A 72,089-nucleotide genomic window follows, 5' to 3' on the forward strand; every position below is an offset into this window, starting at 1 on the left:
ACAGGGTTCTAGAAACCATTGTTCCGAGCTCCTGAAAACTTGAAACTTTATTTTGCAGTCCCGATTTGGTCAACGTCTAGAACGCCCTAAAAAATTTTCAGATCTCTAACTCAATTTTAACATGGTTTTTAAGGCACCTGAATATGGCGATTTTTGGTTTTTTTACCAAAAATTCGTATAACCAGTGCTGGCGAGTATTTATGCAAATTTCTTAAAATCTCAGCATAATATTTTTTATTCCTGTCTCTTTGACATCAAATCAGAATTTTTGAACAAAAAATAAATCTGCTGAACGACTTCCGATGAGTCTTATTGCCTGAAAAAACCCTGTCGAGAGCGGGCGGCCTCGGCCGGCCGCCTCCGCAGAGTGCACGCTTCGCGTGCACGAAGAGGCTTCCGACGGTACCAAAGGGGGTTGTAAAGGGGGTATAATAGTAAAGGGGTAACAATAAGTAAAGGGGTACATAGTATACCCCCAATAAAGACAACCGCCCGTGCTGCCCACACTGTGATGATCATGCATTAACCTTAAACCTACTATTTAGTGTCTTAGTTTTAACACTTTTGACATCTAAGTTTACTTTGTTATTAACGCATTAACTAACGCAACAACAACAAATAGAAGGAAACGTGTTCAACGGCAAAGAGAAGCTGATTTAGCGTGAAGAATCCTTATTTGTGAAATAAAGCCACAAGCAGTAATTGAATTAATGACTGTGTAATGCATAGTGATGGTATACTAAATCCCTTCTGGAATAAGATCCTGTTCAGTTTGTGACTGTACGGTTTGAGAACGAAGAAACAGACTACAGAAGGTTGTTAACAGCCCCAACAAATGAAGGAGTAAGGAAGAATCTACAATCACTTCCTACAGTAGAAGAAGTTGTATTGCCAGGTCTCGAGGTATACGATTACAGTTACTATTTTAATAAAAAACAACAGGCTATTATAGATCGAAATAAACTGTAAGTACATGTTTATGATGCGATTTGTATTACACAATTCTCACGAGAACATCAAGCATGATGATAGAGCGCTGCATATGGTTCTACAACTGTAGACACTGACAGTGTTAGACATGAAAATTAATATCACCGGTTTTTTTTTAAAGCAGCTTTTTTAATCATTGATTTTCTGGTAAAACTTCTTGGTCTGGAACAATACGTCACAAGTGAGGCACACCGTTACAGACCTAATCAGCAAACTGAAGTTTACAGAATCCAGGTCAAAACGAAAACTGAATTAATTATAATCCTAATCTATCCAGACTTTAAAACTTTTGTTGAATATTAGTGGTTTGTCGGGACAAAATTAATATAAGAATTGGACACAAGTTCCAAGACTAGGGTTAGATTATTTGGGATCTGATCTCACACTGTTAGCAGCACATAAAATGGCAGAATAAAAATAAGGCCAAAGCGGGTATATAATATAATATAAGGGATAATCTCAGAATTTCGTAACGTGGTGTCTATCGTTAAATAAAAGATCTATATATCATGTATCACGTTTTTGGAGACAACCATAATTTGTCTCGGTCTCCGAAATCATCGATTCACCCTTTGACAGATGACTTGAACCTTTATAAAGAAAATGAGAGACGGGTAATCACTAATAGCAATCATTTAATGATCCGGAGAGTTTATATAGCTGCCAGTCCGGCAAGAATCGATTCATTACATGTTATAAGATATAAGAGTCGATGTGAGCCCATTTTAAAATGCGAGAATTGGAATTTCCACATTACAGCTTGAGCAATGAGCACTATAATTTGATGTGAGCCATTTTTACAGGGATATGAGATTTCAACATCACGAACAAGGGCGCACTAGGCACCTATATATAATTATATATATTATAACTACCGTCCTTAACCATCCATATCTACTTAGTTAAACATCTAGTCCGTGCTCTCCGGAAACGCCAGAATATGCCTTAACCTTTTCTGATTTTTATCAATGATATCGAACTTTGTAAACATCATGCACTTTGTGATTTGTATGTTTTGGCTGATGACACTCGCCTAACCATTGCTACAATTCAGAGAATGACATCCAAGCTCCTCCAAAAATTATCTGCAAAATGTCATGATTGGTCTGAAAGAAATAATACGGCCCTTTCACAAAGACAACTTACGTACAGTGCCACAAAATACAACGCACCAATATTACGGATCTGAGCTTCCATTATATGGTTGAAACCATAAATCAATACACTCAGATTCCAAAGACACAACACTTTAGTTTAGAGTACCATCAGCTCAGGATTTAGGCGCCTAGTGTCAAGTGTATTCTCTTGGTCCCAGTGGCGTAAACGTTAGCCTGTTGGCAACCCCCGCCCCCCCCAGAATATCAGAAGGCACGATTTCCACTACTGGGAACGCTGGTCCTATCTATCTCTGATGTCTCGTCAACGAAAGAGGAGCGATCATCAATCTCCATATTGAAAAATCCTCCACGAAAGACCACAATAATCTGAACGTTCTATTTTTTTCACGCCCAAGCTTGGAAACTTCGCAATAATTCCATCAAAACGTAGAACCAGTTTCAACCGGCAGCAAACCAGATCACCTTGTTTCATGACAACTCATAATGCCGTTCCAGGGACTTAAGCTGAATCCCTAAACCATCTGAATGTCATTCAAGATCTGGAGCATATTTCCAAAGATAAGCTTACAAAGTCCATAGATTGTCTCTCCTGATAAGCCGCCGATCAGGAGATATACGCTTCCAAATACGAACTCTCTCTGCTGTGCTGGCGCAACGAGCGAGACCTTACCGTCGCTAAGGGGTGGTAGAAGATGTATGGCCCCGTCAAGTCTTGACGAAACTCATCATAGGTCACACAGGTAGTACATGATTATTATTGTACTACTAAATTACTATAATTAAGACAGAGAAAATGCGCTGCAATTATGGTAATTAGTAACTTAGAATATAAAGCGATGTCGAAAAATGAATCCAGTGTGTTGTAATCACGACTCGATGATGCTCGATAAATTAGGCATTCTAATAGTAATGTCACTAATTAAGAGTGTATAAGATATAAGAAGATTGTAAATAATGTTTTAAAACAATTATGAAAGAACATACGACATAAAATCGATAGAACGATATCTTATTAATATTAACATGATTAAGGCAATTGTTATAAACCGTCCTGGAAATATTCAGTATCGGACATAGAAAAAGCACATAATGATGATTAATAAATGATAAACTTATGATAAGGACATAAACACGGTAACAAGAAAATATAATTCTGCCCAAACTTCGTAAATATTCACCAGCACAACTTGTCCATATTATCATTTCTTCTTTTTTTCGATAGTTGCGGCAATTAAATAAAAATCCTGTCACTGTTTTGAACCAGTTTATTTTGGTAGAACTTTGGAGAAATAAATCAACTGCAGAGAAATAGAGCATTACGTGTGAAATAATAATGAACGATTTTGGATGTAAGTGTACTGAATTAGAGATCATCTTCATTCATCCAACCGCAAAGAGACGGACCTTTAGTCAATCCAATATAACACACTAGACTGAACTTAAACATGTACTGTTAACAGTGTACTGTTAACATGTACTGGTTAAAGCAGAGTTAAAAAAACGAAGTTTAAAATTAAAAGCTAGAAGGCAATCAAAACCATAAAAAATCTGAATTTTTTTCAACTTTTTTTGGACGTTTTTTTAATTTTAGCAAATGATTTTTAAATCCATTTTTCATACACTAAGCAAAAAAAGCAGTCTATAATAATTATAAGTAAAAATGTTAAAATATGTGTACATGATCATTATCTAATATCACATATCATCTTCATCAAATGGGTTTTCGTGCAGGGAGATATCCCGGTTTGTCTTCTACTTTATCGAGATGGGTGGTATATGGTAGAAGGTATCGTAGCTGACATAAGCCACCGATGGTCGCCTATACCAAGTGGGTAGGTTTAGATAAAGCTTAAGCTGTACTTTAGGCATTCAAGTATCTCTCTAGTAGAGCAGTTGGGATCGTTCATTGCCCGGTACGACTACGAGTTGGACAGACAACCAGTTGTAAGACAAAATGAGGTAGAAGAAGCCGAAGATCAACTTCAAGATAGTGATCATGCAATAATGTGATATTTACAATTCAGATTGTTAAAATTTTATGATACCTTGTTTTTATTGATTCAACAATATAGCTTAGTCTAATGATAGCAATTGAAATTGACTGAAATTAAAAAGTTGTCATATTCTGGACAAAAAGTTCGAAATGGAAAAATTTTTGAACAAAATTCAACGGACTTTAACTTGGACGGACATTAATTGAACGGACTTTATTTGAACGGACATTAAAGTGAACGCTAGGGCCTCCAGCGTTCAAGTAATGTCCGATAAGGTAACTTCGAGTGTGGACCGTGCTTTATGCTCAAAAGAGGAAATACCAACTTGCGAAATTTAAAATATTGTCCTAACAAAACTGACGCTTACTTTGGTTAATTAACAACATTACAGCCAGAATGATTGTCCCCAGACATTTCCGATTTACTTTGCAAACGAGTTATAGCCAGCTTGTAAACCATGTTTCTACATTCTACTCGTAGGTGCAGGTGCTTTATTTGTGTATTCTCATCATTCTCGATGTCATTTAAATTAATCTTATTTCCTTAAATAAAGTTTGTGAATTGTATGCAGAACGTAAAATTTCGAAGTAAAACTGTATTATTTTTTCGAACCCTCCGTTATCAAAGTTGGTACATGTAATATTTTGATAAGGCGATGAACTAACAGAAAGAGAGAAAGTGAGCACACGCGTTTACCTCATAATAATTGTATTACCAAAATGTTAAAACAAGCTTCAAGTAAAATTTTGATTAAGTCATCATTTTATCTGCTAGAAGCGCAGCTGACTATCAATTGAACTGTAAAGAAAGTATACAATTTCTCACGTCGCGTATTATTTAATTACCTCATGCAAAACTCGCCCAAAAGCCTTGCTTTTGCTTATCAGTATCACGTCATTCTTGAACTGCAGTGGGTAATCTGCAGTGGGTAATCTCATTTAACCCCATGACACTTGGTGCAAGAGTTCTGTCAACTATAAAAAAGGACAAAATTTCGATCTAGCATATTATTTTAGTTCATCCTATCAGGAACATGGGTTCAATGTTCATGCATAGTTTTCAATTCGATATGATTTGATTTTTAGTAAACCCCGAATGATCACTCCTCCTTTATAAAAATTTGGGCAAGTTTCCATAAACGATATTTTATGATCGGCGACGATAATCGCTTATTGAGCGCTTTTTCGGCGCTTTTTTTTTTAAAAACCGTTTACAATCGCTTTTTTTACGATTATAAACGGTTCAAAAAAAATCGCTTATAATCGACTATAATTGGTGTCATAATTCAAAAAAGCGCTTTTTTGAATTTAAAAGCGCTTATAAGCGCTTTTAAGCGCTTACTAGCGTCGCTGAGCGACTTGAAAGCGGTTTTCCAGTAGGATTGGCGCCAAAAACGGGTGGATAAGCGGTTGGCCGGATAAGCGATTCGTGGGCGCTTAATTGAACCAATTATAAGCGATTATAAGCGCTTATAATTGGGGTGCAATTTAGCTGTTTGTAAAGCGCAAATAAAGCGCTTATAAGCGCTTTTAAAATTGAGTCAGGAAAACGCTATATTACATCTTATAACCGCTTATAATCGATTATAAGCGTTTTTTTAGAAATCGCTTATTACGGCTAATTCATCGCTATTTCACCGCTTTTACCGCTTTTCCTATCATCCATGGCCAGGTGAGCAGGAATTAAAAAGCGCTTATAAGCGCTTTTTCGATGCTGCCCCTAGCCTGGTCGGAACGGGGTAGTGCCCGGAATTTAAAAGCGCTTATAAGCGATTTCTCAATTCCCCTTAACCTGGTCAGAACTTGCATGTGCTTTTCTGAGCAACCTGGGGTGCACCGGCAGAGTCAGGATTTAAAAGCGCTTATAGGCGCTTATGATCGCTTTTCTACCACTTTTCCTATCACCCATGGCATGGGTTGGCAAGAATTATAAAGCGCTTATAAGCGTTTTTCAATGCTGCCCCTTAGCTGGTCGGAACGGGGGAGTGCCCGGAATTTAAAAGCGCTTATAAGCGCTTTTTCAATGCCGCCCCTAACCTGGTCGGAACGGGGTGCCCCGAATTTAAAAGCGCTTATAAGCGATTTCTCAATTCCCCTTAACCTGGTCGGAACTGGAGAGTGCCAACTTGCATGTGCTTTTCTGAGCAACCTGGGGTGCACCGGCAGAGTCAGGATTTAAAAGCGCTTATGATCGCTTTTCTACCGCTTTTCCTATCACCCATGGCCTGGTTGGCAAGAATTAGAAAGCGCTTATAAGCGCTTTTTCAATGCTGCCACTAACCTGGTCGGAACGGGGGAGTGCCCGGAATTAAAAAGCGCTCATTAGCGCTTTTTTAATGCTGCGCTTATAAGCGATTTCTCAATTCCCCTTAACCTGGTCAGAACTGGAAATCAGTGTGCCCGCTTATAGTTATAAGTGCTTTTCTGTGCAACCTGGGGTCACCGGCAGAATCAGGATTTAAAAGCGCTTATGATCGCTTTTCTACCGCTTTTCCTATCACCCATGGCCTGGTTGGCAAGAATTAGAAAGCGCTTATAAGCGCTTTTTCAATGCTGCCACTAACCTGGTCGGAACGGGGGAGTGCCCGGAATTAAAAAGCGCTCATAAGCGCTTTTTAAATGCTGCCCCAGGCCCCTAACCTGGTCGGAACTGGAAATCAGAGTGCCCGCTTATAAGTGCTTTTCTGAGCAACCTGGGGTACACGGCAGAGTCAGGATTTAAAAGCGCTTATGATCGCTTTTCTACCGCTTTTCCTATCACTCATGGCCTGGTTGGCAAGAATTAGAAAGCGCTTATAAGCGCTTTTTCAATGCTGCCACTAACCTGGTCGAAACGGGGGAGTGCCCGGAATTAAAAAGCGCTCATTAGCGCTTTTTTAATGCTGCGCTTATAAGTGATTTCTCAATTCCCCTTAACCTGGTCAGAACTGGAAATCAGTGTGCCCGCTTATAGTTATAAGTGCTTTTCTGTGCAACCTGGGGTCACCGGCAGAATCAGGATTTAAAAGCGCTTATAGGCGCTTATGATCGCTTTTCTACCGCTTCTACTAAATCGCTCGCCCAAATTTTAAGGAAATTCTTGTGAAAAGGCCCTTTGGGGCATGAAAGTGATATATATCGGTGTATTTTTGGACGCTGATTCCGAATCAACCCCCATGACGTAGGGTTAAAATGCTTCCCTGGAGAGTTATGGGCAAAAAACCGTTTTGGTCACGTGACAGGCTAGTAAAATACGAATTCGATTGTTTAGGGCCCGGGTTAGGGTTAGGCTTGTGGTAAGGGTTATGGTTAACTTCGGGGTTATGGTTAGGGTTAGGGTTGGGATTAGGATTTATGTAAAACCGTTTTGTACGGCTGCAAAACCATAAAAACCAAAGTCACGTGAAATTTTTGGTCGAGCGAATTAGTAAAAGCTGAGTTGGACTCCAATATATGGAACAAATATTTTACGAGTGTCACCCGTCAATTCTCGCAATCACATTCAACATTGCGCTTCGCTATAGTTTGGTAAAAATTCACCACTAGACTGGGCCTCGCCAAGCTGTGAATTGAAAGATTGACATCGCATTGTGAGTCAATATTTTATTTTGTCTCATGTTAGTTCATGCTGTAAAATGGGCATATCAGCTTGTTTACCGATTACCGCGCAATTGTTTAATTTACTTATGACTATGTCACGACGCGACCTGAATGATACAAATAGACCCAATACCCATGGTTAACAGGTGATACTCTTAATTGACGGATGTTACTCGTCTAAAGTAGCGCGCGCCGCTTTCTTCTCGAAATGCCACGATGGCACGTGCTATGTCGGGCCAGACCAGTAACATGTAACATGCAATGGTCAAGTGATACTCTTAAAATATTTATCACAAATATAAGCAATTAGACCGGCGACAATTAAGTGTCTTGCATGCTTATAAACACGTTTTGCATGGTATAAATACGTCTTGTATGGTTATAAACACACAAACTTATGGTTATAACTATATATAATACAGCCATGAGGGGTGATTCGGAATTGAAGCGTCCTTGTAGGTTAATAACCTACCAGGGCGCGCGCCGAGTTGGACTCGTCGACGTTGACCATTGTTAATGATCTGGCCCGGCGCGCGCTACTTCATAGCACTTGCCATCGACTTCGAGAAGAAAGCGGCGCTACTTCGAAGAAATTTAGACGAGTAACATCCGTCAATCGTCGACGGTCCTAATATTTAAAGCAAATATATTACGAGTATCACCCGTTAAAAGCGTCCAAAATCTATACTAATTTTATCATAATTTAAAGCATTTTTAATTATTATTGTATTATTATTACTCTGTATTTAGTATGTATGCACGACTGCCTACGTGCAAATTAGGTGAAAAGCAAAAGGTTGGGAACCAATATATGGTTGCCAAAATCGATGGAGGGTTGGCGGCTAAATCAAAGCCCAACGGCTCTGGATTAGGGGTGGACGATAAAATAAACTTGCTCAGATTTTAAAATTTTTTGTAACACTGTTTTCTAGAGACTGTGAGAATTTTCACAATACCAAATTTGTCATACCTTTTTGGAAAGATCGGTGAGTTTCGCCTCACTAGCTGGGTGCCTTTTGTTCTATCCAGAGCCCTTGCGCTTGCAGTAGCGCGCGCCCACTCACGTCTTGATGTACTTGTGAAACAAGCGCGCCCGAAGTGGCGCGAAAGCACATGGTTAGGTGAAGGGTGCCATATTTGATGGTGCGCGGCTTTTGGAGCAAAGTAGATGTAAAAGTCGCGTAATTTGACCAAATTCGTTGATTTTTGTCGTATTATTTCGGACACTTTCCTCGTAAGTCTATGAGTACAGAGTGAGAGCTCACCAATTTTTGTTGCAATCGGAGGTCGGGAAGGATACTCAATATCTATTTGTTTGAAGAAAATTGTGCTGGCCGAAATTAGTGCTAAAAAACTATCCTACTATACAGTCGGCACGCGCGGCTCACTGTTGATGGCGCACTACCTATCTGGATATAATAGAGCAACGGCAGCACGAAGGCACATGGTTAAGTTAGGTGCAAAATAATCAAACATGCAGAAACTCTTAGCTTTATTGCATTGTATATCATGTGTACGCTTATTTTTGTATAAAAACCGCGACCGGCTCTTGCTAATTCGCTCGCCCAAAAATTTCACGTGACCTTGGTTTTTATGGTTTTGCAGCCGTACAAAACAATTTTACATAAACCCTAATATAATCCCAACCATAACCCCGAAGCTATCCATAACCTGCGTACCTTAATCCAAACCCTAACATGAGCCCTAAACAATCGAAATCATGTTTTACTAGCCTGTCACGTGACTAAAATGGTTTTTGCCCATGTAACTCTCCAGGGAAATATTTTTACCCTACGTCATGGCGGGTGATTCGGGATCAGCGTCCAAAAAATACACCGATTTAGATCAATGTCATACCCAAAGGCCTTTTCACAAGAATTTTCTTAAAATTTGGGCGAGCGATTTCGTAGGAGCGATTCAAACGCGCAATCTGGCGCGGTTTATTTGTTGCAGTTTTACTATCTAATAATCAAATTTTACAAGCTATCTCAGCACGCCTGCACGCGCACGGCTTTACTAGCGTATATGTACATTACTTTTTTCCTATTGGTACTCAGCGTGCACTTGTTTTTATGTCCACGATTGATTATGAACAAGTACGTGAATGCTGGTCACGCACACACTAACTTTCAATGAGCACCGCACTTTTTTCAGACGTCGTGATTCGCTCAGCCCGACTAGAGATTCCTTGGAATGACATAAACAGGCCTGTCATACTCGTTGACAGACTGAGCGTGGCCCAGCGCAATAATTTAATGTGAAGTGTGTATGACTGATGACGCAGCGCGCATCGACCGCCACCAGGACAACCACCACCATTAACAACATATAAATAAACGCTTTACAATTTCTGACAATTATTGTCAGAGAACTTTGCCGCGCCGTGCACTTAGCCTTCTTGCTTGGCTTCTAGATCGCCAGTCAAACAACTATGTTTAAATCCATGTTGATAAATGATAGATAAATCGGTAAAAACCAGCAATAAAAAGTGATTGTAATCGCTTATAACTTATAACCGCTTTTCAAATCCTTAGGGGCAGCATTAAAAAAGTGCTTATAAGCGCTTTCTAATTCCTGCCAATCAGCCCATGGGTGATGGGAAAAGCGGTAGATAAGCGATCATAAGCGCCTATAAGCGCTTTTAAATCCTGACTCTGCCGGTGCACCCCAGTTTGCTCAGAAAAGCACATACGAGTGGGCACTCTCCAGTTCCGACCAGGTTGAAGGGAATTGAGAAATCGCTTATAACTATAAGCGCTTTTAAATTCCGGGCACTCCCCCGTTCGGACCAGGTTAGGGGCAGCATTGAAAAAGTGCTTATAAGCGCCTTTTAATTCCGGGCACTCCCCCGTTGCGACCAGGTTAGTGGCAGCATTGAAAAAGCGCTTATAAGCGCTTTCTAATTCCTGCCAACCAGGCCATGGGCGATAGGAAAAGCGGCAGAAAAGCGATCATAAGCGCCTTTAAGCGCTTTTAAATCCTGACTCTGCCGGTGCACCCCAGGTTGCACAGAAAAGAACTTATAAGCGGGCACTCTGATTTCCAGTTCCGACCAGGTTAAGGGGAATTCAGAAATCACTTAAAAGCGCATATTAATTCCAGGCACTCCCCCGTTCCGACCAGGTTAGGGGTAGCATTGAAAAAGCGCTTAAAATTCTTGCCAACCAGGCCATGGGTAATGGGAAAAGCGGTAGAAAAGCGATCATAAGCGCCTATAAGCGCTTTTAAATCCTGACTCTGCCGGTGCACCCGAGGTTGCACAGAAAAGCACTTATAAGCGGGCACTCTGATTTCTAGTTCCGACCAGGTTAAGGGGAATTGAGAAATCGCTTATAAGCGCTTATTAATTCCAGGCACTCCCCCGTTCCGACCAGGTTAAGGGCAGCATTGAAAAAACGCTTATAAGCGCTTTATAATTCTTGCCAACCAGGCCATGGGTGATGGGAAAAGCGGTAGAAAAGCAATCATAAGCGCCTATAAGCGCTTTTAAATCCTGACTCTGCCAGTGCACCCCAGGTTGCTCAGAAAAGCACATGCAAGTGGGCACTCTCCAGTTCCGACCAGGTTGAAGAGAATTGAGAAATCGTTATAAGCGCCTTTTAATTCCGGGCACTCCCCCGTTGCGACCAGGTTAGTGGCAGCATTGAAAAAGCGCTTATAGGGCGATAGGAAAAGCGGTAGAAAAGCGATCATAAGCGCCTATAAGCGCTTTTAAATCCTGACTCTGCCGGTGCACCCCAGGTTGCTCAGAAAAGCACATGAAAGTTCCAACCAGGTTAAGGGGAATTGAGAAATCGCTTATAAGCGCTTTTAAATTCCGGGCACTACCCCGTTCCGACCAGGCTAGGGGCAACATCGAAAAAGCGCTTATAAGCGCTTTTTAATTCCTGCTCACCTGGCCATGGATGATAGGAAAAGCGGTAGAAAAGCGATCATAAGCGCTTTTTAATCCTGACTCTGCCGGTGCACCCCAGGTTGCACAGAAAAGAACTTATAAGCGGGCACTCTGATTTCCAGTTCCGACCAGGTTAAGGGGAATTCAGAAATCGCTTATAAGCTCATATTAATTCCAGGCATTCCCCCGTTCCGACCAGGTTAGGGGTAGCATTGAAAAAGCGCTTAAAATTCTTGCCAACCAGGCCATGGGTAATGGGAAAAGCGCTAGAAAAGCGATCATAAGCGCCTATAAGCGCTTTTAAATCCTGACTCTGCCGGTGCACCCGAGGTTGCACAGAAAAGCACTTATAAGCGGGCACTCTGATTTCTAGTTCCGACCAGGTTAAGGGGAATTGAGAAATCGCTTATAAGCGCTTTTTAATTCCGGGCACACCCCCGTTCCGAACAGGTTAGGGGCAGCATTGAAAAAACGCTTATAAGCGCTTTATAATTCTTGCCAACCAGGCCATGGGTGATGGGAAAAGCGGTAGAAAAGCAATCATAAGCGCCTATAAGCGCTTTTAAATCCTGACTCTGCCGGTGCACTCCAGTTCCGACCAGGTTGAAGAGAATTGAGAAATCGTTTATAAGCGCTTTTTAATTCCGGGCACACCCCCGTTCCGAACAGGTTAGGGGCAGCATTGAAAAAACGCTTATAAGCGCTTTATAATTCTTGCCAACCAGGCCATGGGTGATAGGAAAAGCGGTAGAAAAGCGATCATAAGCGCTTTTTAATCCTGACTCTGCCGGTGCACCCCAGGTTGCTCAAAAAAGCACTTATAAGCGGGCACTCTGATTTCCAGTTCCGACCAGGTTAGGGGCAGCATTTAAAAAGCGCTTTTGAGCGCTTTTTTATTCCGGGCACTCCCCCGTTCCGACCAGGTAAGGGGCAGCATTGAAAAAACGCTAATAAGCGCTTTATAATTCTTGCCAACCCGTGCCATGGGTGATAAGAAAAGTGGTAGAAAAGCGATCATAAGCGCCTATAAGCGCTTTTAAATCCTGACTCTGCCGGTGCACCCCAGGTTGCTCAGAAAAGCACATGAAAGTTCCAACCAGGGGAATTGAGGGGAATTGAGGGGAATTGAGAAATCGCTTATAAGCGCTTTTAAATTCCAGGCACTACCCCGTTCCGACCAGGCTAGGGGCAACATCGAAAAAGCGCTTATAAGCGCTTTTTAATTCCTGCTCACCTGGCCATGGATGATAGGAAAAGCGGTAAAAGCGGTGAAATAGCGATGAATTAGCCGTAATAAGCGATTTCTACAAAAACGCTTATAATCGATTATAAGCGGTTATAAGATGTAATATAGCGTTTTCCTGACTCAATTTTAAAAGCGCTTATAAGCGCTTTATTTGCGCTTTACAAACAGCTAAATTGCACCCCAATTATAAGCGCTTATAATCGCTTATAAATGGTTCAAAAAAGCGCCCACGAATCGCTTATCCGGCCAACCGCTTATCCACCCGTTTTTGGCGCCAATCCTACTGGAAAACCGCTTTCAAATCGCTCAGCGACGCTAGTAAGCGCTTAAAAGCGCTTATAAGCGCTTTTAAATTCAAAAAAGCGCTTTTTTGAATTATGACACCAATTATAGTCGATTATAAGCGATTTTTTTTTAACCGTTTATAATCGTAAAAAAAGCGATTGTAAACGGTTTTTTTTTTTAAAAGCGCCGAAAAAGCGCCCAATAAGCGATTATCGGCGCCGATCATAAAATATCGTTTATGGAAACTTGCCAAAATTTGTATTTAAAAAAATCAGGACACCATTTTTGAAACACCCTGTACATACTTACATAGTCTAGATTGTAGTCTTTGATAATTGTTGATCTGCTGAGTAAGATTCAGATATTTACCAATAAGTGACACGTGACGTGTCACAAGTGCTTCATCTCTCCGTCAGGGCATCTGACACCACGTGCACAACATTTACTCGAATAGTTGAACAACATAGGGAAGTAGACCTGACTCTATATTTCTTGATGAGATCATCCCACACTATGATATTGAGTAGGTACCATTAGCTGTCACGTGATAAGACTGCAGCTGTCACGTGATAAGACTGCAGAGGCACGTGATAAGACTGCAGAGGCACGTGATAAGACTGCAGAGGCACGTGACTGCAGGAGTCACGTGGCTGCAGGAGTCACAACATTTACCGTCACCAGACTGGGAATACTTCATCATAAACATGTAAAAATCTTTCTACAGAAACCAATCAGTATTTACACATCATTCTTATGGCGTAACTGAATAACGATATTCTGATATTCGATAAGTAATTACTTTTGACTTTTATCCGTGCATTGACCTTATTCTTGGTGCAGCATTAGAATTACATGGTACATTTTGGTGTTCTTAAAAGACTTTTATCTAGATACATTATTTTATTTCGATTTTTCTAACAGGGCCCATTTGCAACCGGCTATAGTTAAAAGCGTTATCCTTGTTTGTAAATAAACTACACTATTTGACTATCTTTGACAAAAATTCGTAAGTCGATGAATTAAAGAACAATTGCTTAAAAGTTAATATTAAAAACAAATAATGCTTTTAGTTTTTGCGTTTTTGGACACGAAGGAAAACACACGACGTAAGGCTAGAAATCTTCGTAAAACTACATCATTAGAGCCTCAAATTATTTGTTATATAGTAGTGTTGAAAATATTAAAAACATTATAACGAACCGCAGACTAGATTTTCATGAGAGTTTGACCCGCATCTTGCTAAACAAAATACTTAAAATAAGTTGTGAGAAATTAGGGTATTAACGAGATTTGGTAACAGTGACACTTTGACACTATTTCTCAAACACCAAGTGACTGTGAATGGCTATCAATGCTTTATTACTTTATTTATTTCATCTGAAAATGTTTTTTTTCTGATGATTTTAATTAATTAATTAACTAATTATTCCCAGTAACTGTAAAACTAGGAAAACTGCCTCTAGTTGAACTGTTATAGTGTTATTCTGCTGTTATAGTGTTATTCTGCTGTTATAGTGTTATTCTGCTGTTATAGTGTTATTCTGCTGTTTTGGTGTTATTCTGCTGTTATAGTGTTATTCTGCTGTTTTAGTGTTATTCTGCTGTTGAAAACAGTGTATTATATTTATTATCAGTGCCGTACAGCCGTACTAAAATTCTGCTGAAAAAAATATCATGGTGGTCACAATTTAGGATATTATCTTAACGGGTGATGCGCACTTAACTTTAATTTGAGTAGTATAGGGAGAGACTTCGCAAGAACTCTCAGAATTGTCAAATAATTGCCACTTCAACTTCCACAGAAAGAAATACCATATTTTGTCTGAAGATATGACATTTGCAGCAGATCATTTTTGAGAGGTATTCACTATTTCCCAGCTCATTAGTGCCTCTCACAAATCCAACTACTTAAATCCAAATTTTGTCCTTTTTTCAAGGTAATGGTTGACCCCTAGGGTTATTAATAGTTTATTAAGTAATGAGAGTGCTTTAGCCTATAAAAATGACAGCAACATCCGTTTTAGATGTATTTCTTGATTTGCAGAATCTGCAAGTTAATACATTTTACTCGAAGAAGCTTTTCTTTTCAATGTTTTTCATTTTAAAGTAATTTAAATGTTACCGTATTTTATTGTTATATGTATATAACTAATATTGTCATTCGTCCAGCCATGTCACTGTAACAGCCATGTAACTATAACATACTAACTATAATCTGTTTAACAACTAAGATTGAATGTATTTATTGAATTTATAATGGGATGGATCATGGGAATGGTTAGTCTAAACTACATATAAAAAAGGCTGAATCTAACTTGAAAAGCACTAATAACACAATTAAATTCCCTATAGATCACATAATGCTACTTTTCATTTTTGCTGCCATATCGGCAGTCATTCTGTCGCCCGCCTACGCTAAAAAACCTGTAGATTTCCAAACTATGCAAATCAACTACGCTCCCGACCACGCCCTGGACATAAAGGAGGGAGAAACCCAGATTTTCAGGTAGCATATTAATATTATCCAATTATTTAATTATATAGCAAAACATTTAACATTCATCTCTTTCTTTACTTTTACCGTCAACATTTTTTCAGTGAGCCATAACATGCAGGTGCTGTGAAACTAACAAATACCACTTTTACAAAACTTAACTTACTAACTTAGCACTAACTCATAACTTATTACTGTACTTAGCTTATCACTTAGCTTATATTTATCTAACTTATAATTTTATTTATAATTTTACTTATAATTTTACTTATAATTTTACTTATAATTTTACTTGTAATTTTACTTATAATTTTACTTATAATTTTACTTATAATTTTACTTATAATTTTACTTATAATTTTACTTATAATTTTACTTATAATTTTACTTGTTTACAGGGCTCCACTCTGCAAAGGAGGTCTGCTGAACGGCTGGTCCTTCAAAGCGAAGGTATACATGATGAACGAACCTTGGGATTCTGCCGAGATAGGAGATGCTAACTGGCTCCACATCCAAGTCTCCAATGGGTGAGTTCTAAAGTTATGTGCGGATTGCTTGCGGAGATGTATCATTCATACATCTGGCATACGTGGTATACCTGCATTCTTCTAGCGTTCTACTCATCATTTGAGTAGTATGCAAGTAAATCCCTGTGTATATTGATCAAGTTTATGCTGTTCATATTCAAGTATGATATTCCGTAAGGATGAAACTTGATACTGATTGATAAACTATAATAGCAACATGCTTCTTTCTCAGGCCGAGCTTTACAACGATTGTCCGAGATAACGCACAGGAAGCTAAAAAAGCCGGTTATGACCCGAAACCTGCTACTTCTCCGTTTACTTACGACAGCGCAACGTGTAAGCCAACCTGTAACATGTGATATATTACTATTAACTAAACTGTAACAGTTTGGCGGGAACCACCACGCTAGATCGGGGAGCGATACATTTAACTTTGAAACATATTACATATTTTAAAATAATTACAACACCACAAATCTATTATATTTATTGAGAATTATGTAATGTAACGTGATGGAAATATTTTAAACGGGCACGGGCAGATCCTGTCCAAACCTAGGATGCACTTCATGAAGAATTCGTTGTAACTTTGTTTGAAAAGCATTAATACAAAATCATAAACTCACCATGATGATCAATTAAGATTGAATTGAAGTCTGAGTAACGTAACGAAACGGAACTAAGAATATTATTCTGAATGCATTTAACAATTATCCCTTAGCTTTATACCCCGTTAAAGTAGATTTATTTGGTTCGGCCCAGTTAAAATTCTGCTACATCATTTAATAATATGATGCTCAAATTACGTTTATTTTAATGGCAAGTGTTTTCACTGTTGATTTATTGTCAATTCAAGTACATAATTACGACACATCAAAAAAGTAACATTTTAAGTTAATATCAAGGATTAAAGACAAAACGTAAACTAGTTTATAAGATTTTTAACAGATTTATATGGTCATTGTTTACTGTTTATAACAAATTATTTTGCCCAGTACACAATTATCCGTATCAAATTTCTTTATACTGAGCAGACACTTTTTTGTAATCGACAAGCCCGCTTTTGATTTTGAGATAAACATGTCATTTTATATTTATATCATAATACCATTAACAATTCGGTAACAGATCATAGTTGAATTTAAAGATTTTAGTTTTTGACAATGTGGAAATTACTAGTTTGAAGCACCCCAGTTATACTGGACAGGATTGTACAATCAAATAATCATAATACCATCATATTACAATAAAATTATATTATTACAATAAAAATGACAGGGGGTTCGGACGATATCTACATACAGATTACAGCAAGCCACGGTACCCCGACCTTCCAATACGGTTTGGAGCTGGCAGCCAACGAGCCTAGTGATGATCTCATGATCCCCGACGGCATGGACAGGTAATTACTGATTAAATACAAGACTCATTACCATGATTAGTCTATTTTCAACCAGTTTTGAGGACGTTTTGCAAACTTTGATCAAACTTTGATTTCAAAAGCTGATCAAGATGTTTTGTTCATTTTATTGATATGAACTGCTCTTCTTGGCAATTGTATAAATGATTCCCTTTCAGTGCGGAGACAGTCTCGGCGAGCGCTGCTACTAGAGGGTGTGGTATTCAGACCCTGGAACAGGTTGCCATCCCCCTCACCGCCCAACTTACCTCAGGTTAGCTAACTCCTTATATAGAATAATACTAGGGTCGCTGCATTTGTTGCAACGAAATTTTATAATTGTACACTGTGTTTATAGAAGTAAACTCAAAAGCTTAAAAAGAGTGGGTATTTGTAAAGGTCCAAATTAACCTTTACTCTTTAGTCTACTATAACTCCCAACTTTAAAACCTGATCACCAGGAGACACCGGTCAGTACAAGATCCCCTTCTGTTTCGAGGACACCTACGACCAGAGATCCCTGTCCCTGACCACCCTGGTCCCTGAAACAGTACACGAGGCTCCAGGTGGTGTTGCATCCTTCCTCTGCACTGACACCATGATGAACAATGGTATCTGCTACAGAGCTGTGGTGAGGAGTGACTGGCTTGATTTAATTTTTGGATTTATTGAGGAGACTATTAACTGGATACTTGATAATATGTTCAGAGCATTGTTTGAAATGCAGACTGAAGGTGACCAATTTCAGGTCACAAACCGTGGTACGAAGTTCTACGACTCGTCCGGAGCGAAAGTGAACGCAGTTATTCCAACCATCCCTAAAGAAGAGTACGGACCTGTCTACCTGCTTGTCCTTGCTCAGGGTATGATTCATGACATTATTTTAAGTATTTTAGGGTATTTCAGGGTACACTAAAACACTAAAATTTGTTGAAGACCATGTTTTAGAATTATAAAACTGTTTTTAAATTTTACCTCAGTTATTTTACAGTCTTCAAATTGGCAAGTAAAATTAATTGTCTCTATGATACACCTGGGTAAACACAAAACATCGCAGGTAACTATCACGACAAGGTTGAGTTCACCATCACAACCAAGCTGAGAAATCCATCTGGAGACGAACTCAAACTTACCGGTAACTAAGCTTTTTTAATCGAAATTATTATAAAACAATATTCAAAATTGAATACATAATGGATCTTGAATCTTGTAAAACTCAGACCCTAAAATATTAATTCCTCCGTGCGTACCAGTTCAAATTAATCACTACAAAAACCTCAACACAATATGCAACTAGACTGCACCTGCAAAATTCAAATTCTCTGTACATTGTCTACACAGCCTGTATCAACTCCTACAGCTGGAGCATATTAATTAGCACATTAATTAGCACATTAATTAGTACATTAATTAGCACATTAATTAGCACATTAATTAGCACATTAATTAGCGCATTAATTAGTACATTAATTAGCACATTAATTAGCACATTAATTAGCACATTAATTAGCACATGATTAATTCGACTCCTACAGCTGGAGCACATTATAATGATTAATTATAATTAATTAATTAATTATAATTACTTCGACAGATTTGCGAATGAAATTAGGTGCTTCCTCCGTGGCTAAATGGTTTTGGCTAGTCAATCATTAAACGTCAAATCAAGGCCTTAAACTTTCTTCTTGTCTGTTCCTCGCATATTACAAGATCGATATAAAACTATTCTGCAATTTTCAAGTGAACAAATAATGCAGTTTGTTAACCAGAAACTGCAAGTGTTATTTGATCACCCGCCTTGCATGCTGTTATCTGATCTCGAGATGACGTACGACACCTTATCAAGCCAATCAGTGTCTGAACAACTGAACATTTTCACAGGCCTAGCACTTATATTTATTCGGTACGTAGTTGTGCAAAATTACGATACATACAGGCCACAAAATGATACGTATTGCCAGATCCTGGTGGAACTAACTTGATGCATCATATTATCACGAAAGGCCCTAACTAAACCCGCCTTGCATGCTACAAGAAGAAATATTAAACTTAATGTCAATTCCATGCGGCTGATATGTGGTTGCTTAGATTAAGTTTGCCCATTATATGATTTTGACAAGATCAAGAAATCAAACTTATAGTTTTACTTAATTTTGCTCAAACTACATGCTTTTTGAAAAGACTTCAACTTATAAATTCAGTTTTCCTTTTTGTTCAAGACGCAATTAATTAATTAATAACTTAATTAATTTATTAATAATTAATGCAAGACGCATGAATTACCAAACTGTTCCCAGGGCACTCTGAGAAGGACCTGCACAGTGTGCTGACCTACCTGAAGAGTAGCTACGAGAACAAACCTGCTCCTCTTGATCACGCATTTCAGCATGAAGAAATGAAAGAGGAGCTGTAAAAGGAGAAGAAGCTGAAAAAGGAACAGTTGAAGGAGCTCAAACAGGAGCTGTAAATCATTTGTTATTGTGTGTTTTATATATATTACTACTTTACTATTAGAGTATTAGATGCCAAGACAGTTTAGCGCTTTTGGTTAAACTTATAAGTAGTTACTTGACGGCGTTCTGTCTGTCACTAGGCGGCACTCTGCCTGTCACTAGGCGGTACTCTGCCTGTCACTAGGCGGTACTCTGCCTGTCACTAGGCGGTACTCTGCCTGTCACTAGGCGGTACTCTGCCTGTCACTAGGCGGTACTCTGCCTGTCACTAGGCGGTACTCTGCCTGTCACTAGGCGGTACTCTGCCTGTCACTAGGCGGCACTCTGCCTGTCACTAGGCGGTACTCTGTCTGTCACTAGGCGGCACTCTGCCTGTCACTAGGCGGTACTCTGCCTGTCACTAGGCGGTACTCTGCCTGTCACTAGGCGGTACTCTGCCTGTCACTCCGCCATATCTTGGATCGTTTATAACACTTAAGCAGCTGAGGTCCCCGCAGGTAAATAGATACGGATTCTGGCGGTTAGATGAGCTTTGTTAGGTCTGGCCGGGGTTTTAATTGTCTTCAAATAACGTCCTATCATAAGGTAGTTGCTGTCAACAAAATATACCTCCCCACCAGAATCCACATCTATAAGTAATATTTATATTGTCTGTCATATTACTATATTGAGACTTTTACTTTTTTCTTTACCCAGGGACTTTCTTTTCTTTTTTATTAATAAGTTAATATTTTACGCTTTTATAGGTGTAATCATTGTTATTGTAGTTACTGCATATCTTGTTTTAAAAAAATTTTTTCTGAATTCTCTGTCATTATTTATACTTAGTGCTATCAAAAACAATAGTGTAATTAGCGAATTAATTACGAGAAAATCATTAAAACCAACCGAACTAGAAGAAATGTGGATAAACTAGGTTATCCGGCAGTTAATAAACATAAACATCGCGCTTAATTATTTTATCCCAAACCTAATTAATACTCTTATATAATGCCAGAATGGACATTTTAATTACACCAAGCCACAGTAATTTGCAAAACTTTTGCATACTAAAAGACGATGGGTTGGCAAGAAGTGTGGTGCACGTGCGCACGTGCGCAATTCCAACTCCGTTGCTATGCAACTTCTTAGTCTTTACTTAATTCTTTAATTTGCACATGGGAGGACAGTTATCTCTAAAAATAAAAAAACATATATACATTATACAATCTATTAACAGAATTACACGTAGGCTGTGTTGTGACTGATATTAAGAATGTTAACGCGCAGGCTCGTTCAGTTGGAAAGGTTTCAAGCCAACAAATTAATGATAGAAAGTAAGCTATGCACACGTTGTAGTATTACCTTATTACTGAAATTAAATACACTTATATCCAAGTGCTCAGTAAGCCAGTGGCAGTACCGAGAGTTCTGAGATCTTCTTTTAGTTTTTGTTTTTCCAGCACTGACCTTCTTTTCCGGGTTTAACTCTTGATTCATATTAGCGGATACTTAACACGTGACCATGGATACTCAACACGTTACCATGGAAATTGGTCACGCGTGAGCGCTGCAGAGATTATGGATATAGGAAATGGACCACTATTATTTACTTGGAAACCAGGCACTGTGTTTTATGCTAGTCATTTTGTATTTGTAGTTATGTGGTCTAAAAGGTTTTGCCAGGTCCAGATTCCAGAACTAATGATACAAATCAAATAGGCTGGAGTTTTATGTGTATTGGCGGGACACTGCATCAGACATCCTGAGCTACTTACCAGTGATTTAGTCTTATGGGAACCTATGCATGGTAGAGCACAGCAATGAGCAAGGCCGACCAAAACAAAGCTACTTGTCTATGTTACTGGAGGAAGTTGGGACAAACTCTAAAGAGGAACTGTGAACCCTGATGCGGGACAGGGATATATGGAGGGGTTATCTGGCGTAGATCGGACTTAGTTCCGACATAGTAGTAGTAGTGGTAGTTATTATGTGTATTTGGAGATTTAGAGGTAAAAGTGAAGGTCAAATTTTGTAAATTTACGTTTAGAAATAAACCTTATAGTTTTTCGATTAATAGTCAACATGGGTTTTTCAGGGGCAGACATTACAGTATAATAGTACCGCACAAATGGGGCGACTATTAGTATTTTGTCAATTGATCATACCTTTCTTATCGAATTCCGGGGACAAAGTGTTTATCCCTCTATTTGACATCCCAGCTTTCACTATAATATAAGGTGTCCTCACCCACAAAGATGTACGGATTCATCCTGATAAACCAAATGAAGAGCGTTCAGCAAGGAAACATCGGGTCGCTGACCTGAAGAAGAAGAGGACTGAACAAGATGCGAGTATAGCCGTGATAAGGAGATACCATGACGTAATTCTTGTCTCTATGACACTAATCAATATATCCAAGTAGTTCAATATTTAGGAAAAATGAATGAAAGTAATAAGCATTTTTGGATTCGGATATTTTTATTGAAAATAATGAATTCAGTACAAATTAGACAATATGGCATGCTTATAACTTTCAGTTTAAAGATATTAGCATGCCTAATTTGAAATCCCCTGATAGAACTAGAAGTAGAAGATTGCAATCATTTAGACTACGTTTTTCGCAATCATTTAGACTAGTAATACAAATACAAAATTAGAAAGATTTATTAGAGATGTAAAATCTCTTAAGAGTAAATTATTGTATCGGGATTTGAATATTGATTTGTTGCGTATATACGTTTAAAAATTTATAAAAGCTAAACATCCGTGTACTTATAAGTTTTACGAGGTTTTAACACCTTCTATTTTCATTTAATCGCATTTTTCTGTAAATTACAATGTTTGAAAATTTATTTTGGTGAAGGAGCAAATTTGATATTTTACGATTTTGATTCATTTCTTGAAATATCGTATTTTTTGTTGTTATTTTGTTGTTATTTTGTTATTATGTAATATTATGTTGATATTTGTTTTAATTTATTATCATTTGTGCTTTTATCATATTTTAGATGATTTCTCGTTGTTTTGATATTTTTTGGTGTACAGTAATTTTTTGTACAATGTTTTATTATTTATCCGTTACATATTTGTTGTACATTTTTTATTTGATGGGTTACACGGTTATTCCGTTATGGGGTTGGGAGCATGGTGGTGATGAATAAGAAAAATACGAAATTGTTGAACGATCAGGTGATAACAACACATTTTTATGTTTTGATTTTGACCCTTGTTTTATAATCAATCTGTTATCTAGTTTTGTGTAAATGGAACGGCGATAACAACAATATATTACATAACAAGATGATAGGATTGGCGATACTTCTTCTCTGCCCAAATACTTTTGAAGGTGAGTCAAAGTGAATCGATCACTTTTCGCAGGTTAATGATGACATGATGAATAAATTATTCCACATAGATTGCACAAGATAAACAAAATAGTAGATGACACAGTCTTTTTGTATCATATGCCACATTTAATGACCTAAGTAAAACTTAGCATGACATAATAAACATTCAACATTGTAAAACGTGAAATCTAGTTCTTCTATCTATCATCATTTTACAGCGAGGCTTGACCCGAGCTGCTTCAAAGCCGACTTGAGGGCAATTGGACCTGTCTTAAAAGAAGTTGAATACTCTTCAGACAAAGCATGTATGAATATTTGTATCGCTGCAACGAAGTAAGTTTTGATAATTTTAAGTATTTTATATCATTAAAGTATATATAATTTGTTACTCTTTGACTTCTTTTTCATCATTAGTGGCATAGTACCACTAACCAAGCTTTGCCTTTTTGTTGCAGACAATGGTGACTTGAACAATTTTGAACCATATTTCACATGTGCAACGAGCGTTACATATAGAAGACTCACATGCAGTAGTTCCACAGGAATGCTTATAAAAATGTTGTTTTACTATGAGTAGTTCCACAGCTGACTCTTTCAAAAACCTAACAATCAGTTTAATTTCTCCAGCTGTATGGTGGCGGTTATTAGTCCAAAGCTTTTGGATGTGACAAGTTGTTACGCTATTGGTGAATACACTCTGTCTGATGATAATGCCTATGGTTGGTACACTGCTGTGAAACAATGCTTGGAAACCAAAACCATTACTAATGCAGCTAATACCCCTGATCCTGGTAATGAAATATTTAATAAACTTGTTCTGCTCTATAACATTAATTTAGGAAACAATATAAAGATACAAAATTTCTGCCCAATATAATTTCGCAGAAATTTAACTTTGGAAAACTGCAAGACTCTATGACGCTGTTTATTTCAGCCAATTAGCGGACAAGAATTTTTTATATGTATGAAATGTATCACGCGTGCAATGAATCAATTTTGGCGCGCGAGGACTTTGACTCGCTGCGAAGAAAGTATACCACTAAAATTGATAAAACTCTCAGTCCCTAAGGTTTCTAGGATATATGGTACAAGATATCAAAATTACTTTTGTTACCGTGTGCCGTGCTGCGTGCACACGTTTTTCTTAATTGCAAAATTAAAGTTTTCTGGATTTATTACTTTTATAACTTAACTAAATATATAATTAAAATTTTCTGATATAATTGGAGTATTAACCCTTATCTTTATTAGGTACTGAAGATGTCCGAAAATGTTTTACCAATGATGTAATAAAGATTTTGTTGGAATATTTAAACTCATTCGTTGTCTGACTGTGGGAACTATTGATTCTTGATCTCTATAACTTAACTACTTTTAAAATCATATTTATTTTTCAGATCCAAGTTTTATTAATTTACGCAACAAAAATGGACTTGAACGGCGGCTTTCAGAACACATCCCTAAGTCTCCACCTCCTGCTGCTGTAAAGAGAGTTCACGATAATATAGGTTTATAATACCAAATTCATATTAATAATTTTACCAAAAACCCATTATTGGGTAAACTTTACCGTAAAGTTGACCGTTGCCAGTGTATCCCTCCCCCAAACAAAACAAAATGATACCAATTTGAATAGTCGTTCTCAAATGCAAAATGATACCAATAATGAAATTATAAAACATTAAATTACATCGAACCAACTTAAATTTATTAATGTTTTTAAAGCACTTGGATATGGCGATTTTGGGGTTTTGCCGAATTATATAGCTATTCTTTCTTATTGTCATTTTAAACATTGAATTAGAGTATTTAAATTTTGAACTAAAACTACACCAAAAACCCGCTGAATGACGTACCTGATGAGTCTAAGTGAACGAAAAATAGTCAAGTTCGTGGGTATATAATAGTAAAAGGAGTATAACTACATAATATAATTATGGCTGACGGTCGTCCGTCGTGCTTGCCAGCACTGTACTTTCAATGAATAATTATTAACTACTCCCACTACCCTTATAGTAGCAGGAGGTAGTTGAGTGTGCACTTTGATGTACACGATTTCTGACAACACAGGGTTGTTTGTTAGGCCATTCTTAACCAAAATCGTTTATGTGCACAATTTGTTTTGTTAAAGACAACACTACAGGGCATATTTCCTAAATTACTGGCGTATTACAGGATTTTCATATTTTGGCTCCTGAAGGTCATATAGAGACTTAATTTTTAGCTGATGATTACAGCAATGCCCATATTTATATATAATTTATTAATCAATGTATGGTCTAACATTTTTCTTTTCCGAGATCAGAGATGTCTGCAAAAAACTAATTTTAAGCTCAGAAGTCAGATGTAAACTCAAATTTTGACTTAAAATGACCGCGATACTCATGTTTATAATAGATAATATATATAAACAAAATAATAGATGACATAGTTTTATCATATGCCACATTCAATGACATGAGGAAAACTCAGCATGACGTTCTAAATATTCAACCTTCTAAATCAGTAAAACGTAAAATCTTGACACACGCTGCAACCCCTTTTGATCGAGCGCGGCCGGCGTGCATGACGAGAGCTGGTATACAACGTGTAGCAAGTGAAATATAGTTCTTCTATACTTATCGCCATATAAACTTTCACAGCGACGCTTGACGTGAGCTGCTTCAGAGCCGACAAAAGAGCAATTGGACCTGTTTTAAAAGGAGTTGGATACTCTTCAGATGAGGCATGTTTGAATACCTGCATGCGATGCATCGCTACACCGGAGTATGTTTTGATAATTTTACATATATTCTTACATATATTCTTATATTATAAAAACAAAGTACGTATGACTTCTTTTTCATCATTAGTGCCACTTACCAATTTTTGCCAAAGACTCACATGCTCATGAAACTGACAGTAGTCTTTCAAAAACCTAACAATAAGTATTAATTTCTCCAGCTGTATGGCGGCGGTTACTGATCCAAAGTATTGGGCTGTGACAAGTTGTTACGCTATTGGAGAGTACGATTTGATCGACGTAAATATAGATTACGCTAGTTCCTCTTCCAGTTGGTACAGTGCTGAGAGACTATGCTTCGATCCTTCTTATACTCCTGATCCTAGTAATGAAATATTTGATAAACTTACTCTGCTCTAACTCTTTTGTGAAAAAGCTTTGGCACCACTTGTATTTCGTCATACTGGTTGAAAGGCAATAAAAACATTCGACCCAGCCAAAAAGGTTTCGGCACTATAAAACATCGTTGTTAAATACGCGTACGTCAAAAACTCGGCTCAGAATACGACGTAGTCAATGTTCTAGAGAAATACATAAGAATGCTGGTTGCACTTGTGTAACAATGTGGCTGTTGGAAAGGACCGAAGTAAAATAAGTTTCTTGATAAAAAAATTAATGATGATCAACTAGTTAAACTCCCATAGACTCCCATAAAGAAAGTTTTCTGAATTTATTACTTTTACAACTCAACTACTTTTAAAATAATACTTATTTTTCAGATCCAGGTTTTACTAGCACTTTACCTTACGGAGGTGATCATGGAGCTGAACTTACTTCTCCTTCTTCTACTTCCTATTATTGTTGGTATTGTTCGAGTACAACTGCAGCTCCTGCAGTTATATCAATATGGGGGGGAGACTCCCAAGGTAAATACTACATATTCATATTAATCATAGATATCGACAACAGACTTCTGGAGTCTTAGAGCTCTGTTACCTTGACACGTACGCTGCAACCCCTTTTGATCGCGCGTGGCGGCTGGCTGGCCTGAGTGCACGCTTCGCGTGCACGAAAGAGGTATACAACGTGTAGCAACTGTTACCACCGCACCTGGTGCAACTCCATCGGTTAAGGACGGAGAGACAGGGATTTCCAGGAGCGGTCGTGGCCTACTGATATTTGCTTATTTGCAACTCATATGACTATGAGTATATAATATTCATTGAGGGTGATTGTAGAAGGTTTTGCGGTTTAAATATTTGACTGTTACTCTTTTGCAGATAAGACACAGACTTCTTCGACGATCGTTAGCATTGTAATACTAATAGCGGCTATATTATTAGTCGCCGTGGTTTTGTGTATTTGTAAAAAAGTATCAAGACGGCATGTGATGGAACAACACACAGTACGTCCCACCAACCTACCAATTGTTGTTCCAGTGCAACTGCAGCCAGCTATAAATATGCGAGAGGAGCCGCTGTCTTCAGATCCAACTCTGCCTAATGTTGCTGTGGATAATGATCAATACGTTCCAAGTTATGAAGAATTAATGGGTTATCCGGTGGGCCCACCAATTGTTATTCCAGTACAACTGCAGCCAGCTATAAATGTGCGAGAGGAGCCGCTGTCTTCAGATCCAACTTTGTCTGATGTTGCTGTGGATAATGATCAATACGTTCCAAGTTATGAAGAAGTAATGGGTTATCCAGCGGGCTCTCGTTAAATCGCTCGCCCGAATCATGCCTACAGTACAAACTTTTGCATTTTCTTAAATCAAAATACGCGTTAGTTATTTCTGATATTTCTAGCGCCGACCAAATAGATTGGATGTGAGCAATTAGGGCTAATATTCCATAGTCAAAACATTTCGCGCCCGCAGAGAACACAACATTGGAGGCTTCTAGAGTTCTAGTGGACCAGATCGCCATTTTGGATTATGAAAAGGTCGATTTGTCTACTTGATAAGTCTGAATATCGAAATTTTATTGATCAGTATCATGGTTCGTTATAATTTTAATGTTTTAGCAGCAGTAGTCAGTACTTCTTTATAATTATTGTTTATTGAAGAACAGAGTATTACATTTTTCTATATTATTATTTTGATAGCATGTAGCAATTACTTAAAGTAAGTCGTGTGTTCATTTAATCTCTTGCCGGTAATTAACTCCCTCGTAGGAATATTATAAAACTCGACAATATCATATTCTATTGTACTTTTTGTCTTTTGAGGTTGCCGAGATAATAACTTGCTATAATGCTTATTTCAATATGACAAACACTATGCATTGCTATTTTTCTGATTACAATACTATCATCTACTATAGTCTATAACAGTGTAAGTGTAACCACTAACCAGTTCATGTTATTGACCCACAACAGATCAGCTTTAGCACACATCATGAGTGTTATATTACGTACGCGTAAAACAGTCAATCAAGTTATGTAATTTTCGTTTAGTTCTCTTTATTATAATTATATCGGATTCAAATGAAAATAACGTACTTTGTAAAAAAAAACAAAAAACTAAAATGGCCAAAGTTTTATCAAATCCCGGAAGGAAACCAAATTACGTGCTATTCTCGAAATCTGGGTCAGATTAGAACCCACAATTTGGTTTCCTTTCTGTGAATTTCATTTTATTTTTCCCTCGCACGCTTTGGAAGCGAAGCGGCAAAGTCCGTCCGTTTCTACCCCCGAGAATTCATTGACAACTTATCCCGTTTTGATGATCGAATAGCTACAGTTATATCCACATTTGTCATCTCCGAAAGCCTGGATTGTAAATGTATTAATATGCTTTAGAAAACCTATAATTTTATAGCAATATAAATAAGCTTTTTCAGCTTGAGTATTTTTTGTGAAACTTGATTTCGAGATAGCAGTTAGTTAACCAACAAACTATAATCCAGTGACCGAACTTTTGAGGGGGTCCCGGACTCCAACCGCCAAACGGAGCCCGCAGGGCAGCCATGCCCATATTTGGTCCAAATTAGGCCCAATTTAGCCAAATACCCTGAACATACTTAAAACCCAGATTTAAGGTGCTCCACATGTAGCTAGTGATCTCTTGAACTCGTATATGAAATTTCATCGGACAAAAAATGACTGAGTTATGAGCCAAAAACCATATGTCCATATTTGGGCATACGCATCAAATTTGGTAGAATTCGTCCCATAAATTTATTAAATATCAATATTTTTGAATGAGACTTACTTTATATTACTTTATATTACTTTATATGAAAGGTAAGCCTAAACTACATATTCTCTGTAAGTTTTAGCTTAAAATCTGTTCAAATGTGGATACTAAGGCAAAAAGACCACAAAAAATAACTAAATTGCTCGTATCTTGGTTCGCGATATTCGCGGAATTGATCTCATTAAAATTGTAACAACTCAATCAGTTTTCAAAATTTTTGCATGAAATTTTTGGAATCGACTCGAAATCGCATTTCCACCTTATTTTTGAACAGATTTTTGATTTAGGCCTCAAAAAAAATTGGCGGCTGGGCATTGGACCAAATATAGGCGTGGCTGCCCCGCAGGCACTGTTTGGCGGTTGGGGTCCGGGACCCCCTCAAAAGTTCAGTCACTGGTCCTAGTTTATTGGTCAACTGCTATATCGTCCAGAAGATGCTGTCCCTTTCGATTAGGACACTCGTGAAAAGCGTTGGTGTTGCAGGTGTTTTCCCCAGATGCAGGGTGTTCAGGTCGCCAGCTATAGCTAATATGTCGCGACATGGAATAGATTGGACACAATTTGTAGTTAATTCTGCATAGAATCTAGGCAAGGTCAATTTTGAAATTTTTGAATTTTGTCGAACGCTTTTTCAAGTTAAGTTCCAATCATTTGGTTATCTTTCCTTTTGAGTGTGAGGAATGGTTATTTTGACAAATGATTAGAGGTGATTGGGCTTGCAGGTGAACGTAGTACAGTGAGCATGAGAATTTGCCGTACTCATACTGTGTTCCATTTTTTGTAATTTTGTACCTGGTTGTATATGGAGCTGCCTGATGGTTTTTGACGAAGTTTTAGATACAGAATCAGTGTACAACTTTAATTTCTATAAATTATCCTATACCAATAACAATATCACGTGTCATACTTATATTAAAGATCGTGAATTAAATTGAGGTACAAAAATTGTTGCAAACGAAGAGCATTTATTCCTTGCACGTAAGGAGGTGTTAGGGAGGTAAGTATCCGTGTGGAACAACCCAGACCAGCCCCAGTCAATTCGAACCGGCCAGCTCTGTTGAAAAGTTTAAACATTTGGTTTAACGTTTGTCATTGTGTTAAGGTTGTGTCTTAAAACTGCTGCTCTCGCTTATCAGTAATTAGTTCAGTTCGCTGCTACCGTGTAGTCATTTTTTTATTTGTGTGTCATCAGTCATGTAAGTACGCCGTATATATAATTGCTATAATATATGGTAATTGAAAAATAAACTGAATCTGACTCGATTCGAGGAGAAAATTCAGGATTTCGATTATGATGTGGAGGGCTGTGTTGCTTGATGGTGCATTAATTTGAGAAGAGGACTGAATATGGACGACCGGGACATACATTTCTCTATCCATGAAAGATCATGGTTAATATGGTAATAAAATAAACAGACTCCTAGCTAGCAGTAGACTTCGTTTGACGGCAGACTAGGACGCATGAAATGAGCATCATGATGGAGACAATTGAGAGCTTCAAGACGGAAGCGCTAATAGACAAGGCAAAAGTGATCAGGCTGCAGGGACTGCTGCTGGTTTTGTATAAGATTACGGTTGAGGGGACAGTGCAAACTGAAACAGCGGTTATAGAGTCAGGAATTGACAGCTTCAGTGCAGCTGTACAAAAAACAATGGAAGTGGTATGATCCATAGTTGGTCGTGCGCACTAAACCGTAAACGCAATTTTAAAACCGAACACACTTTTTGCACAAAGTTTGTGCAAGTTTGTGCAAGTTTGTGCAAGTTTGTGCAAGTTTGTGACAAACAAGAAATGCGGCCCTATTTCCTTTGTGCATGGATGGCCGCTCAATTTCCCAATCCGCGATGGCGTATTTTATCATATTCTATACAACCCGGGGACCCCAGTCTTTACTGTTTATAAGCCTAGCATGCAGATATGGCGGAGTGACAGGCCGAGCGCCGCAGTTAATATATAATTCAATATTGAATTTGAAAATCGTGTATATTTCTATGTAACCATATGTTTATTGTTTATGCTACCTGACTAGGATCTGTGCAAAATAGTAACACTAACTCAAAATTATAATAATATGCTATCAATTAGTGCCTAGTGGGTAAGGTACAGTGCATGGTGAAATAAACAATGTACTTGGTACGGTCAGTTCAGCACCGCGCGCCGAAAATTGTTTAATTCAGATTATCTCGCAAAATAACTTTGCGCAGGTATACTTTGAACGTGGCGATAACAATGGATCGTGTTGAGCTGACCACTTCTCTTTGACTGTTTCTTTGTTACGCACTGTCTGGCGAGCTCCTGCGTTTGCTCTCTCGTTACCTGCTCGTCTTTCTGCTATAATGCCTGCAACCAAAGGAAAGGAGTGGAATGCTGTTATCATTGTTCAGAAAGGGAAAGGGAATCAACAGGACAAAGCAAGATGTCTCTACTGCAACTACGAATTTATTGCAACTGCGACAATGTGACTATATCAATATGATAACTGACATTAATTAACAGTCATAAAAGATTTTTAATTGTTTCCAAAAAAACCGCACTTAAAGTTAAACGCACGAACAAATCTTCACGAACTAATTGCACTCTTCCTGGAAAAAGTAACGCATGAACCAACTATGGTATGATCTGCAATAGTAAAACGTAAAAAACGACTGCAGAGGAGGACAGTAGCAGAAACCTGATTGTGTTTGGGTTAAAAGAAGAAGAGGAAGAACAGCTTCCAGCTCTGGAAACCGCAGTTTCGGAGGAGATCGGGATGAAACTTTATTTCGAAGCGACAAGAGTCCGGTGGAAGAGGCCAGGTACGGCTATCCAACCAGTCAAGATCAATGTCCCGAGCTCAACAGCAGTTCGTCAGATTGTGATGAAAAAAAGGGGGACTGAGGCTAGTTGAAATTCACAAAGATGTACGGATATGATCCTGATAAATCAAACGAAGAGTGTGCAGCAAGGATTCAAGGAAGCATCGGGTTACTGACCTGAAGAAGAGGAGGGCTGAATTTTATGTTGATATTTGTTCTAATTTATAGTCATTTGTGCTTTTATGATATTTTAAATGATTTCTCGTTGTTTTGATATTTGTTTTTGTTCAGTAATTTGTTGTAAAATGTTTTATTATTTATTCGTAAGAGTCCTCAATTTCCTCGCGTCCTAAGCTATAAGATGGCGGTTGTCTTGTTGCATATGTAAGTATCTTAGGACGTTTTCGGACGTTATCTGTATTTTAAAGACACATTTTAATATCTACATTCAATATTTTTCGATTGTTTTCACACTTGTCACAATTCGTTATTTTATTCCTAGGTGGAAATGATGTTATTGTGACTTTGGGCTGCCATCATAAAACTTTTGTTTTGAAAGTTGTCTTTTGTGCTTGCATTACTGACCCACGCTTTTTAGCATATAATTATACTTATATAAATTTTGACTGAATTTATAAATATATGATTATGCTTGTTCAAATTAATACTGTCAATTTTTTATTTGATGGGTTGCAGGGTTATTCCGTTATGGGGTTGATGGGGATGGGAGCATGGTGGTAATGAATCAAGAAAAATACGAAATTGTTGAACGAGGTTATAACAACACATTTTCATGTTTTTATTTTGACCCTTGTTTTATAATCAATCCGTTATCTAGTTTTGTGTAATAGAACGGCGATAACAACAGTATTACATAACAAGATGATAGGATTGGTGATACTTCTTCTCTGCCCAGATACTTTTGAAGGTGAGTCAGAGTGAATAGATCAATTTTCGCAGGTTAATGATGACATGATGAATACGATATTCCACATAGATTGCACAAGATAAACAAAATAGTAGATGACACAGTCTTTTCGTATCATATGCCACATTCAATGACCTAAGTAAAACTTAGCAAGACATAATAAATATTCAACCTTCTGAAACGTGATATCTAATTCTTCTATATCTATCATCATTTTACAGCGAGGCTTGACCCGAGCTGCTTTAAAGCCGACTTAAGGGCAATTGGACCTGTCTTAAAAGAAGTTGAATACTCTTCGGATAAAGCATGTATGAATATCTGTATCGCTACATCGAGGTAAGTTTTGATAATTTTAAGTACTTTATAACATCAAAGTATATAATTTGTTACTCTTTGACTTCTTTTTCATCATTAGTGGCATAGTGCCACTTATAACCAAGCTTTGCCTTTTTGTTGCAGGTTGACAATGCTGACTTGACCATTTTTGAGCCATATTACACACGTGCAACGAGCGTTACATGTAGAAGACTCACATGCAGTAGTTCCACAGGAGTGCTTATAACACTGACTTAGACACTAAAAGTAGTTCCACAGCTACTAGGTCTAGACTGAGTCTTTCAAAAACCTAACAATCAGTTTAATTTCTCCAGCTGTATGGCGGCGGTTATTAGTCCAAAGCATTTGGATGTGACAAGTTGTTACGCTATTGGTGAGTACACTCTGTCCGATGATAATGCAGAAAGACGATGCTTGGAAACCAAAACCCCTACTAGCACAGCTACTACCCCTGATCCTAGTAATGAAATATTTAATAATAAATAAACTTGCTATGCTCTAACGTAACATATAAGGAAACAATAATAATATGAGGATAAAAAATTCTGCCCAATACAATTTCGCAGAAAAATTGAATTTAGAAAATTCAAAAACTCTATGACCAATGACGCTGTTTATTTCAACCAATTAGCAGACAGGAATTATTTAAATGTATCACGCGTGCAATGATTTGACGCGCGGGAACTTAAACTACTACTAGCTGTGAAGAAATTACTACTTTAATTAATATTAATAAAACTCTCAGTTCGTAGATAGGGTTTCTAGGATATATGGTACAAAATATCAAAATTACATTTGTTACCGTGCGCCGTGCAAACGCCAAACGTATATACTTTATTCCAAAATTAAAATTTTCTGGATTTATTTTTTTTACTGGGCCTTAACGGCCGGTGATACTCGTAAAATATCTGTTCCATATATTGGAGTTGGACCGTCGACGAGTCCAACTCGGCGCGCGTCCTGGTAGGTAGTAAACCTACAATACTGGGCCGCGCTCAGCTAGCCTGTCATTCCGCCAAATCTCTATTATGAACATAATAGCCTGAGGTCCCCAGGTAAGATCTATTACCTTTATAACTTTACTAATTTTAAAATCATATTTATTTTTCAGATCCAGGTAAAGGTTTTATTATACGCAACAAAAATGGACTTGAACGGCGGCTTTTACAACGCATTCCTAAGTCTCCACCTCCTGCTGCTGTAAAGAGATATTACGGTATATACCATCTTACCATATTCATATTAATAATTTTACCAAAAACCCATTAATATTATTGGGTAGAGTGGACTGTTGCCAGTGTCCCCCTTCCCCAAACAAAACGAAATGATATCAATTTGAATAATTACCGTCCTCAAATGCAAAACGATATCGATTATGAAATTGTAAAACATTAAAATTATAACGAACCAACTCAAATGTATTAATGTTTTTAAGCCCCTAGCTGGATATGGCAATTTTGGCATTTGGGGTTTTGCCGAATTATATAGCTACTAGAAAACCCGTGGTCACGGGGAGGAAGCTAATAGTATTTTTTGTTAGTAAGTTTAAATTATATTTAAACTTACTAACAAAGCTATTCTTTATTATATTTATTGTCATCTTTATGATTGAATTAGAGTATTTTGAACTAAAACTACACCATAAACCTGCTGAATACTATTAGTACTAATAGTACTGTACTAGTGTACTATACTGTACTACTAGTAATGTACTATTAGTACTATTAGTACTGTACTATCAGTACTATTAGTACTGCATTATAGTATAAGCATATTAGTCAACCTTCACTATTCTGATAATCGTAGTCAAGTCCTTCAGTGCTCCATTATTATGTGATTTTAACTGATTACCCTGATAACCCTACAACTCAACAACGCCGGGCCAAAGGGAGTTGATAGTACTCTCAACCAGAACGTGGTCTTTATAAACACCTCCGAGTTAGAATAATCAGCCGGGCGGGCGGGATAGATTCTGATAATCCTGGCTCCCGCTGTTAGTTTTATTGTTTATCCCGCTTAATAAATAACCCCGGTACAGCTATAATCCCGCCCCGCTAATTTGGCTCAACAAGATGTTGAGTTGATGAATCCAGATTTTTGGAACAATTTTGGAATGGGAAAAAATTGTGACATGCATTAATTTGCCCTAATATTATTAGGGCAAATTAATGCATGTCACATATCCATCATTTACAATTATTTTTGTCACTATTTGGAGCTTATTTATATTAGTAATAAGCTCCAAATAGTGCCAAAAATAATTGTAAATGATGGATATTATAGTTGCAAGCTAGGTCTAGGGGCCATCGAAAGTAGCATAACATTACCGAGGTTCATGGAATGAAGGAAAATGAACAAAAATTAATATTCTCCTAAAATTGCTCAAAACGGTTCAAAGTGGTCAGAAAGTGTTTATAATTATATCCACCAGCAGGCTATATTTTGTCTTCTGACCTCTCGCAGCCCGATGTAACAAGACACAGTGCGCGTCCAGCCCGCTTAAAATACAGCACGCGAGCAGACGACACTTAACGTGACAAGTAACAATACAGCCCGGAGCACTTTCACTTTCAAACACTGCCCGATACGATGATAATTGTTGAAGTATTCTAATCGCTTGGTTCATTGTCTAAGTATTTACCTACCTTGTTAAAGTTGGATTTGGTTTCTAATTCAATACAGTTTGGTTTTTTATTCAAAACGGTTTTAGTATGTCTGTTTGCATGGGAACATGTCTGCTACGCGCGCACGTGACTGCTCTTGTATGTCACGTGACCTACTCGTGCGAGCGCATCTACGCTTCTATTAGACGAATTTGATGTCACGTGACTGAGCAGTGTACTAGGTGGCAGTTGCCTATACCGGGCCGACTCTAATTAGGGATCGCTTTCACTTTCACGTTTCCGTTTCCGCCCCTCTGCCTAAATTTCCGCTCATTTCCTGCCCAGCCACTTAATTGTTCGGAGCTCAGCGATTGAACCATTTTGTTGAATCTGACCTCTGAGGTCACTTAAACGAGATGTCTGATTGTGACCCTAATTATATTCCAACCCCCTCTCAACTTCCCGACCAGGGAGACTCCGATTTTGATCCGGACATTGATAAATTGTGTAGAGTAGCTGACCGTCGTCCTTTCTGCCCCGGAAACTTTGATGTTGGAATATCAGACTTGATCCCCTCCACACTTAATCGTTATTCTGGTTACCTTTATCCTTACCCGTATGTTAAACTGAACTGCCGAACTGTTTGAAATGTTTGACTTGATCCCCGTACTAGCTGGTAGAAATGATTGTTTTTAAACTGCTGAAAGGTTCATGATCAATACTTCAATAAAATTGTTTTGTGATTTCACCAGACCTTGATATGAATTGCTTAACCTTGTGAAATTAAAATGTTTCATTTATTCTCCTTATTCCTGAGACTGAAGAATTCAAAAATGTAATACTCGACTGCAAAATGTAAAATTTGTCTTTGGCAACGGCTATAAAACTACGCCTGTGGTTTATAAAACTTAGTAAATGATCATCTAGTTAGTGGCATTACAACTACACTTGAGAAGCGCCCGCTCATGGATATACAATTACACGATATCATTCCTCGCCATGAGGGCGGAACTATCGTATAGCACTCGGGCCCGTCGGGCCCTCCGTGCTATACGAAAATATCTCCGCCTCGGGTTGGCGCCCTCGTGGAGATATAAAATATTGCACACGCGTGCAATATTTAGTACCGCCCTCAAGGCTGCAGTTATATCTATATATATATTGGTCCTAGGACCACTCAAACCAAGTTTGGGAATCACTACATGTCTAGAACCGATTTAAACAATGTTCCGACATTTTCCAATTTTGTCCCAATATTCCTCCTGAGTATCCAGATTTTTGGAACAAGGGGACATCGAAGTATTGGCTGTATTTGATCAGTGCTGGGAAGAATATAAACTCTTTCCGACAAATTTTAAACCTTTCTGAGAAGTTTTAGGAGAATATTCATTTTTGTTCATTTTCGTTCATTCCATGAACCTGGGTAATGTTATGCGACTTTTGATGGCTCCTAGGCCTAGTTTATAACTATATCCATCTTAGAAAACCGAATTGAGGCGTCCCAGCACTCAAATACAGCCAATACTTCGATGTCCCGATGTCCCCAAAATGGTTCCAAAAATCAAAATTAGAACCACCCTCACATCGGTTCTAGGCATGCAGTGATTCTCAAACTTGGTTTGAGTGGTCCTAGGACCAATATAAACTCTTTCCGACCAATTTTAAACCATTCTGAGCACTTTGAGGATAATGTTCATTTTCGTTCATTTCTGGTCATTCCATGGGTAATTTTATACGAATTTTGATGGCTCCTAGGCCTATCTTACGGCTATATATCCATCTTAGAAAACCGAACTGAGCCTTTCCAGCACTCAAATACGGCCAATACTGCGATGTCCCCATGTTCCAAATTTATGGATTCATCTACTGAAGATTTTGTTTGTTTTGATATTCCATAAGAATTTCATCCACGCACTGTCACGTATTTTGATGACGTGTATGACGTGACTCACTACTACGACGCGCATTGGTAAAATATGTCACGTGACCTATGACTTAACGTAAGAAATATACATTATATTTTCGGGGGGTCAATTGTCGGGAGTCAATTGTCGGGGGGTCAATTGTCGGGGGGTTAATTATCGGGGGGTCAATTGTCGGGGGGTCAATTGTCGGGGGGTCAATTGTCGGGGGGTCAATTGTCGCCCACCCGTTCCAGAGCTTGTCTCGACGGCAACGGTTACATTTGTCCGGTAAATTTTGTCGTAGCAATTGCACTTCATGCCACGATCAACTCCACATTTTATCGCTTGCCAGGCTTAACCATTAACTCGTTAACGGGTGATGCTCGTAAAATATTTGTTCCAAAATATTTGTTCCAAATATTTGTTCCAAGACCGTCGACGAGTCCAACTCTGCGTGCGTGTTGGTAGGATATAAACCTACAATTAACTCGACGCCCCTAATTATTGATACTCATTCAACGTTCTGGCTGACTGAGAAATATTGTTTAAATAAAGGCCAATTTCAAATGTCATAGTACCTTAGTTTTACTTTTATTTATTTAGTACTAGTAGTATAATGTACGTCCCAATTCCATTTCATATTTTCCATATAGTTAGAATGAAAGGTAAATATTAAAACGAATTGGCCCTATATATAGCATAGCGCTATATATAGCACTTATCAACACCCCGGAGGTGTTTATATTATAAATTATAATACAAAATACGGGCGCCACGCTCAACTTCAAGGTTATATTAAAATAACCCCTCTTACTAAAGCACGTCGGTGGGAAAAGTGTGATTACTGGAGTGTGACTGTGATTACTTGATTACTAAACTAATTGCACTATTTTTATTTCAAAATTCAAATAAACTTGACATCAATGTATTACATTTATATTTAGAAAAGACCACAATATCTCCTGTGAGGCAAAAACATGGAAAAAGAGAGCTAGAAAAATATTCATGAGACTCAACACTACCAGACTGCAGCTGGAGTGAGAAACATTATAGTAAAATTTATTTCGGCTGCACCAAAACACGGTGGTGAAACCATAATTACATTGGTGCCGACCCTACATAAAATCATTAATAAATAATCAAGAGAACAAATTAAAATGTATACGATACCTTCTTGCTACTACTCCACAAACTTACACGACATAACAACAAAATAACATAATTATATATTATAATATACCAATCTTTATCTATCTAACCACTCGATGGATCTTCACGTACTGCGTGACGCGCTTGTTTCATAGAAGAAAAAAAGGCGCGTTCTACTGCAGGTGCGAATAAATTTAAATAAAATATATAATAGTCTAATCAGGCCAGCATACGTCAGAAGACCAAAGAAATTCAGTTAGCTTTGTTTTGAAAATAGAAATTTTCTCAGTTTGTCTAAAACCGTTGCCCTTATATTCACAACACTATGTACCCCCTATACTATTATATCCCCTTTATTGTTTTCCAGGCATTAAGAGTCATCGAAAGTAGTTCAGCAGGTATATTTAAGTTCAAAACATTCTAATTCAATGTTAAAGATGACAGGAATAAGAAATAGTTATGTGGGTTATGTGGGTAAAAAACCCAAAATCGCCATATTCAGGTGCCTTAAAAACCATTTTAAAATTGAGTTAGAGATCTGAAACTTTGCAGAGCGTCTAGACCTTGTCCAAATCGACTGTAAAAAAAATTTATGTTGCAGGAGTATCGGGAAGTGGGTTTTCTGGAACCCCTGTTTTACAACAGATTGTCGTGAAGCTATATATATATGTATATATGTATAGACGCTTTTGCAGTAAATTGTAGCCTACATAAACATTTAAGTGTCCGTAGATTCAAAAGTATAAAAGATACAGTCATTTCGAACCACAGGTTTTAAAGATAATTGTTTATACTTTAATTTACATTATATCGAAAAATAATTTATCGTCATCATCATCACTTGATGACGTCATCAATTTAAGTGTTTTTAAAACTTGATTTTTGACAAAATAATAACTTTTCAAATCGATTTTAAAGCATTAAGAAGTAATTTTATTCAAAATCTGAGGAAATTTTCACCTTAGATAATTGTTCAAGCATTCTGAAAATCTACCGGAAAGTTTTCCTACCTTGCTCCTTCATAAAGATATTCGCTATTGAAGTTTGTGCTTTTTTGAAGAATAATTTTATAAAAACACAAAAGTTGTGAATTAGTATTCTCTGGTGTTGGGCCATCCCTTGGGTTGTGGAGCTTAATTTTGCTTCCTAAAGGTCTAAATTGTGTTATAGGCTAGTTTTAAAGTTGAAAATCGAAAAGTTGCACACGTGGGGACACGCCCAAATTCATTTAAAATAGCTAAAATCACTAAAAATTGTTATTTTCACGATTTTTACCAACTTTGGAGTCCCGTTGTGATCCAACTTCTTTTTGAAATCTTCTGAAACTTTTCATGCTTATCAAACTATATATTAAATAACACTATGCAAAAATTTATGGTGATTCAATATTTTATGCGCACGCAACGTCCGCTCAAAGTTTGCACGTGCGAAAGGTGAGAATTTTGCTCATTCGTGATTTCGAATATATTCTGCTTTCCCACGATATTAAAATGGCATTATATATGAATTTAATGCCAACTTGAATGAGTAAAAAGTGCTATATTCAGTCTGTTATTGACAGATATGCCTACCTAAACACAAGGAAACGTTTTGAAAGGTAAAATTTCGAAATCGTTGAAATTACCTCCTTATTAAGTTTCGACTGTGTAAATTATCCTGACATTATAATCAAAAAGAGATGATATTTGACCAAAACCCATAATCATGGGTAGAGTGAACCGCTGCCAGTGTCTCTCTTTTCCAAACAAAAGAAAATGATATTAATTTGAGGAACCGTCCGCAAATGCAAATTGATACCGAGAATGAAATCGGTCGCTCGCTTTTCCCATTCATTCACGGCTTACGTATTGTAATAAAGCTTATTGAATGGGAAAAGCGAGCGACCGATTTCATTCTCGGTATCAATTTGCATTTGCGGACGGTTCCTCAAATTAATATCATTTTCTTTTGTTTGGAAAAGAGAGACACTGGCAGCGGTTCACTCTACCCATGATTATGGGTTTTGGTCAAATTATAATATACCAATCTTTATCTATCTAACCACTCGATGGATCTTCACGTACTGCGTGACGCGCTTGTTTCATAGAAGAAAAAAAGGCGCGTTCTACTGCAGGTGCGAATAAATTTAAATAAAATATATAATAGTCTAATCAGGCCAGCATACGTCAGAAGACCAAAGAAATTCAGTTAGCTTTGTTTTGAAAATAGAAATTTTCTCAGTTTGTCTAAAATAGGCTGGCAATGCATTCCACAGAAGCATCTCTATTATAATTCGGAGAATTATTTCTGTTTGTCTGTACGACCGCCCACGTGCAAAACAAACGAAAAATATGAACTTGCGTAGTAACCATGGTAACGAGGGTTGTTACACGCACGTGCACGTGCAAAGATTGTTGAAACGGCATTTTTTATCGTTTTTGTTGATATTACGTTGTGTTTAGTGCGAGCAACATTTTAATTGGCTGTATCTTCGGTTGTGTAGGATATTTTTTGACGCGATTTAAACTTACTAACAAAAAATACTATTAGCTTCCTCCCTGTGACCACGGGTTTTCTAGTGTTTTAATAATTCGGTTATTTTGTTTTCAGGAGAGACTAATTGGGAAACTCAACAAAAAGATGTTTGGTTTCCACACTCCTGGGAGGATACACCTTTTCAAGTGAAGACAACCTCCTCGATAGGAAGTGATGATGAAATCTTTTTTGAAGTTGGGCAAATTAGAGGCAGCGGTTTTGCAAGAATTGTAGTGCGATTAAGTAATACTCCTATCTTCTTCATTGCCGAGTGCCAACATGACGCAACGCTGCAAGATCTACCCGACGCCAAAAATGACGTGAGGATTTGGACATTCATTAAGCAGGGATTGGAAAGTATTTCAATCAAGTGTAACGGAGTATTGGTGGCAGAAATGAATTTTGACGAATCTGATAAAGAAGATTGTTTGTCCTCAGAGTGGGTGACTAGTACAGTAGAATTCATCAAGTTTAATCCTGATTGGGATAAAACAGTGGGTTTCAGAGTTGGTGATACAGGTGGGTTAATATTGTGATATCATTACCTGGGGACCCTAGGCTATTCCGCCGAATAGAAATTCGTCGGAATGACAGGCTGAGCACCGCGCCCAGTACATACGACCGCCCACGTGCAAATAGATGAGAAATAGGTATAGGTATATACTTATATAATAGTAACGGGGGTTATTTCACGCACGTGCACGTGCAATGATTGTTTTAACGTCATTTTTATCGGTTTTGTGGTAATTACGTTGTGTTCAGTGCGAACTAAATTTTAATGGGCTGTAATTATTCGGTTGTGACGGATATTTTTTGATGCGATAAAAACTGACTACCAAAGAATACTATTACCTTTCTCCGTGTGATCACGGGCTTTCTAGTTGTTCTATAAAAGAAGCTGTTTCTGAAACTATCGCAGTTCGGTACAATAGAGCAGGTATATGTGCTGGTGTCAAGTCCTTCAATTACTGACGCCGTGCTCCTTGTGTACCTCATTGTTCCAGCTTCAACAACAGTAATATATTCAGGTAGAGATATACTTACCAAATCATTTACTATTTTATAGAAGAGCGCAATTGAATTATGGATGAACTTAGATCTAATCGGTAAAATTTTAAGCTCCTTCTGCTTCTCATAGAATACAATGTCGCTATAATGATCAAACTGTTGTCCATTGATCCATTTGATCGCTCTTTTCTGGATTGCCTCAAACTTCGACAGGTGTGTTGATCGCTGAGGACACCATATAACTGAGCAATGTTCAAAGATTGATCTTACAATGGTAAGGTAGAAAGCCCTCTTTTGGCGTTTATCAATGGTAAAATGACAGGTTCTCTTTAAGAGCCCAAGCTTCGAGCTTGCTTTAGATATCAATTGATCACAATGTGCACCCCACAGAAACCTGTTGGTCATTATTACACCAAGATCTGTATGGGATGCCACATAATCAATTATGACTTCATTAAGATTATACCAACAAATATTAAAAGGAAGATTGTCTAATACATTTCTTTGCAGAGTTACAGATAACACCTTACACTTTGAAGGGTGAAAAGTCATTTTGTTATCGATTGACCAGGCAAACAACCTGTCTAAATCTCCTTGGAGAATATAGTGGTCTTCAAAGCATTCGATGACCCTCCAAATTTTGATGTCATCTGCATACAATGCTACATTTGTATCCTCCGAAACACACGAGAACATGTCGTTGATGAATAGAACAAACAGAAGTGGCCCCAAAATAGATCCCTGGGGCACTCCTGATTGCACGGGAAGCGTGCTTGAGACAGCTCCGCCTACAACAACCTGCTGTCGTCTGTCTTGTAAATACGACTTCAAAAATCTAAGCATCAGACCATATAAATTTTTTAGCTTGCGAAGGATAAGGTCATTAGGTCAATTGCCTTAGCAAAATCAAAATACACAATATCGGATCTTGACTTATTGTTCAGGGCCAGTGCAAGGTTGTCTGTGAATGGGACCATCTGGGTGGTGCAAGACTTCCCATTCACAAAACCGTGTTGTCTACAGTCGATTAACCCTTCACAATCTGCGAGCAACTCTTTCGAAATACAACGTTCAAAAACTTTCATAACTAAGCATGTCAGTGAGATGGGTCTGTAATTTTCAACAGATCCTTTTTCACCCTTCTTGTGTAATGTGTACCGGAACAACAGAAGCAAGCTTCCATTCCTCCGGCACACATCCAGTCATAAAAGAGGTGTTGAAAATCATGGTTAGAGGCTTTGCAAGAGTGCTCGCACAACACAGTGCGTTTAGTCCCTTTCAAAATTAACAACACATCTAACACGTGAAATCTCAAATCCATGAAATTGTTACTGGAGCTCATGTCGATGTCAATGTCATATGAGCTACTTGAGGAGAATTATTGATAGAAGTATTCATTGAATAAGCTAGCCTGTTCAACTGGTGTGTTCCTAAAACGATCACCGTATCGGACCGTTTTCAGGTATCGTGTGTCCAAAACTCTTTGGAAATAAGGGCAGAATCAGAATCATCTTCGACACTGAGTCTCATCTTTTCGTTCATAATGCGTTTAAAATCTTTGCGGTACTGACGGAACTTTTCAAGATCAGACTCATTGCCAAATTCATTAGCCTTTTCTCTCCATTTCTCTTTATCTCTTAAAACCCTATCACAAAAAAATTAGAAAATTCCATGTAATTGTCGTCGCTTAGAGTTCCCACTCAATAAAAAGTCGAAATACACAACTTTCTACCAGTCGGAAGCTTCAAGACAACAGACAATAACTCAGCTTGAGCTTTCACTACAGATATCCTAGTAATAGTAACATCTAGATCAAATCTACGAGGAAATCAGAAAAAAGAATCATGATATCATGTTCCGCAATTTGCTGCCCATACGCTAACATAAGTTTGCATTAGTTGCAAGAGCGTAATAATATAGCTCAATAATATTATAATATAGTCTTATAGTGTCAATATAAAGTAGCCACACGCGTCACGCTAGGGCTACGGGGGCGGGGTGACAATTATCTCGGATAACCGTCATTCCATTTCCGGGCCCTCGTACCCGTTATCCGTCAAAATTTTAGGTTCGCGTGACTGCACCGCGAGCAAATCACAAAAAATAATCATCTTGACATAATATACAGATCACGTGACATCGTATTCACTTTCAGTATTCACTGCTCTGAGCTGAGACCCTATGTCGACGCTTTATAGTGTGACCAGTCGCTGTTTATATTTTGGGCCCCATATTGAAGTTGATTGTTTGTTGCCAAGTTGTGGTACTGGTAGTGGACCACTATTAGTGGTAGTGGTACATTTAAAGATTTGACAGTTGCGTGGACTTATCGTCCAAAGAAGCAACATGCAAATCAACCTGATATTGATAATGGACGACTGAGCGTTTCACAGCAATTGATGACAGCAATTACATACTATAGTACTAATAGTACTTCTATAATTTCTAAGATAAAACAACGCCGCGTAGAGTATATTACTCGCAAAACAAAAATGTTATAGTGTTATGCCTTTCAATTAATGATTATCAACTACTCCCACAGCTACAGAGGGATCAGAGTGCCCAGATGGATATTGGATGTGCTCGAACGGTGAGAAATGTATTTATGACAGCTGGGTATGTGATGTTTTTACGGATTGTTACGATGGATCAGATGAAACAAACTGCCCAGAGTCAGGTTGAGTGTCTACAAACTTATTTGTAAACTTTCTATCAAATCATATTTAAATTTGTATGATAGGTTATAACTTTATAATTGTCGCGAAAATGTTATAGTGTTATGCCTTTCAACAATTAATGATGATCAACTACTCTCACAGCTACAGAGGGATCAGAGTGCCCAGATGGATATTGGATGTGCTCGAACGGTGAGCAATGTATTGATGACAGCTGGGTATGTGATGGTTATACGAATTGTTACGATGGATCAGATGAATTTGAAACAAACTGCCCAGTGTCAGGTTGAGTGTCTACAAACTTATTTGTAAATATATATATAAATATTTATGGACGACTGAGCGTTTCACACCAACGAACCAACTTAAATGTATTAATGTTTTTAAAGCACATGGATATGGCGATTTTGGGCTATTCTTCATTATTGTCATCTCTAACATTGACTTAGAGTATTTTGAACTAAAACTACACCAAAAACCCGCTGATAGAGACCAGATGAGTCTAAGTGAACGAAAAAATAGTCTAGTTCGTGGGTATAATAGTAAAAGGAGTATATTGGTTGACGGTCGTCCGTCGTGCTTGCCAGCACTGTGATACCTTTCAATGAATAATTATTAACTACTCCCACTACCCTTATAGTAGCAGGAGGTAATTGAAGACCTGATTTCTAGAAAAGTTGTAGACACCAAACTGTATGCTCGATTTCAATAAGCTTCTAGAGTAGATATTTTCACTCGCCCAAGTGAAAATGAGTTTTTCTGGATTTTTTCCAAAAGTATGCATTTTGGGCTTTATGACGTTTATAGTGTCAATATAAACATGAGTTTCGCGGTCATTTTAAGTCAAAATTTAAGTATCTTTGACCTTCAGAAGCTGAGATACAAATTTGATGAAATTTGTGCCTAAGCCTGAGATTAAAATTAGTTTTTGCAGATATCTCGGAAAAAAACAATTTCAGACCATACATTGATTAATAAGTTGTATATAAATGTGGCCATTGAGGTAATTTAAGTCAAAGTTTCTATGATTTTTGGTTTAAAATGACCTAAAAAACAACCATGTGTTGTCAGAAAACGTGCACACTCAACTACTCCCTGCTACTAGAGTATAGCGAACTTAAATTGTAAATGTTTTATAAAATTGTATTTTTTTGATAACTTATAATTGTAACAAAAATATTATAGTGTAATGCCTTTCAATGAATGCTGATCAACTATCAGATTGCGGATATGGATATTGGATGTGCTCGAACTATGAGCAATGTATTCCTGATAGCTATGTATGTGATGGTGAAACGAATTGTTACGATGGATCAGATGAATTAAACTGCCCAACGACAGGTTGAGTGTCTACAAACTTATTTGTAAATTTTCTATCAAATCATATTTAAATTTTTATAATAGCTTATTATAGCTTTATAATAATTGTCGCGAAAATGTTATAGTGTCATGACTTTCAACAAATGATGATCAACTACTGCCCATGCCACAAAGAAAGTTTTCTGAATTTATTATTTTTATAACTCAACTAATTTTAAAATAATACTCATTTTTCAGATCCAGGTTGTTGGTATTGTTCGAATTTAACTGAAACTCCTGCAGTTATATGGGGGGGAGACTCCCAAGGTAAATACCATATATATTCATATTTCATATTAATCATATCGGCAACAGACTTCTGGAGTCTTAGAGCTCTGTTACCTTGACAAGTACGCTGCAACCCCTTTTGATCGCGCGTGGCGGCTGGCTGGCCGGAGTGCACGCTTCGCGTGCACGAGAGAGGTATACAACGTGTAGCAACTGTTACCACTGCACCTGGTGCAACTCCATCGGTTAAGGAGTCGCAGCCGACTTTGATTATTGCGGTTATTTCACGAGGCGCAGCCAAGTGTGATAACTGGTCATGGTATAATCGTATTTTACATGAAGTTTTTCCTCCTCCAGGTTAAATGAAACTTGTGACCGGACAGGGAGTAAAATGAAACTTGTGATCGGACAGGGAGTTAAATGAAATTTGTGACCGAACAGGGAGTTAAATGAAACTTGTGACTGGACAGGGAATTAAATGAAACTTGTGACCGGACAGGGAGTTAAATGAAACTTGTGACCGGACAGGGAATTAAATGAAACTTGTGACTGGACAGGGAACTAAATGAAACTTGTGACCGGACAGGGAGTTAAATGAAAATTGTGACCGGACAGGGAGTTAAATGAAACTTGTGACCGGACAAGGAGTTGAATAAAACTTGTGACTGGACAGGGAATTAAATGAAACTTGTGACCGGACAGGGAATTAAATGAAACTTGTGATCAGACAGGGAATTAAATGAAACTTTTGACCGGACTGGGAATAGAATGAAACTTGTGACCGGACAGGGAGTTACATAAAACTTGTGACCGAACAAGGAGTTAAATGAAACTTTTGACCGGACTGGGAATAGAATGAAACTTGTGACCGGGCAGGGAGTTACATAAAACTTGTGACCGAACAAGGAGTTAAATGAAACTTGTGACCGGACTGGGAATAGAATGAAACTTGTGACCGGACAGGGAGTTAAATGAAACTTGTGACCGGACAGGGAGTTAAATGAAACTTGTGACTGGACAGGGAGTTAAATGAAACTTGTGACCGGACATGGAGTTAAATGAAACTTGTGACTGGACAGGGAGTTAAATGAAACTTGTGACCGAACAAGGAGTTAAATGAAACTTGTGACTGGACAGGGAATTAAATGAAACTTGTGACCGGACAGGGAATTAAATGAAACTTGTGATCAGACAGGGAATTAAATGAAACTTTTGACCGGACTGGGAATAGAATGAAACTTGTGACCGGACAGGGAGTTACATAAAACTTGTGACCGAACAAGGAGTTAAATGAAACTTTTGACCGGACTGGGAATAGAATGAAACTTGTGACCGGGCAGGGAGTTACATAAAACTTGTGACCGAACAAGGAGTTAAATGAAACTTGTGACCGGACTGGGAATAGAATGAAACTTGTGACCGGACAGGGAGTTAAATGAAACTTGTGACCGGACAGGGAGTTAAATGAAACTTGTGACTGGACAGGGAGTTAAATGAAACTTGTGACCGGACATGGAGTTAAATGAAACTTGTGACTGGACAGGGAGTTAAATGAAACTTGTGACCGAACAAGGAGTTAAATGAAACTTGTGACCGGACTGGGAATTAAATGAAACTTGTGACCGGACAGGGAGTTAAATGAAACTTGTGACTGGACAGGGAATTACATGAAACTTGTGACCGGACAGGGAATTAAATGAAACTTGTGACCGGACAGGGAGTTAAATGAAACTTGTGACTGGACAGGGAATTAAATGAAACTTGTGACCGGACAGGGAGTTAAATGAAACTTGTGACCGGACAGGGAGTTAAATGAAACTTGTGACTGGACAGGGAATTAAATGAAACTTGTGAGTTGTGACCGGACAGGGAATTAAATGAAACTTGTGACCGGACAGGGAGTTAAATGAAACTTGTGACTGGACAGGGAATTAAATGAAACTTGTGACTGGACAGGGAATTAAATGAAACTTGTGATCAGACAGGGAATTAAATGAAACTTTGACCGGACTGGGAATAGAATGAAACTTGTGACCGGACAGGGCGTTACATGAAACTTGTGACCGAACAAGGAGTTAAATGAAACTTGTAACCGGACTGGGAATAGAATGAAACTTGTGACCGGACAGGGAGTTAAATGAAACTTGTGACCGGACAGGGAATTAAATGAAACTTGTGACTGGACAGGGAGTTAAATGAAACATGTGACCGGACAGGGAGTTAAATGAAACTTGTGACCGGACAGGTACTAGGGAGTTAAATGAAACTTGTAACCGGACAGGGAGTTAAGGGGGCCGGGGGGTCTTAATCAAAATTCTCTCAAAATTGACTTTTTAGTTGTTTCTGATAAAGGGGAGTAATATCTATCAGCTGCTTTTTGTTCCTCACTCTGGAGTGGGTCCGAGCAGTAGACTTGCGCTACTGACACCCGGGAATGGTAATGCACGGATACAGTTAACGCCGTGTAGCAAGAGCTTCAGAGGATCCTGCCTGCTGCAGGTATGCTGAGTGGCAGATGCGACAAGCGCACTACTTCCAGCGGACATCAAGATGGCAGTCTGGCCATCAGAGTTATTCAGAACACTCTCCCTTTTAACTAGAAACATGTTGATGTCACAGTTTCTAGCCTACTTCTGCTGTAAGAACCTCCTCACAGCATGATGACTTTAGGTTCTGTGTACTGAGGCACAAAACCCCCCTATTTTACTCTCCCTCACTGTCTGTGTGTGGCTGCAGACCCTCAGTTCTCTTATCAGTCATTTTTTGGTTGCTTGAGATCTTGGACTTGTTGCTAGTGGGCTACCAACCCCTAGCTTTACTCTGGTACTCGCAAAGTTTTTTGCCACGCACCCGTTTATCAACATTACAACGAACTAAACAACCACAGCACTAGGGTTCCAGCCCCTACCTCTCCTTCTGATAGTCCAGCTCATGATGACGCTGCACCTTTAAACCCTTCGGGGAGAGAAGCAGCTGATGGTATCTGGGTTAAAAGAAGGACCATCAAAAAACCAAAAATCAACAAAAAATCTCAGAATCCTTTTACCTTTCTACTTACAATATAAGATCTCTCACTGAAGAATGGAAGCAATGGGAACTTGTGTGCAAAGCCAAAGCCTTTGACATACCTGTGATTGCACTTCAAGAGCATCGTATTAAGAAGACTCCTTATATAATGCGTGATGGCTACAAGTTCCTCCTAGCATCTCCTCCCCCTAAAAGTAGAACGCTCCTCGGACTTGGCTTCCTCCTTTCCCCTTGGGCCCAACGCTGCTACATCGACCATAATTTATTCTCAGACAGGATAATGTCTGTTTCTTTTACCGGTGAAGTTTGCACACACTTAGTTACTTGTCATTCACCTACTAATATATCTACAGACCTTGAAGTTGAACAGTTCTATGCAGAGTTAACTTCTTGTGTCCGATCTTTTCCACCTCATGACGTAGTAGCTATAGCTGGTGACCTGAATGCTCACCTTGGAAAAGACACCTGCAACACCAACGCATTTTATGAATGTACAAACCGAAACGGACAGCATCTTCTTGATTTTGCCCAAGAAAACGCGTTCACCATCGGTGCGCTAAAGTTTAACAAAAAGCATTCTAAAAAGGTGACTTGGACAGCACCAAATGGTCAACTGCATCAGAATGACCACATCCTCATTCGCTCAAAATGGCAGAATTCACTTAAAAACTGTGAGTCATACATTAATCCCTCGGTTCAATCTGACCATCGGATTGTCACAGCGACTATCAAGCTGTCAATAAGGACCAACATCGTCCGACCTAAGGTAATCAAGTATGACTAGGAGGAGTTAAAAAGTAACACTGCAACTTCAACAGCCTTCCAACTCCAGCTCCAGAATAGGTTCACTGCCTTAATGGATGAAGAGAACGAGACTGATGACATCGTCCAACACAACCAGCATGCATACACCAACATGATAAGTGCTATTAATGACACAGCAGAGAAAGTACTTCCCAAAAGGAAGAAGACTAGTCTAACTGCTCATATTTCATCTAATCCTGAGTACCGGGCTGCTGTCAAGGCACGAGATGCTGCGTTGAAAGATAGTCACAAAAGAAAGACACGAGCTGCTACTAAAGCCCTCCGTGATGCCACCCTTGAAGTCAGGAAGGTCGAAACCAGCATACAAGAAGCGTTTGTTAATAAGACAATTGATCAAGTAGATCAGCTGTTTATTCCGCAACCCGCAAACCACCCAGGGTATGCAGCATGGCAGACAATCAAACAGCTCTGGTATTGCGTGGAAGCTTATAAATGACCTTACCAATCGTAAGCCTAAATCTATGTCTCCATTACCTGGATATAGAAACAAGGCAGATCGAGCAAAGGCGTGGACTGACCACTACAGCAAACTGCTTTACAATCCTGCTGACAACATCAGAATGGGTAGCTTTGAAGTCCAAAAGCCAGAACTCCCAATTGAAACGTCACCGTTCTCAGCAGATGCACTATCTACAGCTCTCAAGCAGACAAAGGACACGTACGGTCATGACGGAATTCCTTCTCTGCTGTACAAGTGTGTTGACTTGGACACTACTTTACTATCTCTGTTCAACAACATGCTAGCTACTGGTAAAGCCCCGGAAGAGCTTCTTGTCACTGCCATTCTTCCTATACCCAAAGGAGCTAAAAAGTTCTGTCCTGAAAATAGCAGAGGCATCTCCATCCTCCCTGTTGCCACGAAAATCTACAACAGGCTGCTTCTAAACCGAATCAGGAGCCACATAGAACCTCGCCTCCGATACAACCAGAATGGTTTCCGGCCTGGAAGAGGGACTCGTGAACAGATTCTGGCTCTTAGACGTATCATCGAAGAGGTTGTGAACTTCCAGCTTCCTTGTGTCATCTCCTTTATTGACTTCTCAAAGGCCTTTGACTGCATCTTCAGATCGCATCTTCCCGACATCCTGGCTTCCTACGGCTTTCCTAAAAAAATCATAAAAGCCATTATGTCACTCTACATCAACACCAAGGCTAAAATCATGACCCCTGAAGGTATAACCTTAGAATTCCTTACCAACCTCGGAATTCTCCAGGGCGATGTTCTTGCACCACTCATTTTTATCATTGTCCTGGATTTCATACTAAGACTAGCAATAGGGCCACGTGATGGGTTTAAAGTTGGAAGTAACTACATTGCTGATTTGGACTTCGCCGATGACCTAGCAACAATTACTGACAGCTTCAGCGAAAATGGCCGCCTTTGCCAAAGCATTTCTGACATAGCAGCCCGTTATGGTCTCCTTATTAACATCGGAAAGACCAAATACATGTCCTATAACATCCCGCGACCTGTCAACTCAGACGATAGAGTCTTTATTAACGGCAACCCTTTAGAAGAAGTTCATGACTTTAAGTACCTAGGATCCTTTATAGCCTCAACAAGCAGAGACATCAATGTCAGGAAAGGCCTCGCATGGAAAGCTTTACAGAGTCTAGATGCTTTTTGGAAATCTAATATGTCCAGGAAGATCAAGACTAAGATTTTTCGAACTGCAGTAGAACCTGTGCTGCTGTATGGTGCAGAAACCTGGACTCTTAAAAAGGCTGATATCAGAGCACTAGACGGTGTTTATACTAGAATGCTACGAAGGGTCTTTGGTATCTCATGGAAATCACATACACCTAACTCCGTTCTTTACGGAAAGATTCCATCGGTGACAGATACTATAAAGACACGAAGACTTCGTTTTGCAGGACATGTCTACCGTCTACAGGACCAACCTGCTCAACAACTCCTTTTCTGGCAACCATCCTATGGCCAGCGTTATCGAGGACGACCACATAAGACCTTCCCGGACGTCCTACTTGAAGACACTGGAATGGAACCTGACCAGCTGCATTTACTCATGTGTGATAGGGATAAATGGAGAGAAGCGTTGACACGAAACTCGTTCCAGATTTCATCTGGATCGACCTAGGCAGGTAGGCAGGCTTTTAGTCCCATGGAAAAATATTGTTCCTAATCGTAATTATCGCCGGTCAAAGGTCAGCCAGCGCTTATGCAGTATGCGTTCTGAAAATCTTGGACCGACAAAAATGTGGGAAAGAGCGGTTATACTGCGGTTCTAAGTTGATATAATAAGCTATTGCCTATTGGAGTCTTTCCTTTGTTGAAGAGATGGCTAGTCCCTTCTTTGGCATAAGTTAAACCCATGTTTGAGCCACCCACCCCTCTAAAAATCGACAAAAATCGAGGTTAAATATTATCAAAATCAAATTAAAAATCTTTAAATGCCTATCACAAAATTTTGACTCTAGTGTTCTCTTCTAACTGATCCTAAGATCATATTCTGAAAGTTTGAGGGTGATTGTAGATGGTTTTGCGGTTTAAATATTTTACTGTTACTCTTTTGCAGATAAGACACAGACTTCTTGGACGATCATTGGCATTGTAATACTAATAGCGGCTCTATTATTAGTCGCCGTGGTTTTGTGTATTTGTAAAAAAGTATCAAGACAGCATGTGATGGAACAACACACAGTACGTCCCACCAACCTACCAATTGTTGTTCCAGTGCAACTGCAGCCAGCTATAAATGTGCGAGAGGAGCCGCTGTCTTCAGATCCATCTCTGCCTAATGTTGCTGTGGATAATGATCAATACGTTCCAAGTTATGAAGAATTAATGGGTTATCCGGTGGGCCCACCAATTGTTGTTCCAGTGCAACTGCAGCCAGCTATAAATATGCGAGAGGAGCCGCTGTCTTCAGATCCAACTCTGTCTAATGTTGCTGTGGATAATGATCAATACGTTCCAAGTTATGAAGAAGTAATGGATTATCCAGCGGGCTCTCGTTAAATCGCTCACCCGAATCATACCTACAGTAAAAACGTTTATATGATTCCTAAATCAAAATACGTGTTAGTTATTTGTAATATTTCTATCGCCGACCAAATAGAGTGGATGGAGGGCTAATATTCCCTAATCAAAACATTTCGCGCCCGCAGAGAACACAACATTGGAGGCTTCTAGAGTTCTAGTGGACCAGATCGCCATTTTGGATTATGAAAAGGTCGATTTGTTTACTTGATAAGTCTGAATATCGAAATTTTATTGATCAGTATCATGGTTCGTTTTAATTTTAATGTTTTAGCAGCAGTACTTCCTTATTGGAGAACAAAGTATTACATTTTTCTATATTAGTATGTTGATAGCATGTAGCAATTACTTAAAGTAAGTCGTGTGTTTATTTAATTTCTTGCCGGTAATTTAACTCCCTCGTAGGAATATTATAAAACTCGACAATATCATATTCTATTGTACTTTTTGTCTTTTGAGGTTGCCGAGATAATAACTTGCTATAATGCTTATTTATTCACTATGCATTGCTATTTTTGTGATTACAATATTATCATCTATAACAGTGTAACCACTAACCAGTTCATGTTATTGACCCACAATTAACAGATCAGATTTAGCACACATCATGAGTGTTATATTACGTAAAACAGTCAATCAAGTTATGTAATTCTCGTTTAGTTCTCTTTATTATAATTATATCGGATTCAAATAAAAATAACGTACTTTGTAAGAAAGAAACAAATTAATCAAATAATAAGTCAAGCAATAAAATAAAATAAAAGTCGAACTAAAATGGCCAAAGTTTTATCAAATTCGCCGGAAGGAAACCAAATTATGTGCCATTCTCGAATTAAAACCCACAATTTGGTTTCCTTTCTGTGAATTTAATTTAATTTTTCCCTCGCACGCTTTGAAAGTTAAGCGAAGCCGCAAAGTCCGTTTGTTTCTCCCCCCGAGAATTCATTGACAACTTATCCCGTTTTGATGATCGAACACAGAACAGCTACAGTTATATCCACATTTGTCAACTCCGAAAGCCTGGATTGTAATTGTAAATGTATCAATATGCTATGGAAAAACTATAATTTTATAAAATAGCAATATAAATTAAAATAAGCTTTTAGTTTTACAGCTTAGGTATTGTTTTGTGAAACTTGATTTCGAGATAACGGTGCGCGCAGGGCAGCCACGCCCATATTTGGTCCAAATTAGGCCCGATTTAGCCAAATACCCTGAACATACCCAAACCCCAGGTTTATGGTGCTCTACGTGTAGCTAATGGTCTCTTAATTGAACTCGTATATATGAAATTTCATCAAGATTGGACAAAAATGACTGAGTTATGAGCCAAAAACCATATGCCCATATTTGGGCATACGCACCAAATTTGGTAGAATTCGTCCCATAAATTGGTCAAATATCAATATTTTTGAATGAGACTTACTTTATATGAAAGGTAAGCCTAAACTGCATATTCTCTGTAAGTTTTAGCTTAATATCTGTTCAAATGTGAATACTAAGGCAAAAATACCACAAAAAAGAACAAAAAAATTGGCGGCCGGGCATTGGACCAAATATAGGCGTGGCTGCCCCGCAGGCAATGTTTGGCGGTTGGGGTCCGGGACCCCCTCTAAAGTTCGGTCACTGGTCCTAGTTTATCGGTCAATTGCTATAAAAAATTCAGGATTTCGATTATTATGACCAAGAAGATGTGGAGGGCTGTGTTGCTAGATGGTGCATTAATTTGAGAAAAGGACTGAATATGGACGACCGGGACATACATTTCTCTATCCATGAAAATATAATGGTTAATATGGTAATAAAATAAACAGACTCAGCGGTAGACTTCGTCTGACAGCAGACTAGGACGCATGAAATGAGCATCATGATGGAGACAATTGAGAGCTTCAAGACGGAAGCGCTAATAGACAAGGCAAAAGGACTGCTGCTGGTTTTGCATAAGATTACGGTTGAGGGGACAGTGCAAACTGAAACAGCGGTTATAGAGTCAAGAATTCACAGCTTCAGTGCAGGTGTACAAAAAAACAATGCAAGTAATATGATCCATAGTTGGTTCGTGCGCACTAAATGCAATTTTAAAACCGAACACACTTAATTACTCACGAACACTGATCCTTTGTGGATGGCCGCTCAATTTCCCGATCCGCGATGGCGTTTTTTATTATATTCCATACAACAGCTTGGGACCCCAGTCTTTACTGTTTATAAACGCAGCATCACAGCATGCAGATATGGCGGAGTGACAGGCCGAGCGCCGCCCAGTTAATATATAATTCCATATTGAATTTGAAAATCGTGTATATTTCTATCATCTATGTAACCATATGTTTATTGTTTATGCTACCTGACACGGATCTGTGCAAAATAGTAATACTAACTCAAAATTATAGTAGAGATGCTATCAATTAGTGCCTACCTTACAAGACATATTTATAACGTACGAAATGTGGCGGTTTTCCGAAGATTTCGCCATATTTTCGGACCGCCAAAATTTCGGTCGTCGTAATAGAATCCGTCGCATTATCTTTTAGCTTATTTCAATGACTGTGCCTTCACTGCTTTATTTTGTTTCTAAAAAGTAATATCAAGTAAAATAAATAAATAAATTCTGGCATCTTGGGACAAATATCACCACACCAATGACGAATTGAATGTCAAGCAATACAGTTTAAATTTGCATTAAAATACATGTATGTGCTAACATGAAAGTCTTACAGTCTTAATACAGACTAAGTTTGAACATGATTTTACCGAATTTCAGAAATTTCCTTACTGCTTATTGTCACAAAAAATGATGAAAAATACCCTTATTTTCGGTGACGTCCGAAATTTGACGGTTTTTGTTCAATTTCGCCATATTTTCGGACCGCCAAAATTTCGGTCGTCGCAAATTAGGCCGCCATAAATATGTCTTGTAAGGTAGTGGGATACGTACAATACATCAACATGGTGAAATTAACAATGTACTTGGTCAGTTCCTGTTCAGCACCGCGCGCCGAAAATTGTTTAATTCAGATGATCGCGCAAAATAACTTTGCGCAGGTATACTTTGAACGTGGCGATAACAATGGATCGTGTTGAGCTGATCACTTCTCTTTGACTGTTTCTTTTTTACGCACTGTCTGGCGAGCTCCTGCGTTTGCGTTTGATCTCTCGTTACCTGCTCGTCTTTCTGCTATAATGCATGCCACCAAAGGAAAGGAGTGGAATGCTGTTATTATTGTTCAGAAAGGGAAAGGGAATCAACAGAACAAAGCAAGATGTCTCTACTGCAACTACGAATTTATTGCAACTGCGACAATGTGACTATATGATAACTGGGTAACTCGGTAATCTGCCGATGCACATCTGGGGCACACCTCGGGCACACCTGGGGCACAAACTCGGGCACACCTCGGGCACACCTCGGGCACACCTGGGGCACAAAGTTACCGATAACTGACATTTAACAGTCATAAAAGATTTTTGATTGTTTCCAAAAAATAAACCGCTCTTTAAACGCACGAACAAATCTTCACGAACTAATTGCACTCTTCCTGGAAAAGTAACGCATGAACCAACTATGGTATGATCTGCAATAGTAAAACGTAAAAAACGACTGCAGAGGAGGACAGTAGCAGAAACCTGATTGTGTTTGGGTTAAAAGAAGAAGAGGAAGAACAGCTTCCAGCTCTGGAAACCGCAGTTTTGGAAGAGATCGGGATGAAACTTTATTTCGAAGCGACAAGAGTCCGCTGGAAGAGGCCAGGTACGGCTATCCAACCAGTCAAGATCACCGTCCCAGCTCAACAGCAGTTCGTCAGATTGTGATGAAAAAAGGGGGACTGAGGCTAGTTGAAATTCACAAAGATGTACGGATATGATCCTGATAAATCAAACGAAGAGTGTGCAGCAAGGATTCAAGGAAGCATCGGGTTACTGACCTGAAGAAGAGGAGGGCTGAATTTTATGTTGATATTTGTTCTAATTTATAGTCATTTGTGCTTTCATGATATTTTAAATGATTTCTCGTTGTTTTGATATTTGTTTTTGTTCAGTAATTTGTTGTAAAATGTTTTATTATTTATTCGTAAGAGTCCTCAATTTCCTCGCGTCCTAAGCTATAAGATGGCGGTTGTCTTGTTGCATATGTAAGTATCTTAGGACGTTTTCTGACGTTATCTGTATTTTAAAGACACTCATATCTACATTCAATACATTTCGATTGTTTTCACACTTGTCACAATTCGTTATTTTATTCCTAGGTGGAAATGATGTTATTGTGACTTTGTGCGGCCATCATATAACTTTTGTTTTGAAAGTTGTCTTTTGTGCTTGCATTACTGACCCACGCTTTTTAAAATATAATTATACTTATATAAATTTTGACTGAATTTATAAATATATGATTATGCTTGTTCAAATTAATACTGTCAATTTTTTATTTGATGGGTTGCATGGTTATTCCGTTATGGGGTTGATGGGGATGGGAGCATGGTGGTAATGAATCAAGAAAAATACGAAATTGTTGAACGAGGTGATAACAACACATTTTTATAATTTTATTTTGACCCATGTTTTATAATCAATCCGTTATCTAGCTTCGTGTAAATGGAAGTTCGGCGAACAATATTACATAACAAGATGATAGGATTGACGATACTTCGGTTCTTTTGCGATAGTCAAAACGCGACAACTAGCGCTGGATGGCGACAACTAGCGCTATCCAGCGCTAGTTGTCGCCATCCAGCGCTAGTTGTTGCTATCCAGCGCTGGATAACGCTGGCCAGCGCAAAATATATATGTTCGATAATTGTCGCTATCCAGCGCTAGTTGTCGCCATCCAGCGCTAGTTGTCGCCATCCAGCGCTAGTTGTCGCTATCCAGCGCTAGTTGTCGCTGGCTATGCGACACTGTCGCACGCGATAGTTTGCGATGGCCATCGATTGCTAAGCAATAGCCAGCGCTGGCCATCGATATCCAGCGCAAAATTTTTGCGCTATTACTCGTCAGCTAGCGCTGGCCAGCGCTAGTTGTCGCTATCCAGCGCTAGCCAGCGCTGGCCAGCGCTAGTTGTCGCTATCCAGCGCTAGCCAGCGCTAGCCAGCGCTAGCCAGCGCTAGCCAGCGTTAGCCAGCGTTAGCCAGCGGTAACCAGCGGTAACCAGCGCTAGCCAGCGCAATGTATCAAAATCATATACTTGCGATATTACTCGGATGATGATTATAGTAGAGGCTCTTACGGGCATTGTCTGCTCGATACGCTAGGGACCCCAGATACACCTTACTAGTCGTATTTTTGACCGTAGAATCGATTAAAAGTAGTTTCAAAATGATTGGACTGAGTTAGCACCGTTAAAATTGCAAAAAACCGATTTTGGGGCCAAAAATAGGCCAAAAAAGCATGTTTTTTGATAATTTGAGCAAGTTAATTTTGTTGGCATGTCGGCAAAATTTGCATGAAGGTAGCTAAAAGACAGCCGCACAAGATGGTATAAAAATAAAACAAATCCCTCTATTTTAGTGCAGGTAAAAATCCAAAAAAGTGGTAAAAATTTTGACTTTTTTGCTTGAAGTTTGAATAATTTTTTGCAGTTGTATTAAATCAATCCAAAAATAGTCACATCGTGTTTGCCTAAATTTTTCCTTTCCGAGAAGTACCCACTTCATATACTTTATCGAAGTTTGAATATTGTCACTCCGCAAGCGTTTTTGCCAAATTTTCGACGCGCACTACGCGCAAAAGCATTTAGTTGTTATCAATTGGCACCCGCGCGTTCATCATAAATTTCAAACAGCTATAACTCAGCGAGATTATGTCCGTTCTAGCTCATATTTTCACACCAAATAGAAAATAATGTGATCTTATTGCTGACAAAATATGAATATAATTACTCTATTTGCCTTAGACTAATAGACTGTCAAAGTTTAAAACGCGCATTGGTATAGCACGTGACTAATAAGGCCAAATTTATACTTCTTAACATATTATTGATCCTTAGACATCATACTATTGTGTCCAATTAGCGGTTAGGTCTCTAAACTCGTAGCAGAAAACACGTCTTTTTGCCCGTAAGAGCCTCTACTATTAATCACTTTACACTTGACTGTCATGTGCCTTTTTTAATCCATTCTCTGACTCTATATTATATGGTTCTGAACGACTTTTCGAAACCCCAACCCTCTAAGTATAATCTGATCCCAACCCTAACCCTAACCCAATCCTTAACAAAAACATATGCTGAAACCCTTTCAATAACGAGAAATTAGACTAACTTCCTTATACGGTCATATCACGTGATCGATACATGTACAGTTTTTCGCCAATATCTCGTCAGGAGAGCAAATTAACCCTATGTCATGGGCCCATGGGGGTTGATTCGGAATTAGCGTCCGAAAATACATCGATTGAAGTTGGACAAAACCATCGGGGGCCCTTTTAGAACAATCTCGAAGATCGACTGTAGAGTGATTTAGCACGCTCAATATTAGTATTACTCGTCAGCCAGCGCTGGCCAGCGCAATATAGTTGCGATATTACTCGTCAGCTAGCGCTGGCCAGCGCTGGCTAGCGCTGGTTAGCGCTGGTTAGCGCTGGCTAGCGCTGGTTAGCGCTGGCTAGCGCTGGCCAGCGCTGGTTAGCGCTAGCTGACGAGTAATAGCGCAAAAATTTTGCGCTGGATATCGATGGCCAGCGCTGGCCAGCGCTGACTATCGCTTAGCGCTGGCCAGCGCTGGCCAGCGCTAGTTGTCGCTATCCAGCGCTAGTTGTCGCCATCCAGCGCTAGTTGTCGCGTTTTGACTATCGCAAAAGAACCGATACTTCTTCTCTGCCCAGATACTTTTGAAGGTGAGTCAGAGTGAATCAATAAATTTTTGCAGGTTAATGATGACATGATGAATAACTATAAGATATTCCACATAGATTGCACAAGATTAACAAAATAGTAGATGACATAGTCTTTTCATATCATATGCCACATTCAATGACTTAGATTAAACTTAGCAAGACATAATAAATATTCAACCTTCTAAAACGTGATATATAGTTCTTCTATCTATCATCATTTTACAGCGAGGCTTGACCCGAGCTGCTTTAAAGCCGACTTAAGGGCAGTTGGACCTGTCTTAAAAGAAGTTGAATACTCTTCAGATAAAGCATGTATGAATATCTGTATCGCTACATCGAGGTAAGTTTTGATAATTTTAAGTACTTTATAACATCAAAGTATATAATTTGTTACTCTTTGAATTCTTTTTCATCATTAGTGGCATAGTGCCACTTATAACCAAGCTTTGCCTTTTTGTTGCAGGTTGACAATGGTGACTTGACCATTTTTGAGCCATATTACACACGTGCAACGAGCGTTACATGTAGAAGACTCACATGCAGTAGTTCCACAGGAGTGCTTATAAAACTGACTATAAAACTGCTATAAAAACCTAACAATCAGTATTAATTTCTCCAGCTGTTTGGCGGCGGTAATTAGTCCAAAGCTTTTGGATGTGACAAGTTGTTACGCTATTGGTGAGTACACTCTGTCCGATGATAATGCATATGCTTGGTACACTGCAGAAAGACGATGCTTGGAAACCAAAACCCCTACTAACACATCTACTAACCCTGATCCTAGTAATGAAATATTTAATAATAAATAAACATGCTCTGCTCTAACATATAAGGAAACTATATAAGGATAACAAATTTCTGCCGAATACAACTTCGCAGAAATTTAACTTTGGAAAATTCCAAAACTCTATGCATGACGCTGTTTATTTCAACCAATTAGTGGACAGGAATTATTTAGATGTATCACTATCACGCGTGCAATGAGTCAGTACTTTGACGCGCGGGAATTTAAACTCGATGTGAAGAAATAAACACTTTAAGGGGGGGGGGGGGGGGGGGGGGGGGGGGGGGGGGGGCAATGGGTATTTTTTTGTGAAACTTGTTTTCGAGATAGCAGTTGGCCAACAAACTAAAACCAGTGACCGAACTTTTGAGGGGGTCCCGGACCCCAACCGCCAAACGGTGCCCGCGGGGCAGCCAAGCCCATATTTGGTCCAAATTAGGCCGAATTTAGTCAAATACCCTGAACATGCCCCATACCCATATTTTATGTGCTCTACTTGTAGCTACGGGTAAACCCCCCCTAAAATGTCACCCACCCCTAAAACGCCACTCTTGATTGATTGGATCCCATCTTCTTAGAAAGTATCTTACCTAATCATTTGTAACTCCTAAACATAAAAAATATCATTCAGACCCTGCCACATCCTGAAATTGAATCTAAATGATGCCATAAGGGCATTTTTTTCACTTTGTACGAATTTTTTACTTTTGAAAAAAAGCGCACAATTTTATAACTCTGGAATTCATTAATATTAACTCAGTTTTGGTCTAGGATAGTGATATTTACATATTTTAGCAACTTTGTACATATGACTGGAGATATGGAAAGTTATACATTACTCAATATTACTACCCTCCCCTAAAATGTCACCTGGCCGCCCCCTAAAATGTCATTTTATCAGATTCTGGCTTTGAGACTACAAGCACCATAAAATGGAGGTACCACTCATACCAGCCTATTAAACATCATATTTAACATCTAATTGTAATATTGGAAGGCTTTGGCAGCTCAAGGAATTAGTTTTATTTTATTAATCGCAATAAACATCCCCTAAAATGTCTAATTATCCCCCCTAAAATGTCAGTTTAACCTGATCAAATTACTCAGGCTTTTCCTAAGATGCAATGCATTGCTACATACAAGAACAGCTCCTTCCAGCCAAATTTATCTCAATCTGGCCTAGAAAATGCCAATAAGTCAATAAAAGTTCAATTTAAAATAAATTTAAAAATTACGAATATTTAAAAAATTCAATGATCTTCACACAACATAATTTTTCCGCAAACAGGCCTGTGTAACCAGTCCCTACTCACAGTTCGTTAATAGTTGATGTTAATAATTAACAAGTGCCAAAACAAGAGCTATTATCGCACACCATGCGAACAAAATACAAATTTGACATTTTAGGGGAGAAAAAAAAGACATTTAAGAGGGCATATCATAGGTTTACCATAAACTAGTAGTTTTTGACAGTCTATAGAGAAGGTCAGATCGATTACTGGGTTGGCTTAGTTAACTACAAGTCACTAAAATTGCCAAGATGCAGGATGATGTTAAAAATCTCAAAAAATGCAATTAAAACATGCAATTTGCACAAGGTTAAAATCGAATTGAATCCATGTCTTTTGTGCCAATTGTTAGTTTATAACTAGATAATCCAACTACAGGTGTAAATTTTGTTGACTGATCTAGGTAAACTATAGGTAAAAATATAATATTAATCATAAGCTAAAATGCAAATGTACTAATCTTTGTATTCTAAATGGGGAAAAGAAGAAACATTGTCAGTCAGTCGAGAAAATTGTCAGTCAGGCTATATGGCAGCTTTGTAGATGTTGTGACAATGCTAGTAGTGGTCCCAGGCTTGCGACTGGAATTGCGGTGTTAAATCGATTTAACGGTATACCAACGATCCACCTCCCACTTGTTGTTTGGTACTTAGCATTAATAGTGTTAGCTGTAGCCATTTATAGCAAGAATCTTAAAACTAAAGGGGATGACAAGGAAAAGAGGAAGGAAAAAGAATAACGGAACAAACAATTAATTAAAGTATTTACAGGAGCATTAGTTATTGTAATTACAAGCTTCAATAATAAATCACTGACTAAAACATCTACCTTACTCGGGAATATTATAGCGGGTTAATTTATGACTGGGAAAATTAATAACCGGGAAAAATATGGCGGAATTTCCCAAAACCCGCCAAATTATCCCGGTCATGTATTTACCGGTGGCCGACCTTTCAAGTTTTTTTTCAGAGGTCAACAAATTTTCAACCGAAATTTCTGTTTTTGTTACTTGTTAAAGAAGTTATTTCAATTTACAGTTACTGATATTACTCAGAAATAGAAAAAAAGACACGTCTAGTATTTAAAGGAAAATAAATCTATAGCAATAATAAGTCAAATCTTCATTAAAGCGTATTCTCATTCTCATTATCGCTAATGTCCCCTCCATTATCATTATTGATATCCCCGGCCTGCTGCTGACCGTCGTTGTCTTAACAAGACTTTCATTTTGTCCGCTAATGGGGCTACTGCTCTGAAGGTCAGCCGGAGCTTAATTTCCTGCCCACCGCTTGGTATTGGGGAACATCTTGGCTTTGCATCTTCAACTGCTCCAGTAATCAATCCACCGTGGACCATGAAATAGTGGCACAGTTTACTCACTTCATGGGCAAGAAAAGTGAGAATCACGGTCCACCCTGAAATCTGATTTCTATAACCAAATTGTGATTTTTATAACGAAATTATGGTAGCAACCGCCAATAAAGTTACAGCCCTCCATCCACTGCTTCAAAAGTCTTCTCTAGCACATATGAGACTTCAGGTAAAATATGATGATCACCACCCCCTTGGAACCCCATAATCTGAGTCGGCGGGTTTTTTTATGACTGGTAAAATTTTTGACCGGGAAAAATATGGCGGAATCTTCCAAAACCCACCACTTTATCCCGGTTATAATAATCCCGAGTAAGGTAATTAAAATGACACTTGGTACGCTCGCCCATTTTCACTGGTCATTCTGAACTTCGGTTTAGCACGTTCGCGTTGTACACTTATTCACCTAAGTTTCAGAATTTTTTTTTCAGTTTAGCAGAGTTAGTACCCGTGTTTTGCCGTAAGTTCTGGGTATTCAAAAAAAAGTCCCCAAAATGTCACAAAAAGTAAATTGACTAAATTCCACCATTTTTTTCAATAGAGAGAGAAATTCTGGTCGACACCTCTTAGAAATAGGTTATATTAGTCCCAATTTCAATCTTGATGAAATTTCATATACGAGTTCAGGTGACCACTAGATACAAGTAGAGCACATAAAATATGGGTGTGGGGCATATTCAGGGTATTTGGCTAAATTCGGCCTAATTTGGACCAAATATGGGCGTGGCTGCCCCGTGGGCACCGTTTGGCGGTTGGGGTCCGGGACCCCCCCCCCCCCCCCCTTAACTAATAAAACTCTCAGTTCGTAGGGTTTCTAGGATATATGGTACAAAATATCAAAATTACTTTTGTTACCGTGCGCCGTGCAGACGTATATTCTTAATTCCAAAATTAAAGTTTTCTGGATTTATTACTTTTATAACTTAACTACTTTTTAAATCATATTTATTTTTCAGATCCAGGTTTTACTTTACGCAACAAAAATGGACTTGAACGGCGGCTTCCACAGCGCGTTCCTAAGAGTAAGTCTCCACCTCCTGCTGCTGTAAAGCGATATCAAGGTATATACCATCTTACCATATTCATATTAATAATTTTACCAAAAAACCCATTAATATTATTGGGTAGAGTGGACTGTTGCCAGTGTCTCCCTTCCCAAACAAAACGAAATGATATCAAATTGAATAACAAACCAACTCAAATGTATTAATGCCCCTGGATATGGCAATTTTGGCATTTGGGGTTTTGCCAAATTATATAGCTATTCTTTATTATATTTATTGTCATCTTTAAGATTGAATTAGAGTATTTTAAACTAAAACTACACCATAAACCTGCTGAATGACATCTGATGAGTCTAAGTGAACAAAAAAATAGTCATGTACGTACGTGGGTATAATAGTAAAAGGGGTATATTGGCTGACGGTCGTGCTTGCCAGTACTGTGATACCTTTCAATGAATAATTATCAACTATTCCCACAGATATCGGAACTGCATGTGAAGAAGGATATTGGAAGTGCTCGGACGGTGAGAAGTGTATTGATGAGCGCTTTGTATGTTCTGGAGTTACAAAATGTTACGATGGGTCAGATCAAACAGACTGCTCAGGTTGAGTATCTACAATCATATTTGTGAATTTGACCAAAACCCATAATCATGGGTAGAGTGGACCGCTGCCAGTGTCTCTCTTTCCCAAACAAAAGGAAATGATATTAATTTGATTGACCGTTTTCAAATGCAAAATGATACCGAGAATGAAATCGGTCGCTCGCTTTTCCCATTCATTCACGGCTTATAGTTATACGAATTGTAATAGGTTTCGATAAATTACATCGATCACTGTATGCTGTAATAATCTCTTTGGGTTGCGTTCGGGTCGATACCTAGTATTTCGGGATAAGGGTGGTAGTTAGTGAATTAGCTGAAGTTTATTGAATCTTTATTGCCGAGTACAGCTGTCTTCGGGTATGGTAGTTCTTCTTAATCTATTACATTTGTAATTGTAAATGAATGGGAAAAGCGAGCGACCGATTTCATTCTCGGTATCATTTTGCATTTGAAAACGGTCAATCAAATTAATATCATTTCCTTTTGTTTGGGAAAGAGAGACACTGGAAGCGGTCCACTCTACCCATGATTATGGGTTTTGGTCAAATATCATCTCTTTTTTATTAATGTCAGGGTACTTTATAAAGTCGAAATATAAACTGATATCTTCATTAATAAGGAGGAAGTTTCAACGATTTCGAAATTTTTCCTTTGAAAACATTTCCTTGTGTTTGGGTAAGCATATCGGTCGATCACTGACTGAATTTGCCACTTTATACTCATTTAAGTTGGCATTAAATTTATATATAATGACATTGAACTGTCGTGGTAAAGCAGAATTTGTTCGAAATCACGAATGAGCAAAATTATCACCTTTCGCACGTGCAAACTATGAGCGGACGTTGCGTGCGCATCCAATATTGAATCGCCGTTAATTTTTGCGTGTTGGTGTTTTATATATAGTTTGATAAGCATGCAAAGTTTCAAAGTATTTCAAGAAGAACTGTAATCACCACGGCACACCAAAGTTTACAGAAAATGGTAAAAACAGCAATTTTTAGTGATTTTAGTAATTTTTAATCAATTTGGGCGTGTCCCCACGTGTGCATCTTTTCGATTTTTAACTTCAAACCTAGCCTAATGCACAATTTATACCTATAAGAAGCAGAACTGAGCTCCACAACCCAAGGGATAGCCCAACACCAGAGAATACTAAATCGCAAAATTGAAGTTTTTATAAAATAATTCTTCAAAAAAGCACTAACTTCAATGGCAAATATCTTTATGAAGGAGCAAGGTAGGGAAACTTTCCGGTAGATTTTCAGAATGCTTAAACAATTATCTAACTTTAATATGTCCTCAAATTTTGAATAAAATTACTCTTTAATGGCGTAAAATCGATTTTAAAAGTGATTACTTTGTAAAAAAACAGGTTTTTAAATGGTTAACTTGATGACGTCATCAAGTGGTAATGATGACGTTAAATTACTTTTTAATATAATGTAAACTAAATTCTAAACAATTATCTTCAAGACCTGTGGTCCGAGATGGCTGTATCTTTAAAGCTTCTGAATCTACGGACACCTGAATATAGCCTATAATTTACTGGCAAAGCGTCTATCCCTGAATATATATGTATATCTGTATTTGACCAAAACCCATAATCATGGGTAGAGTGGACCGCTGCCAGTGTCTCTCTTTCCCAAACAAAAGGAAATGATATTAATTTGATTGACCGTTCTCAAATGCAAAATGATACCGAGAATGAAATCGGTCGCTCGCTTTTCCCATTCATTCACGGCTTACGAATTGTAATAAGTTTCGATTGATTAGGTACATCAATCATATGCTGTAAAAATCTCTTTGGGTTGCGTTCGGGTCGATACCTAGTATTTCGGGGTAAGGGTGGTAGTTATTACTTATTGAATTAGCTGAAGTTTATTGAATCTTTATTGCCGAGTACAGCTGCCTTTGGGTAGTTCTTTTTAATCTATTACAAATGTAAATGAATGGGAAAAGCGAGCGACCGATTTCATTCTCGGTTTCATTTTGCATTTGAGAACGGTCAATCAAATTAATATCATTTCCTTTTGTTTGGGAAAGAGAGACACTGGCAGCGGTCCACTCTACCCATGATTATGGGTTTTGGTCAAATATCATCTCTTTTTGATTATAATGTCAGGGTACTTTATAAAGTCGAAATATAAACTGATATCTTCATTAATAAGGAGGAAGTTTCAACAATTTCGAAATTTTTCCTTTAAAAACATTTCCTTGTGTTTAGGTAAGCATATCGGTCGATCACTGACTGAATATGCCACTTAATACTCATTCAAGTTGGCATTAAATTCATTTATATTGACATTAAACTGTCGTGGCAAAGCAGAATTTGTTGGAAATCACGAATGAGCAAAATTCTCACCTTTCGCACGTGCAAACTTTGAGCGGACGTTGCGTGCGCATCCAATATTGAATCGCCGTAAATTTTTGCATGTAATTGCTTTATATATAATTTGATAAGCATGCAAAGTTTCAAAGTATTTCAGAGAACTGTAATCACAACGGCACTCTAAAGTTGACAGAAAATGACGAAAACAGCAATTTTCAGTGATTTTAGCAATTTTCTATCAATTTGGGCGTGTCCCCACGTGTGCAAATTTTCGATTTTTAACTTTAAAACTAGCCTAATGCACAATTTATACTTATAGGAAGCAGAACTGAGCTCCACAACCCAAGGCATGGCCCAACACCAGAGAATACTAAATCGCAAAATTGACGTTTTTATAAAATAATTCTTCAAAAAAGCACAAACTTCAATGACGAATATCTTTATGAAGGAGCAAGCTAGAAAAACTTTCCGGTAGATTTTCAGAATGCTTGAACAATTATCTAAGGTAAAAATTTCCTCAGATTTTGAATACAATTACTTTTTAATGGTGTAAAATCATTTTTAAAAGTTATTACTTTGTCAAAAATCAAGTTTTAAAAACGCTTAACTTGATGACGTCATCAAGGGGTGTCCATGACGTCAAATAATTTGTTTATTCAATGTAAACTAAAGTGTAAACAATTATTTTCAAGACCTAATAATAATCTAATAATATAATAATATAATTACAGCACTGTGATATCTGTATATGTCCCGACAATCTGTCGTAAAACAGGGGTTCTAGAAAACACATTTCCCGATGCTCCTGAAACTTGAAACTTTTTTTGCAGTCGATTTGGTCAACGTCTAGACGCCCTGAAAAATTTCAGATCTCTAACTCAATTTTAACATGGTTTTTAAGGCACCTGAATATGGCGATTTTGGGTTTTTTACCGAATTTCGTATAACAGTGCTGGCGAGTATTTTATGCAAATTTCTTAAAAATCTCAACATAACTATTTTTTATTCCTATCATCTTTGACATCAAATTAGAATGTTTTGAACTAAAAATAAATCTGCTGAACGACTTCCGATGAGTCTTAATGCCTGAAAAACTCCGGCCGGAGTGCACGCTTCGCGTGCACGAAAGAGGCTTGTAACGTGTACCAAAGGGGGTATTATAGTAAAGGGGGTTTAATAGTAAAGGGGGTATAATAGTAAAGGGGGTATAATAGTAAATGGGGTACATAGTATACCCACAATAAATGCAACGGTCGTGCTTGCCAGCACTGTGATATCTGTATGTGTCCCGACAATCTGTCGTAAAACAGGGGTTCTAGAAAACCCATTTCCCGATGCTCCTGAAACTTGAAACATTTTTTGCAGTCGATTTGGTCAACGTCTAGACGCCCTGCAAATTTTCAGATCTCTAACACAATTTTAACATGGTTTTTAAGGCACCTGAATATGGCGATTTTGGGTTTTTTACCGAATTTCGTATAACATGCTGGCGCGTATTTTGCGCAAATTTCTTAAAAACCTTCACATAACTATTTCTTATTCCTGTCATATTTAACATTAAATTAAAATGTTTTGAACATAAATATACCTGCTGAACTACTTTCGATGAGTCTTAATGCCTGAAAAACAATAAAGGGGTATAATAGTAAAGGGGGTATAAAAGTCAAGGGGGTAAATAGTGAAGGGGGTAAATAGTAAAGGGGTTAAATAGTAAAAGGGGTAAATAGTAAAGGGGGTAAATAGCAAAGGGGGTAAATAGTATTGTGAATATAAAAGGCACGGTCATGCTTGCCAGCATTGTGATTTTCTATCAAGTTTTATTTTTATAATAACTTATTATTATTACAAAAATTCTATAGTGTTATGTCTTTATTCAACGAATAATTATCAACTACTGACACAGAGAGAGAATGCCAAGGAAATCAAATGGAGAAGTGCGCGGACGGTGAACAATGTATAGATGCTGGCTGGGTATGTACTGGATTTACACAATGTTACGATGGGTCAGATCAAACAGATTGCTCAGGTTGAGTATCTACAATCATATTTGTGAATTTTCTATCAAGTTGTATTTTTGAATAAAAATAATAATAATAATAATAATTTATTTGTATAATTTGTGATTGTTTCTCCCGGTTTTCTTCTCTTGCGTAGCAAGCCCTGTCTCTTGTAAAAACAACCTCGAAAGATTTGTAGATACACATAGTCTCTACACCTTTACCCTCTGGTCCCTAGGGTCAGCTGATCCCGGGCCAGAGGAAAACTACCGACTGCCAAGGTTTGACGCCTAGGCAGTCGAGACCTCTTATTGAGACCCTTTATAATAATAATAACTAAAAATTTATACATCGCTTTATCATTTATAGCCAAAAAGAACTCAAAATCCAAAGATTCAGTTTAAGCCATCTAAAGCGACTCATGAACATGTACATAAGAACTTAGCATTTTATGAAGTATGGTTTGTATGATAAAGATATTATATGATAGTTATAATAATAACTTATTATTGTTACAAAAATTCTAATTCTATAGTGTTATGCCTTTAATCAACAAATAATTATCAACTACTCACACAGAAAGAGAATGCCATGAAGATAGTGAGAAGTGCTCGGACGGTGAGCAATGTTTCCACCCTTCCTGGGTATGTACTGGATTTACGCGCTGTAACGATGGGTCAGATCAAACAGACTGCTCAGGTTGAGTATCTACAATCATATTTGTGAATTTTCTATCAAATTGTATTTTTATAATAACTTATTATTCTTACAAAAATTCTATAGTGTTATGCCTTTATTCAACAAATAATTATCAACTACTGACACAGAGAGAGAATGCCAAGGAAATGACATGGAGAAGTGCGCGGACGGTGAGCAATGTATATATGCTAGCTGGGTATGTACTGGAAATACGAATTGTAACGATGGATCAGATGAAACAAACTGCCCAACGTCAGGTTGAGTGTCTACAAACTTACCTTATCGGACCTTATTTGGACGGACATTACTTGAACGCTGGAGGCCCTAGCGTTCATCTTAATATCCGTTCAAATAAAGTCCGTTCAATTAATGTCCGTCCAAGTTAAAGTCCGTTGAAATTTTTTCAAAAATTTTTCCATTTCGAACTTTTTACCCAGAATATGACAACTATGAGAACTTTATTGTGCCGTAAGTTAACGACGGAAAGTTTCTCCTTGGTCCGCCGGAGGCACAGAAAACTTTACTAGTATATGATGTTTTCAAGGGTCACTTGGCGGAAAAAGTCAACGAAATTATGGCACTCAACAACATAGTTCATGAGCTAGTCCCCGCCAACATGACAAACTTGTTCCAGCCTCTAGATATTACGGTAAATCGTGTTGCCAAGGACATTGTCCGACGTTGTTATAGTTTATATTACTGAGGGGAGGTAATGAAACAGTGCTAGGAAAGCTCCACGTGATGTTAAGGTTAACCTAAAGTTGTCTAAGATAAAACCACTTCACGCCGAATGGCTTGTAAAAGTTAACACTGAAATGCAATACCGGGGTAGTTTGATAAAAAAAGGTTTCCACAAAGCTAGAAATCACTGATGCTTGTTTAAGCATGGACTATTTCATGCACGAAAACCTATTTAATGAAGATGATATGTGATATTAGACACTCATCATGTACACATATTTTAACATTTTTACTGCTTAATGACTGCTTTTCTTACTTACTGTATAAAAAATGGATTAAAAAATCATTTGCTGAAATTAAAAAACGTCAAAAAATTGAAAACAATTCAGATTTTTGATGGTTTTGAATGCCTTCGAGCGTTCATATTAATGTCCGTTCACAATTCTGTCCGTTCATGTAATGTCCGTTCAAATAAGGTCCGATAAGGTATTTGTAAATTTGCTATCAAATCGTATTACAATTTGTATAATAGCTTATAGCTTTATAATTGTCGCGAAAATGTCGATTTTCAACAAATGATGATCAACTACTCCCACAAAGAAAGTTTCCTGAATTTATTACTTTTACAACTCAACTACTTTTATAATAATACTTATTTTTCAAAATGCAGGATCACCTTCTTCCCCTTCTTCTCCTTCTTGGACGACCTCTTTCTTGGACGACCCCCAAGGTAAATACCATATATATTCATATTAATCATAGATATCGGCAACAGACTTCTGGAGTCTTAGAGATCTGTTACCTTGACACACGCTACAGGTTGAGTGTCTACAAACTTATTTGTAAATTTTCTATCAAATCATATTTAAATTTTTTCCCGATCCATGACTCAAAGTGCAGAAGGCACAAAAGAGTCA

At 38.2% G+C, this 72,089-nt stretch overlaps 3 protein-coding genes across 3 annotated transcripts; all 3 read left to right on the forward strand.

Annotated features, from left to right (window-relative positions):
• Window positions 1-15,462: 15,462 nt before the first annotated feature.
• LOC134824221 (uncharacterized) lies at window positions 15,463-20,766 on the forward strand. The gene is made up of 9 exons (XM_063835998.1): window positions 15,463-15,612; window positions 15,999-16,127; window positions 16,360-16,463; window positions 17,406-17,529; window positions 17,706-17,800; window positions 17,988-18,157; window positions 18,275-18,389; window positions 18,584-18,661; window positions 19,824-20,766. Exons 1-9 carry the CDS (start codon window positions 15,467-15,469, stop codon window positions 19,937-19,939), a joined length of 1,077 nt encoding a protein of 358 aa, XP_063692068.1. The 5' UTR covers window positions 15,463-15,466; the 3' UTR covers window positions 19,940-20,766.
• A 21,088-nt stretch (window positions 20,767-41,854) lies between these two features.
• Window positions 41,855-54,490, forward strand: LOC134824504 (low-density lipoprotein receptor class A domain-containing protein 3-like). The gene is made up of 6 exons (XM_063836410.1): window positions 41,855-41,978; window positions 45,010-45,144; window positions 45,287-45,427; window positions 46,364-46,483; window positions 46,700-46,768; window positions 53,119-54,490. The coding sequence occupies exons 1-6, from the start codon at window positions 41,855-41,857 to the stop codon at window positions 53,559-53,561; spliced, it is 1,032 nt and encodes a 343-aa protein (XP_063692480.1). The 3' UTR covers window positions 53,562-54,490.
• Window positions 54,491-60,701: 6,211 nt separating this feature from the next.
• Window positions 60,702-69,826, forward strand: LOC134824505 (LDL receptor repeat-containing protein egg-2-like). The gene is made up of 5 exons (XM_063836412.1): window positions 60,702-60,753; window positions 61,033-61,196; window positions 64,814-64,879; window positions 65,341-65,466; window positions 69,699-69,826. The coding sequence occupies exons 1-5, from the start codon at window positions 60,728-60,730 to the stop codon at window positions 69,824-69,826; spliced, it is 510 nt and encodes a 169-aa protein (XP_063692482.1). The 5' UTR covers window positions 60,702-60,727.
• The last annotated feature ends 2,263 nt before the right edge of the window (window positions 69,827-72,089 follow it).

The sequence above is a fragment of the Bolinopsis microptera genome, chromosome 12 (genome assembly GCF_026151205.1).
Source record: "Bolinopsis microptera isolate Bmic1 chromosome 12, MBARI_Bmic_1.0, whole genome shotgun sequence".
NCBI classification, from domain to species: Eukaryota; Metazoa; Ctenophora; class Tentaculata; order Lobata; family Bolinopsidae; genus Bolinopsis; species Bolinopsis microptera.

Bases quoted from the DNA above. Each gene is read 5' to 3' on its own strand.
- LOC134824221 (XM_063835998.1), top strand. From the start codon at position 15,467: ATGCTACTTTTCATTTTTGCTGCCATATCGGCAGTCATTCTGTCGCCC. The intron at 16,128-16,359 runs GTGAGTTCTAAA...CTTCTTTCTCAG, and splicing joins CACATCCAAGTCTCCAATGG to GCCGAGCTTTACAACGATTG. The intron at 16,464-17,405 runs GTAAGCCAACCT...TAAAAATGACAG, and splicing joins TACTTACGACAGCGCAACGT to GGGGTTCGGACGATATCTAC.
- LOC134824504 (XM_063836410.1), top strand. From the start codon at position 41,855: ATGAATTTTGACGAATCTGATAAAGAAGATTGTTTGTCCTCAGAGTGG. The intron at 41,979-45,009 runs GTGGGTTAATAT...CTACTCCCACAG, and splicing joins TTTCAGAGTTGGTGATACAG to CTACAGAGGGATCAGAGTGC. The intron at 46,769-53,118 runs GTAAATACCATA...ACTCTTTTGCAG, and splicing joins ATGGGGGGGAGACTCCCAAG to ATAAGACACAGACTTCTTGG.
- LOC134824505 (XM_063836412.1), top strand. From the start codon at position 60,728: ATGAATATCTGTATCGCTACATCGAG. The intron at 61,197-64,813 runs GTAATGAAATAT...TTTATTTTTCAG, and splicing joins ATCTACTAACCCTGATCCTA to ATCCAGGTTTTACTTTACGC. The intron at 64,880-65,340 runs GTAAGTCTCCAC...CTATTCCCACAG, and splicing joins TCCACAGCGCGTTCCTAAGA to ATATCGGAACTGCATGTGAA.